The sequence below is a fragment of the Gossypium hirsutum genome, chromosome A11, assembly GCF_007990345.1.
Source record: "Gossypium hirsutum isolate 1008001.06 chromosome A11, Gossypium_hirsutum_v2.1, whole genome shotgun sequence".
Lineage (NCBI taxonomy): Eukaryota > Viridiplantae > Streptophyta > Magnoliopsida > Malvales > Malvaceae > Gossypium > Gossypium hirsutum.
In genome coordinates, this window is record NC_053434.1 from 121,294,356 (window position 1) to 121,366,444 (window position 72,089).

Here is a 72,089-nt window from a genome sequence, read left to right on the forward strand (position 1 = left end):
TCAAAGTCACATTAGTCTATATTGTGACAGTCAGAGCGCTTTTCATTTAGCGAAAAATCAAGTATATCATTCAAGAACCAAGCATATCGACGTAAGATATCACTTTGTGCCGGAAGTCTTTGAAAAATGAAAAATTCTACTTCAGAAGATTCCGACAGCAGATAATCCCTTAGATATGATGACTAAGGTGGTAACAACAATCAAGTTTAATCATTGTTTGAACTTGATTAACATCCTGAGAATTTGAGCACCTTCAGGTGTATGGCGCTCGAGAGCGCATTTGGAGGCACTACAAAAGATAGCTTTATTGAATTTGGGGAGTTGAAGGAAATGTGTGAAGATGTGATTATCCTAATCAAATCTTCAATGTGGAGATTGTTGAAAAGTCAAATAAGGTAGGTGTTGAAAAGTCAAAAATGGTGGGAGGTGCAATTGGCACCAAAAGAAAAAAATATTTGGCAAGTTGTTTAAAGTTGAAAGGGAAAATTGTAATTTTGGTCCCTAATTTTTTAGGCCATTTGCAAGTTAGTCCCTAAACCTCAACTATAAATAGGCCTAACCATTTCTCATTTCAACCATCCCAACCAATCTTTCTCTCTTAGTTTTCTCTCTTCTCCCATTTGAGAATTCTTAAGGAATTCTATTTGTTTGTAATATTTTGGAGATAATAAAGTTATCATCTGGTGTTAGTGCCCGAGGACGTAGGTATAATTTACCGAACCTCGTTAAAACTCTTGTGTTTTTTCTTGTCCTATTTTTCTTTCAATATTTGAGGGTATAATAGTAGTATTTAATTGTACTATTAAATTACGATAGAAGGGATATTCTGACTACGGAAAGACTTGGTACTTAAGAGATTCTTGTGATCCACCTCTCTTTCCTGGGAATTGAACTTTGTGTGATTTTTAGTACAATAATTTACACGCTTCCGACCCTATTGGAACTACAGTATAAACATTAAACTAGCTCTGATATCACTTATTAGCGATCGACCCGATTAAGTAACGAACAAATAAAAATAACAAAAGAAATTGAGAAATTGAACACACAAATTTAATGTGGAAAAACTTCTCCAAAGAGGATAAAAAACCACGGGTAAAGATGATTTTACTATAATGACAAAAGAACGAATAGTACAAAAGATGGAGATAAAAACTAGACCCTAAAAACCTAAAAATAAAGAACCCTCAAAACGTAAACAAAAAATCCTCTAAATGTGTTATGAGTTCTAATATCTAATGGTTGTAATTTTCTAAGGTTGTAAAAGAGTCTATTTATAGGCTAAATTCATAGGTCAAATAATAATAATAAAAAATCTAAACTAATTAGTATTTGATTGAAACAAATAAACAGAGTTTAACTAGAAGATTAATTTCTCAAATTTGACTGAAATAGGAGTCATACTTAACATGTACACTTAACAGGACCAATGCAAAGGACAAGCAGAGATCATTCTTAAAAATAAAAAATTACATTTTAATCCCTTTAAAGATTATTAAATTATAAAATTATATATAATAAAATTAAAAGATCAGATTAAACTTGTTGTTCAGGAAATCAAGCAAGATACTGATTCAAAATAAGAGATTAGACCAATTAAATCGAATCATGGAATCAATTATTTTTAAATTTTTAATATTTTCAAAAAAATTTTAACATTTACAAACTCCACGACTGGGGTGATAACAGTCTCTTCGATGAACCTTTAGATTGCATTCATTAACTTTTAGCCATTTTTTCTTGAGCTTGTAAGCAATTCAAGAACACGAAAAGGTAATTGGTTTTACAACAAGAACAGATCCAAGGACACAAATATAAGCAAATCGTTTTAATAAACAATTGGCAATAAACAGTTAGAAAATCATCATCATCACCGTAACGCATATAAACTACTTGTAAAAATTGCACAGCCATCAACGAAGAACATCCAAACCAGTTTCTTGTTATCGTTGCTATACTTATCTAATTCCTGTAGTTCATAGCATTCCTTCAAGCCATCGATCTCTTTCTTCATGTTGCTGTACAAGGATTTCTTCTCGACTCCAATGTTTTTGACGAATTTTGCTACTAATTTGAGCTTGAGCTCCTTGGATTCATGAAGGGTGGGATCATTGTGGTGGAGTGGGCCGATTGTTATCACTTTCGGCTTGAAATACTTCTTGAAATCTTCATTACGGCGAAGGGTAGATTGGACTTTTCGTATCAATGGTTTGTCTCTGAGGGTGGGTTGGCCGCCGTCCAAAGCTTTGTCTAATGACCAGAGATTCGCTAATTCGCCACTGCTGAGAACGACTTCCTTACACGGCATATCAATGCCCACGGAACCGTTGTTGGTGTTGTTGTTGATGACTGTTTGATCAGTGGAAACTGCTCCGACAGTGCCACCTCCTTCCTTCGTGGACGACATTTTCAGGCTGAGCGGTCGGAAGTAATAAACAAGGTGATTTTGTAAACTATTTTTGGCTGATTGAGTGATGTTGGAAAAAAGGTGGCAACAATGGCTACGATGATGACTGTTTCTATATACTTTTGGGTAATTTAAATTTAGCCCTTAATATTTATATTCTTATCAATTTAATTTTTATTTTTATTTTTGTTAAATTTAGTTCTCTAACTCTTGAAAGAGTTAAATTAATGTTTTTTAATAAAAATAGTGACTAAAATATTAAAAATTTTAATCATGACAACCCATACGGCCATCAATGCACATTTTGTAACACCACAAATCCGGCCTAAACGTTATGGTAGAATCTTGGAGTGTTACGAAGAAGGGTTTGAAACCGATGATACTTCGATAAAACGTTCAAGGTTTATAAAACGTATTCATTTATATATTTATTACTGCCACCATTACTTATTATCCTTTAGGTTAACCAAATCATTTCGCAGCGGATGTTTAAAAGAATCGTTTAAATCAAAACCAAGCTCGTGTTTTCAAAAATAACATTTGTTTGTGTAAAATCCATATTTTATTGAATCGTCACAGTTTAGAATCATAACACAACCAAACAAAAAATTTAAACTAAATAGTCCAAAAAGTCTAAAGAGTTCAAAAATTACAAAATTCTCACGAAAGTCAGAAATTTCAATAAAAATCATTAAATAATAATAATGAAAATCATTAAATAATAATAATGAAAACATAAAAACACGTGAGTTTTCGTAAAATTAGTATGTAACCCAATAGAGGTAGTATAAAATTTTATATACAATCAGATACAGATTTGAACCTAAGTCCATAACAGAAACAGATATCAGAATTAGATCAGACACAAATTTAATTCTTACAAGTGAGTGGTGATGTGAAGTATGTTTTATTGGGTCTCTTGGCTCCTATAATAAAATATACGTCAAACAAAATTCTCAAAAATAACAAGAGTTTATAAAAAAGACTAGTAAACAAAACTTACTTTGGTTGATGTATGGCATAATAAGTCTGCAAAGTACCAAGCAAAAGTGCAGTAATGGCACCCACAAATGCCAAAAACGTCCAAGGACTCCTAAAATAAGTATGATAAGCTTGAGCTGCATGATTAATCCACATTTTCTTACAATGATTATGTATTTTCCGTTTAACCCCACCGTAAATCATCGGACTAGGAACCAAATCAGTGTTCATCTTATTGAAAAGCTTAGCCACTTCTTCATCACTCCTCAATCCGTTGTATACTATGCCGGCGTCTCTCAGGTCTTTTATATCTTCGGCTTCATCGATCAATAAATCAAGGAAACACATATATGAAGTGACAGTGAAATCGTTTTTGAAATCTGGACACATTTCGTAAGCTATCAATTTCATGGTCGAATCATCGACGGTGATTGGCGGTAAACATAAATTTTCCGACGAAGAAGATATGGTTGAAACTGATGTCGGTTAGACAACTTGTTTCGCTTGCTTTTAACCATATCTCGACCTTTTTAAGCTCTTTTACGTTACGAAAGGTGTGTGAATGGTGCCATTTTGTTCTTGTTTGCTTACTGTTGGTAGATCCAGCGTGAGCAGACAATTCCTCCACAGTTTTTCTTTTTTTTTTCTTTGTCAAAAAGGAGTCTTACTTGTTGTAGATTCAGTAGGTGAATTGGATTTTGTAGCTTCCACCATTTACTAGAGTAAAATCTGTCAGTCAGTCGGGAGCAAATTTTTATCAAAGCTAAAATTAAGATTTTTAAAATTGATAATTAAATCGGTCAAGTTATCTATTCATAAATTTAATTGGTCGAATTAATTCATCCTATTTAATTAAATAAATTATTAGAAATTTCGGTTTAATTGTCCGGTTCAATTAGTTATTTTTGCTGGTTCGATCTGTTCGTATAAGTTCTCAAGTCGGTTAATTTAATGAATACTGATTCAAAATAAGAGGTTAGACCAACTAAATCGAATAGTAAAATCGGTTTTCTTTATATCTTTAATACATCTTTAATATTTTTCAAAAATTTATATAATTCAACCGAATAAACTAATCAGCAAAAGATGAAAGTCTAATCGAAAAAAATCTTTATTTATAAACTCCACAAAAGTATTCTTTTTTAAATTCCTTAAATTACCTGTCCGGCCGATGTGATTGTGGCTCTTTCATCTCGGCTGGGTTGATAACAGTGTCGTCGATAAACCTTATGATTGCATTCATGAACTTTTCGCCATCCCCCGAGCTTGTAAGCAATTCAAGAACACGAAAAGATATTTGGTTTTCCAACAAGAACAGAGCCGAGTACACAAAGGTCAGCAAATCGTTTTTAATAAACAATTGGCCATAAACAGCATAAAAATTATCATAAGTACCGCAACGCGTATAAATTGCTTGTAAAATTGCGCAGCCGTCAACGAAGAACATCCAAGCCAGTTTCTCGTTATCGTTGCTATACGTCTCTAATTCCTTTGGATCATAGCATTTCTTCAAGTCATCCATCTCTGCCTTCATGTTGTTGTACAAGGTATCCATATCGACTCCAATTTTTTTGATGAAATGTGCTGCTAATTTGAGCTTGAGCTTCTCGGACTCTTCGAGGGTGGCATCATCGTGATGGAGTGGGCCGATTGAGATCACTTTCGGCTTGAAATATTTCCGGAATTCTTCGTGACGGCGAAGGGTTGATGGGACTCTTTGTATCAATCGTTTGCCTTTGGGGTCGAGATGGTCGCCGTCGAAAGCTTCGTCTAATGACTGGAGATTCCGTAATTCGCTAGTGCTGCGAGTGAAGTCCGCACCCGGTATTTGAATGATCGTCTCTAGGGGATTGTTGTTGTTGCTGTTGTTGTTGATTGTTTGATCAGTGGAAACTGCTCCGACGACTCCGCCTCCTTCCTCCGCGGACGACATTTTCAGGCTGAGCGGTTCGAAGTAATTAACAAGGTGATTTTGTAAACTGTTTTTGGCTGAGCGAGTGATGTTGGAAAAAAGGTGGCAAAATGGCTACGATGACGATAAATGTTACTATAGAAAATATTTTTTTTTGTGTAATATCAAATTTTTATTTTTTTAGTTAAAATTAACCCTCTCTACCTTTTAAAGGAGTCAAATTAGACTATCAATCTTTTAGAAAAGAATCGAATTAATTTTTTAACTGAAATAGTGACTAAAATATTAAATTTTAAATATGATAACTCATATGACAATCTACGTGTACATGTTTTTTCTTTTTAAATTATTTGTTGACATGACATATAAAAAAATCAGTGTTATGTTAGCATGAAATGCACATAAATTGTCACACGAGTTGTAACACGAACGCCATTAAAATTTTTATGTCTTAGTCAATATTTCTGTTAAAGAAAAATAATTTGACTCTTTTTTGAAAGGTTAATGGTTAAATTTATCTCAAATAATAATAATAATAATAATAAAGAATAAATGTCAATTTGACAAAAAATATAAATGTCAAGGACTAAATTTATCATTATATTATTTTTTTAAGCTTCACTTCTACAAATACAATATAAGTTCAAATGCAAATATATATCAAGATTAATCTAGAAAGAACTAGATAAAATCTACACATATTATGCACATATGATGAGGGTGAGACCCGCACATCACAATTGAGAATAATATTATAGAATCTAGATACTAAAAGACTTCAAGCTTTCGCCTTAACTGAAAAGCTAAAACCCTATCATATGGAGAATTTTATATCTACAACACTTCTCAAATTTCATACGCTTAATTCTTCAAATATATTCGTTTTTCATTTTAATTAAACAATTAAAATATGCAAATATATGAATAATTTTTTTTACAAAATTTTAATTGTTTATTCTTAATAATTTTTCTTTTGCAACATTAGCTCATATAATATATTTAGGATATTAAAAATATATTAGATTTTTATTAATACATACCTACAATAAATCTATGCATCGCATGGGTAAAAAATTACTTATTAAACTACAATTTGGCTCAGACCAAACTAATCATAACTTAAAATTAGGTTAAGGTATTTAAAAAGACTTTGTATTATGAGGATTGGGTCAAATTAATTCTTCTATTACTAAATACATCAATTAATTCCTATACTCTTAAAAAGAATCAAATAGATCCAAAGTGCAATAGAGTTAACTTTTAGGGTCCGTTTGTTTACATGTAAAAAGTTTTACGGAAAATATTTTCTACATTTTCCTGTGTTTGTTTCGTAGAAAATAGTTTGGTCAACGGAAAATGACTTACATGTCAAGGTAAAATAAGCTATTTTTCCTGTAACATAACTTACCTTTTGAAAACGTAAGTTATTTTCCGGAAAAGAGCTCATCTATATATAATTTTATTTTTATATAAAAATTAACTTAAATCAAGCTTAATATTATTATATTTATAATAAATTTTATTTTTAAAAATATTAAAAATATTATATTTTTCAATATTATTAAGCATACATATTTAATTATTTATATTTAGTCATATAACAAATTATTAATATAATAAATATAATTTATTATTTTAATAAACTATTTAATATTTCAATTTTATTTTAATAATAAATTTTAAAAATAATAATTTTAAATAATATTATTCACATATTATTGCAAAATATTCAATATTAATATTTTAATAATAACAGTAAATTGAAATATAGAGTAGTGGGGTCGAATCCACAGGGGCTGGTTGTCTAAATTCGCCTTTTCTCGTGATCAAAATTGTAGTCGCAGCAATAGTCGTGCCCATGACCAGTGCTTTGCAACGCTGGAAAATAAAAATGGGGGTTTTAAATTAACTAAGATAATAAAATAAGGAAATACAAAAAATAAAATAAAATAAAAATATATTCGAAAATACAAAAATTTAAGAAAATAAAATAAATTGATAAACCATAAGTTATACATATTTTTACCCCATGCTTGGCAAATTTATGGATGATTTTTCTTTGGTTTTATTGAATTCGATGCTCCTAATCCTTTAATTTCATGTGTTATACTTGGGAGAGCATAGAAAAGAGAAAAGAGCAAAAAAAGAGCCAAAGACGGATAAAATAGACTAATTTCAGTATTCCACACGGGCAGGCCACATGCCCGTGTGTCATGGTCGTGTCGACATTAAATCAAGTCAGAATTGCACACGGCCTGAGCACCTTCACACGGGCGTGGCACACTGCCGTGTCCCTGTCGAGCCCATGTTTAATTCTATTCAGAAAAGGCTAATTTTGGGGTATTTTGGGCATTCCAAAGTCTATAAAAACACCCTAGAAGAGGATCAAAGAGGACACGGAGAGCAGAGAACAAAAAATACTCTAAGACAGCCATTGGAATCAACTCGGAAGTAGGAATTACTTCAAGATTAAAGATCTCCATTCAATTTCTACCGAAGTTTTTTGGGTTTCTTATGTTTTGTTATTTTCCTAATTTTGAGATGTTGTCCCCTATCGTTATGAACTAAACTCCCTAAATACCTAAGGGAGATGAAACCTAAGAGAGATCTTATTATTATTTGAATTATATGATAAATACTTTTCTTATTCCTAGTTATGAGTTTTAATCCTTACTTTAATATTCCAGGATATTAATTCAGGTTTTGATGTGCTTATTCAGTGGAACAAAAGTCCCTGTTTAAGAGTAGAAGTCCCATAATTAAACGGAGTTGCATGCAATCCTAGAGATAGGACAACATAAATTTACCAGATTAGAGTCAAATCTAATAAGGGAGTCCGTAGACTGAGTTAATGTGACAATAGGGGTTTTAATTAGAAAGAGATTTCGATTAATCAACCTAGAGTCAGTTGTTTTTAGTCTCAAAAGAGATATTAACATAAGTTAGAGATTTATATGGATTAAGTCAAGTGAATAAATTGTCTAATTCAAAAGTAATAAGTGAAGTCTAGGTGAATTCTTCCTTGGGTATTATCTTTTCCATCGGTTTTCCAAAAGTATTTTCCAACTTTAATCTTTGTCGTGTTCTTAGTTAATTAGATAGTTAATCTTAGTTAAAAACATCCCTTTAATTCTTAGGCTAGATAATAAAAAGATAGTAATTACTAGTACTTTTAGTCCTTGTGGATACGATATTTCCGGTCTCACCATAACTATACTATTGTTCGATAGGTGCGCTTGCCTTAGTCGAATTTTTAGTTAGTTTAGCGACCATAGTAAATGGATAAATAAATTTTTTTAAGCTTAGCCTTAGCCTCGGTGTACTCCAATCTTGAATCGATCCTTGAAATATATTTTTCCTTCCAATAGATAAGCTGGTTATAGCAATTGAGGAACCCTCAAATCGCCAACTCTTTGTAACAGCCCTGTTTTAGCTAAATTGGAACAGTAGTTTCAAAACCACAAATCTGAGGTTGTAAAATTATTTTTATATTATTTTTGGTGTTTATAGCATGAGATTATATGTGTGTGAAAATTTCGCAAACTAATTTTATTGATTAAGTAGTTAATTTGATAAAAAGACTAAATCACGTAAAATGCAAAAGTTGCATTTTAATTGTTAAAATGTCAAATTGCTATGATTTATTTAATCTAAAGTCCTTATGAAGTTATTATGCCATTGGTATGGTTAATGGAAATTTATAGTCATGTGTATTAAAGTTTTAATATTATTTCATTAAGGATATTATGGTAATTTGTAAAATAAAAGATGATTAAATAAAACAAAACCAAAAATTAGTCCATCTTCTTCATATGTTCAACCAAAAATAGCAAAAATAATAGGGTTTGAAAGCTTTGAAGTTTCGGCACTTTGGAAGCTTGATAGATCAAGAAATGAGAAATACAGGCTTAGATCGAGGAAAGAATAAAGTTATGAAATAGTTGTCTCGATTCACCATTTTAGCATCCGAGGTAAGTTCATATGTTATAAATTATTTACATATGCATTTTATCTGCTTTGATATAGCATGAATTGTGATAAGCTCGAAAGTGAGACAACAATGATTCGACAGTTGAAAGCCGGGTAGAACTTTAGGAATAGTTTAGGATGCTAGTGACATGTCATTAGGGACACTTGAGTTGGCTCTAGGCCATGATATAGCACTATGGGTGCGAGATAAGTCGATTTGGCTATGGGCCATGCATATCGGCTGATTTGGCTTCAGGCCATGATATCAGTATTACGAATAAGTTACCTTGATTTGGTTTCGGACCATGGTATAGGTACTTATCGTGCGAGATCTTTGTGTATCCGACTTCTATTCTGAATGGTTCAACGGGTAAATGAAAGACGAGAATGTGTATAGGGATTATACGATATGGTATAGGTATGTGCATAAACTATTCTAGCATTGGATCAAGAAAAACAATGACGAAAATATATAATCTTGTGAATGAGTATTTGAAAGGTTTGATATTTAAAATAAGTTACATGATGGTGTATGATCAAATTATTGAATTATGTTTATGAGGTTGCATTAAGTTTATTTCATACGAGCTTACTAAGCTTTATAGCTTACTTGGTGTATTTTTCTATGTTTTATAGATAATCGAAGCTAGCTCGGACTCTGGATTCGTCAAGAATCATCATCACACTATTGATCAACTTTTTGGTACTTTTGAAGCTTGTAATTATGGTATATGGCATGTATAGACTAGTGTCATTTTGGTATGTTTTTGAGTTGTGAATTTAGCCATGTGATTTGGCTTGAGAATGATGTAGTTGATGGAAGTGTATTTGACTTATGATATATGTTCATATTTGTCATGTGATGAATATATTATACCTTATGAATTTGGCCATTTTGGTATAGTTGTTGTGATGGTTAAATGGATAGATTATATGGTGAAATAATGATGGTGTATTATAGTTAAGATATGGCATATTTTTGGTATGATATTGAGTTATTGAAATGGTATGTGTAGACACTCAATTTTACCCGGCCCATTTCAATATTTAAAATAATAAACCCCAAAAAAAATGAAGTCCAAGTTCAGTCCAGAATTACAAATATAATTTGGCCCGATCGGAAAGGCCCATTACTTGAAAAGATTTAAGGTCCATCTACAAGCTTGACTCATATGGAAATATAATCTTCAATGATATGCAATCTTAGATGTGATATGCAATCTTAGATATGATACAATCTTAGATATGATTGCAATCTTAGATATGATACAATCTTAGATATGATTGCAATCTTAGATATGATATACAATCTTAAAAGATATGATTTTATAATCTTGGAGATTTAATTTGTAGATATCCTTTAATCTTAACCGTTGATGTAATTTATCTGTACTGTTGGATTTGGGGAGGCTCAACTATAAATAGAGGCCTCTCCCTTCATGGTAAAATACTTGAGTTTTGGGAAGCAATAAGAATTCTTGAGAGCATTCACTCAAATTTCTCTCCCTCTTGCGTTCTTACTCTCTGTGGTTTGTTCTTATTTTATTCTTCGTCTATCTTAGTTTTTCAACCATTTTTTATTTTAATTTCTTCATTTTTCAAATATGTATATTTTTCCTATCTTTTATACATTTGATTATGTATTTTATATATCATAATATTTAACCTTTTTATATAGTTTATTTTCAAATATATATTTTCTATGCATGTATATATATTATATAATCATTTCATTATAAATATAAATTCTTTTACATATTTGATATTTTATACATTATTTTTCTAAACCAATATATTTTATATATTTTATATAATTATTATTCTTATAAATATATTTTTATTATATATTATATTTTAAATTTATTATTAAATATCACATTTTTTTATATGCTCATTCTATTTATCAATTGTTTATATTATACATATATTTTTAAAACTTATGTTTTTTTATTATTATACAATATTTGTTTTTACTTTAGAATTAATGTATTATTGTTATGTTATGTACTTCATATGTTATGTAATATCTTAGACTTTTATAATTTACTTTCAAATGCATATTTTTATATATGTACATTGATATATTGTATTATATGCATCATTTCATTTATTAATCCATTCATGTGTACATTAAATTATTGGATTGTATATTTTATATTTTATGTAGATTCTATTTATCCATTTGTTATGCATGTCATCTATTTTTACTCATACATATTTTACACATTAATATTTACCATGTTTTTTATATTATTTAATGTTTTATTTATGATATATTGTATATAATTAGTGCATTTATTATGCTTTCTTTTGGGTATATTCCTATTTGCTTAGCATGATTATTTTTATTATTCTATTTTACCCTCTATATAGTGATTTCATTTATATAAAGTGTTATAATACTTTGTAATATACGCTATTTGAATATCTATGTTTCGTAATATAGAATTGTCACTCTAAAAGGTCATTTAAAACAATATTTAAAAGTTTTATAAAAATAAAAAAGGCAATGCTTAGTATTTGAACGCTTCGAGAAAAGTAGTACCCTAACTTATTGGGTTGCAACTTTTCTCGTTGAGTTCGAATAGTCAAGTACCCTTCTAAGTTTTTAAGATTTTCAAAATACGAGCAACTGTCTTGGAACTTCAAAGCATTGTGTCCTAACTTATTGGATGTGGCGATTTGTCGTTTCGAGATAGGGATTTCCAAAAGGTTAACTTAGTGTCAATGTTTTGATACGAGTGAACCCAAATTTTCAAAATCAAAGTATTTTAAAGAGGATTACATCTTAAAATTTTTTAAATTGCCGACATTAAAGACATTTGATAATCAATTAGGTACCAATTTTTGGGCGTTACGAGGGTGCTAATCCTTCCTCGTACGTAACCGACTCCTGAACCCGTTCTTTTATTTCGTGGACCAAAACTAATGATTTTAAAACAAAATGTTTTAAAGGTGGTCCAATCACACCTAAAAAGATTGGTGGCAACTCCCGTTTTCGTTTTTTAAAATCGATTCCCATTTTCCAAAACTCGATTTGAAAATGGTTTCGACAGCTTGGCGACTCCGCTGGGGACTAATAAGAGAGTCAAGCCGTGTAATTGATTATCTCTTGTCTTAATGTCAGAAATTAAAAATTTTAAAATTTCATCCTCTTTGCATTACATGTGTTTGTATTATTGCATGTGTTGCTATATTCTGATACGCATTGCATTTGCATGACCGTTGTGGTCACACCCTTAAGTGGGAGTGAGAAGCTACGCCTTCGTGAGGTTTTCGCCTCCGTACAGGATAGTGGATCACTTTCGGGATACATCCATACCTATGGTTTGTGAGATTTTTATCTCCGTGTAGCCATAGGGAAATGTATTCCCCTGAACTGAACTCGATTCAAATGAGCCTATAATGGGTGAGGATCGAGGAATCTGCTGGTTCAGGTACCTCAAACTTTAGAAACAAACCACATATAGAAAAACCGTAAGAGCTCAATATAGATAGAATTATACTTAGGTTATCTTTATGTTTATTAATATCATATGATACTGACTATTTTCTTTCTTTTGTGCATGTCATTTTGCATTTAAAAGGTATCGATTCACGGTTAGTTTCTAAGTTAGAAAGTTTTATTATGGAGAATGGACTTCTTGATAGAATGGAGGGCAACCTTAACGTCCATAAATGGTCAAAGGAAACGCTGAAGGATACACATCAGAATTATGGGGTTACACTCGCATCAGCATGGCGCAAAATAATCTCCAGGAGTTAAAGGAAATATGGGATCAATGGAGTAATAAAGCCAAGTAGTTGTTCTATAATAACTAAGGGGACTTGCAGTATTTGCTTGACAGGAGGATAGATGAGCAATTCAAAGTGAGTGTGGGAGTATTGATGGACACTTCTACCATTATAGCATTTCTCTTTCATATGAAGACGGTTGCCATGTGAATGGTAAGGGTATTGGAAGGAAAGTGATTGATAGAGTGCATGAGACCTACAAAAATGAGTTGGATGGAAAGAATTTTTCCTATAATGGTAAAAAGCTCGTTTACTATAGGACCACTACCAAACAACAAGCATGAGTTTACTATGTTGCACTTATCAGAGACAATGGAAATGCAAGCCCTGATGGTCTGTCAAAATGGACGCAAAACAATGAGATTAAAGAAGACCATATCATTTAAAGACCTTTAAAGTAGAGATTAGCTATGCTACGAGGATACCCATACAAGCAATACTCTGTGGGAGCAGAAATCTGAAAACTCTCAAGAAGCATTGGGGATATAGGATATCATTTTAAGGCAGCATACTACGGAACAGTGATGCCTGCTTGTTCCCATTTTCTCTCTCAGGATAATCAGAACAATTTCACAGGTATTGGAAGAGGTGTCCCTAGCTGCACGAATTATCCCACAAGTGAGGTCGTAGCTCAAACTCAGGAGGTAGCTGATTATTTACAGACATTGGCGGTACAGGCTGACATATTGAGCACCAATATGAGATACAATCAGATCGTGGCTAAGAGTTTGTTTTAAAACTTTGGGCATTAGGGAAAGCGTATTTGTAATCCATTTATATGTAAATATATTCTTTTTCTAAATAAAGTTTTCTAAATGAGATTGAATCGAGATTGATATCTTTTTGCATTCATGCATTTGCATTACATTACATCAAAGAAAAGAAGGTGTTGATTTGAAATTTGATTCCTAAACAGAATAGTTTGTCATAAGGAAACGAATTTCTTGATAAAGTAGATTATAGTGCGGTAGTCTGAATATAGTCCAAATAAACGATGAGAGAAAGCTGATAGTCCATGGAGGAATACATGATGTGATTGCCAGAGATTCAAGCCAACAAAGGTTATCCAAGAGAACGACAAGAGAAAGCCGGAAGTCCACGAAGGAATACATGACTTGATTGCCAACGAAGATTATCCAAGAGCCGGCACTTTTTTATGAGTATCATGAAGATAAGCGAGCAAGAGATCGAGGCTCAGATTAAGCAGCAAGCAGCTAGCAAAGGCATTTTTTAGAGAATTTACAAGATTCGACCATGAAGAAAAGATCAGCGTTTACTTGGACTATGAAGGGCAAGACCACATATGTAATCTATTTTCATGTAAAGAAATCTGTTTTCTAGAAAAGTTATTCTAATAGAATTGAATTCAAGATCAACATCTCCTTTTCTTTTGCATTCATGCATTTGCATTGCATCACATCACATGCATTTAAATCCATAAAAAAACCCTAATTAGTTAAAGTCACAACTGAGTGAAAAAGAAGTTGAATGGGAATTAACGACGTTCCCTTACATATCCCTGAATTTTGTGTCAGGAGGGATAGCTTACCCGGAGAAGGGGGTGTTTGGAAATAAAAATCATCCCATCAATGTCATACATGAGGAAGGGACTGAACAAAGAAACCTTGAGGGCATTCGCCCTTACGAACTGGGAAGTTCTTTAAACAATTGGACTGCAGAAGAACTTCCTGTAATCTTTAGGAATTTTACGGAGTAATATTCAGAACATTCTTGTTGTTCTAAAGCCTAGGAGTAATGAGATTTCTTTTGAGAAGTGGGCTCATGTTCAGACATTTTTATTTTCAATAAAACATACTTTTATTATTTATCCGAGTAAATATTCTCTCATTATGATTCTTTTGACCTTTGACATTCTTTATAAATTTTCATTTCATGTAAATAGTCATTCTTGAATTCATTTATTCCTTGTATATTCTTTTGTGTGCTTATTATAGATCCCTAGATATCAATGACACGGGCAACGATACTACAAATTTAGAGTTCCTTTTGAGTGCGATATGTGTTTAGAGGAATCTCAGTACTTTGAAGGTGACAGAAATTGTGACTTGGTTCTAAATTTGTTGAAAATGGTTTTTACCCCATGAAGTGGTGGTAGGAAATATAGCCTTAAAGGAAGGAAAGATTGCAAAATTGGAATTAGCTGAGGAGACAAAACAAGACCTTGTTGAGACTATTATGGGAATTCAAAAATGTGGTCCAAAGACGCATGCAGGAGGATTTGCAATTGCCAGGATAAACATGAGGTTTTGAGGCACTATTGGTCCACCATGGAAAGGGATCGCATCAGTTGTACAATGAATGCCAAATTTAAAAGAGTCAAGACTTATGGGGCATGTATGTTATGGGCCCGAGCTCGTCAAAAGTTTCAAGCTGACATTGACTCATCTTTGTGGACGTCAACTACTCCATTAAGAGAGGGAGATAGCTTCATATGCCAATATTACAAAGTCAAAAGTCATCCATTTCAAAAAAAAAGATTATATATAACTACACAATGCCAAAAGTTTGCAGTCTTTTCAAAGATAATGTGCCATACCACAGTACAACAAAAGTTGCCAAAAGAAAAAAAGAAAAAAAAATAAATTACAGAAGATGACCGAGACTGGTAAAATTGGCATAAGAAACTACCACCTGCTCTCTATGCTTACGCTGGAGCAAACACCTTCAATTCCAGTTGTTTCAAAGGTTCCAACCATTATCCTTGGAATGGGTGCATTGTTTGGCTTTCCTGAGCAATCTGATGTGCCATCAATAGCTGCGATGGTTAGCTCCAGGCGGTGGCCATTGATTTCCAACTATGGTGCATTAGGCCATACACAGTCTCTGAAGCTTAAAATGATAGATTCTTTCTTCAAAACCAGTTTCTGACAAAGTGGATGATGATATCATGAAGAAAGCTCTCTTAGACTTCTATACAAGTTTAGGGAAGAGGAAACCCGATCAAATTATTATTTTCAGGGATGGGGTTAGCAAGTCTCAATTCAATCAAGTTTTGATCAAGTTGTTGAGGCTTGCAAGTTCCTTGACGACAAGTAGAACCCTAAAGATTGTGGTTATTGTTGTACGAAAAACCATCATACCAATTTTTTTTTAGCAGGGATCTCCTGACAATGTGCTACATGGTACTGTCATTGACAACAAAGTATGCCATCCAAAGAACAATGATTTTTACCTTGGTACCCATGCTGGAATGATTGGAATCACGAGGTAGACTGACTATCATGTTCTCTTAGACCAGGCTGGGTTTTTGGCTGATGATCTGCAAGAGTTTGTTCATTCTCTATCCTATATGTATCAAAAGAGCACCACAGCCATATTTTTTGTGGCTCCTATTTGCTATGCTCATTTGGCAGCTTTATAGCTGGGGGCAATTTATGAAGATTAGGGATGCTTCAGAAACATCATGGAGTCATGATGGGATGTATGCTCCGGGAGTAATCTCTGTACCTCAGCTTTCCAGGTTGAAGGATAAAGTCAGCAACTTCATTCTTGTCTGCTGAGAATCATTGAACAATCTTTTTGTAGGGTTTGACAAATAACAGCCAGGACTGCTGCTAGGGCAATCCCTTTCTCATGGGTTTATGAATCAAGATTTTTCCTCCAAGCTTTGATGGAGTCAAGAATTGAATACCTCTAGTAAATTTAACTTGAAAGTATTCATCCTAAGCAAATGTACCGAGAATGGATGACACAGACTTATGACAAAGAAGGTTCGTCCAAAAAAAATTCATAAAGGAAACCTTGTGCTGAAAGATATCCTTCCCATGCAAAAGGATGCCGAATTGGGAAAGGCCATATGTTGCGAAGAGGGCTTTCTCTAAAGGTGCACTGATTTTAACAAGAAATGGATAGAAAGAATTTATCTGATCCAGTGAATTCGGACTCGGTCAAGGAGTACTTCGTCTGAAGGAGAAGGGAAGCCAATGTGAAAAATCGCAAAGGGCACTTTGGGACTTCTATTTTAAAAAAAAGAAAAATAAAAATAAAAAAGAGAAAAAAGAAATATGGTGAGGCCAAGGTGAAAACCCGCAAAGGGCACCTTGAGACCAAAGAAGTTTTGAGTTGAAAACCCGAAAGGGCAGCTCAAATTTGGAAAGTCACACGGTAATCTTGCTATATCTGATTCAACGAAGAGTGAGGCGCGTTGCATATCGGGGCATCGACAAAGTACTTTGGGTCTTTTAAACACATGTCGAACTCAAGAAAGTCTTCATGGAGCTGGCATATAAATGCTCAAGCGGCGATATCTAGGGCATCTAACTTTTGTCCTATTTGCTATCTTTAAATTCTTATTCTTCTCAAAGATAGGCTTTCAGATTAATTTCCTTTGTATTTTTGACAAATTTATTCAAGTCTAATTATCCTCAGGATCAATTTATTTGTCTCCCATTATTCATAAAGCATGTTGCATTGAAATAATGATAGATGAACTAAAATATCTTCACAAACGAAGTTTTGCATATTACTCTGGAAATTTCTAGATAATACAAGAAATTGAAACAAGACAATTGTTTAAGGAATTCTCATATATATGGGTTGGAGATACTCGAGAGATTTTCTTCTTCAGTCCAAAAGGTGGTTGGACGTTTTAAGCAATATTGATCTTAAGAAATGATCATTTCATAAACATCTTCAGTGGATCGTAACATTCGGGGAATGGTACGGTAGACCAAATTGATGGAGAAGATTCGAGGCATACGAGCAGAGTATGATTGATATGTCGAGAAGAACGAGGTGGAAAGCTCGATAGATGAATGAGTGGTGACATCTAGGATAGGGGTCATGTTCACAACATTTTGCATCATAACATGTTTAATTAGGAACATTCGACTCACTTCGATCATAGCATCCCAATTAGCAGGCATAATCATTCTACAGGTTATCAAAGATGACGCGCCTTAATCCCCTAAGCGGTAGGGTAATAGGCCGCAGCATAGCAGATCTGGCTAAAGCAAGATCCAAGATGGTTTGGCATCCTTGTGCCTACAAGGAGCAAATCGAAGACATAGCTGATTTGGCTTTCACGTGTTTACGCTGAAGCAAATCTAAGATGATTTGGCATCCCTGTATTGTCAGAGAACAAATCAAAGTCTGGCATCTCCATTTCGACAGAGAGTAGATACATAGCAAATCTAGCCTTCAGATGTTTATACTGAAACAGATCCAAGCTGGTTTGGCATCCTTGTGCTTACAAGGAACAAATCGAAGACATAGCTGATTTGGCTTTCACGTATTTACGATGAAGCAAATCTAAGATGATTTGTCGTCTATGTAATGTCAGAGAACAAATCGAAGTCTGGCATCTCTACTTCAATAGAGAGTAGATACATAGCAGATCTCACCTTCAGATGTTTATGCTGAAGCAGATCCAAGATGGTTTGGTATCCTTGTGCTTACAAGGAACAAATCGAAGATATAGCTGATTTGGCTTTCATGTATTTACGATGAAGCAAATCTAAGATAATTTGTCGTCTCTGTAGTGTCAGAGAACAAATCGAAGTCTGGCATCTCCAATTCAATAGAGAGCAGATACATGGCAGATCTCACCTTCAGATGTTTATGCTGAAGCAGATCCAAGATGGTTTGGCATCCTTGTGCTTACAAGGAGCAAATCGAAGACATAGCTGATTTGGCTTTCACGTGCTTACGTTAAAGCAAATCTAAGATGATTTGGCATCTCTGTATTGTCAGGGAACAAATCGAAGAAGTTAATTTGGCGTCTCTGTGTTCGATGGAGAGCAGATTGAAGATATCAATATAACAATCCTGAGTTTGCAAGGAGCAGATTGAGGACCATGAAGTCTGAAGCTGGCAAGCCGGGCAAAATTGGTCTTTTTATAGTCTTTGCTCTATTCCTGTTACACAGTAATGAGCAAAGAGGGGCAGCTGTAGACACTCAATTTTACCCGGCCCATTTCGATATTTAAAATAATAAACCCCAAAAAAATGAAGTCCAAGTTCAATCCAGAATTACAAATATAATTTGGCCCGATCGGAATGGCCCATTACTTGAAAAGATTTAAGGTCCATCTATAACCTTGACTCATATGGAAATATAATCTTTAATGATATGCAATCTTAGATGTGATATGCAATCTTAGATATGATACAATCTTAGATATGATTGCAATCTTAGATATGATACAATCTTAGATATGATTGCAATCTTAGATATGATATACAATCTTAGAAGATATGATTTTATAATCTTGGAGATTTAATTTGTAGATATCCTTTAATCTTAACCGTTGATGTAATTTATCTGTACCGTTGGATTTGGGGAGGCTCAACTATAAATAGAGGCCTCTCCCTTCATTGTAAAATACTTGAGTTTTTGGAAGCAATAAGAATTCTTGAGAGCATTCACTCAAATTTTTCTCCCTCTTGCATTCTTACTCTCTGTGGTTTGTTCTTATTTTATTCTTCGTCTATCTTAGTTTTTCAACCATTTTTTATTTTAATTTCTTCATTTTTCAAATATGTATATTTTTCCTATCTTTTATACATTTGATTATGTATTTTATATATAATAATATTTAACATTTTTATATAGTTTATTTTCAAATGTATATTTTCTATGCATGTATATATATTATATAATCATTTCATTATAAATATAAATTCTTTTACATATTTGATATTTTATATATTATTTTTCTAAACCAATATATTTTATATTTTTATATAATTATTATTCTTATAAATATATTTTTTATTATATATTATATTTTAAATTTATTATTAAATATCACATTTTTTTATATGCTCATTCTATTTATCAATTGTTTATATTATACATATATTTTTAAAACTTATGTTTTTTTATTATTATACAATATTTGTTTTTACTTTAGAGTTAATGTATTATTGTTATGTTATGTATTTCATATGTTATGTAATATCTTAGACTTTTATAATTTACTTTCAAATGCATATTTTTATATATGTACATTGATATATTGTATTATATGCATCATTTCATTTATTAATCCATTCATTTGTACATTAAATTATTGGATTGTATATTTTATATTTTATGTAGATTCTATTTATCCATTTGCTATGCATGTCATCTATTTTTACTCATACATATTTTACACATTAATATTTACCATGTTTTTTATATTATTTAATGTTTTATTTATGATATATTGTATATAATTAGTGCATTTATTATGCTTTCTTTTGGGTATATTCCTATTTGCTTAGAATGATTATTTTTATTATTCTATTTTACCCTCTATATAGTGATTGCATTTATATAAAGTGTTATAATACTTTGTAATATACGCTATTTGAATATCTATGTTTCGTAATATAGAATTGTCACTCTAAAAGGTCATTTAAAACAATATTTAAAAGTTTTATAAAAATAAAAAAGGCAATGCTTAGTATTTGAACGCTTCGAGAAAAGTAGTGCCCTAACTTATTGGGTTGCAAGTTTTCTCGTTGAGTTCGAATAGTCAAGTACCCTTCTAAGTTTTTAAGATTTTCAAAATACGAGCACTGTCTTGGAACTTCAAAGTATTGTGTCCTAACTTATTGGATGTGGCGATTTGTCGTTTCGAGATAGGGATTTCCAAAAGGTTAACTTAGTGTCAATGTTTTGATACGAGTGAACCCAAATTTTCAAAATCAAAGTATTTTAAAGAGGATTACATCTTAAAATTTTTTAAATTTCCGACATTAAAGACATTTGATAATCAATTAGGTACCAATTTTTGGGCGTTACGAGGGTGCTAATCCTTCCTCTACGTAACCGACTCCCGAACCTGTTCTTTTATTTCGTGGACCAAAACTAATGATTTTAAAACAAAATGTTTTAAAGGTGATCCAATCACACCTAAAAAGATTGGTGGCGACTCTCGTTTTCGTTTTTTAAAATCGATTCCCATTTTCCAAAACTCGATTTGAAAATAGTTTCGACAGTATGATTGGAGATTATTTTAGTAGTTGAATTGATTAGAAATGGTATGATTTGAAATAGGTTAAATTGGTGACTATGGCATATTGATTTAGTATGCTTTGATTAGGTAAATATGTTTAGATATGGTTAATGTTATTATGGTTTGAAATCTGCTTAGTTTGGTGATGTTTTGGCTGCCATTTCTGAGTGAATTGGTGCCTTATTTTGAGCTTGTAGAGTAAACCCTTATGGGTAGCAAATTGGCCTTGCAAATGGCCTATTTTTGTCCACACAGACAGAGACAAAAGCGTGTGTCACAGTCGTGTCCTTCGATGGTTCAATTCGAATTGAGCCTGGGTGCTCCACACAGCCTCACACACAGGTGTGTGGCTGATCGTGTGGCATAAGTCAGTATACCCTACAGGTTTGGGACGGCTGAGCACACGGCCTGGATATGGGCGTGTGAGGCCATTTCGAATAGGCACACGAGCTGGACACACGAGCGTGTGACTGGCTGTGTGACCTAAGTCAGTATACCCTCTAGTTTTCACACAGCCATGCACACGGGCGTGTGGTTGACCGTGTGGTACAAGTCAGTATGTATGGCCTGTGACACGGGCATGTCTGAAGCTGTGTGAGTCATACGGCCTGTTCACATGGGCTTGTGACCTCTGTATGTTATAAAAAATTTAAAGTTTTGGAAAATTTTATGTGTGATTGGTTTAGTGCCAAAACCTTTTTAAAGCATGTTTAGGGTCTCAAGACCCATATAAGGGATATTATGTATGTGAATGATTGTAATTCTTTAATGATTGAATTTTGAATTATGATATGTTGTTTAAATGTTGTAATTTGATTGATAATACCTCGTAACCCTAATCCGGTGACGGATATGGGTTAGGGGTGTTACACTCTTCCTCTTATAGTCGATCCCGGTATCACCTGCAAATCGACCCTTGTCAAATTTCCAACTACATGGAACGTACCTGTAATTTAAGACTTTGACAGCTTTGCAATCTGAAAAGCCCAACTCGAATTAACGACTTCAACCATGTGGGTCATTTAAATCTGATCACTATCTTCATTGACAGAATCCAACTAGCTTTTTCCAATTGAACACGCCAACTTGGATTTTGAATATAGCACCACTGACTCAACTTCCCAATTGTACGCCGAACAACTCCAACCCAACGCGCAGTTTTTGAATTGAAATTGAATTAACTTTGAGGGACGAATTTGTACTATCCCATAACCAGAGAGATAGCGAATACCGAATTATAAAGTCTTTAATATGGGTTTATATCTCACGATTACTTTGTCGAAGTGACAACCGGGCTAAGGCTAAAAAGGATTTAGTTAATCATGAAAAACATTATTCTTTGAAAGTGGTTTTGTAGAATTGTGGTGTAATGGCCCAAAATTTTCTATTTTTGTTTTTGTATGTGGGACATAAATATCTGTCTGCTTTGGTGGTTATGTGTCTGGGTATGTGAGGGAGGTCCCAAGTTCAAGCCTTGACTTGGGTAAATTTTGGAATTTTTATGAATAAATCCCCATCTTTGGTAAGAAGGCTTTTAAGTAAAAGTTTGTAAATAATTAACAGAATGGGCCTATTGGTCTGGTGGATAAGTGGAGTGTTGGTGGGAAGAAAGTCTTGTGTTCGAGTCCCTGCACGAGCAAGAGAATTATTTTTTTTGTTTGAGTATGTGGAGTGATGAAGTTTAAGTCAAATTGGAATTATGAGTAGTGGGGATGTTAGTGGAGTGATTTGGGAAAATAGGGGTTATTGAAATAATTTGGGTCTCTCCATCTCAAAACATTTCTCTGCAATTTTCCTATTCCCTTTTCTTTTTTCAACTCTTACATCCTTCTTTTTGCCGTTGCCCCTACCTTACCTTGCTGTTGTTTTCTTGTTTGATTCCTCCTCTATTTCCAAGTTTGTTGTAGTTAGATTATTTGGCTTTTGCATGATATCAGTAAGCTTTGATTCTTGCTAAATCTTAACGTTTCTGGTTGCTATCTAAGAGGAGTTCTTTTTTGGCATTTAGAACTTGATTAAGGGACTATAAATCATTCCTAATTGATGAGTTAAGTGCATGGATTTCTTGATTCGATCAAAGGTAAGGGTTTCGACACATAATGGATGAACGTCTCGTTATGATTTCATTAAAGTCTTAGCCAAGTATTGAAAATGGGCTTTGGTTTGTCAATTTTTATATTCTGGAGTGCTCGGGGTTGCGTTAGCATCGATTTGATACCAAGTGTATACCCGAAAACATAGAAAATGGGGTTTCGTCGAAAGCTAAAAATCTAATTGTAGACACCACATTGGCGTGTGGTAGGCTGTGTGATCGAAGAGGTCAGGCTGTGCGCGAAGGACACAGCCTTGTGATGGCTAGACAGGCCGTGTGTGAGGCACGGGCTAGTGATTTGGGTCGTGTGGGCCGACACAGGTAGTCCATACGAGCGTATGGGATTTTGGGCCAGGCTGTGTTATCCATACGGTCAATGTCAATTTGGGCCATGTGGGCCCATACGGACAAGCCACATGGGCGTGTGAGCCCATTTTTACTAATTGATTGCTAAGGTTGCACGGGTCGCCCAAGTCGACTGTGAACCTACTGTAGTGTTGGTAAGCACTATTTGAGCCATTAATTATGTGAACTGAGTAAATGATGGTTGGACTGAGCATGATAAACTGTATACATGTATGCCGATTTACTAATATGTATATGTGTAATGATAGTTACATGTAAGCATGACATCTACTATATGATGCTTTGCATTGGGTGGGGTTGTTTATATTTGGAGGAAGTGTATTGAAAGCCTCTTAAGCCTAATATCTGGCAACTCAGCTGCGAATTACTATTTTGTGCCGCATTCAGAACTACTTAAAGTGTAGGGATGGGTGGGTGATTAAATCCCCACATGGAGTGTAGGGTTTGACGGAGATGGTGTGTAGAGACTGGTTGGGTAGGACTTTGATACTGAATACTACATGACTGATACTGTTACTGTGATGGGCTAAGGCCCTACTGCATGTTTGATACTGTACTGAACTGGGCTAAGGCCCAAACTGTTACTAATACTGAAAAAGGGCTTAGGCCTAGACTGTATTGACTGTTGACTGTGAACACTGATTGTTTGTTTGTTTTTTGCGAGATTACACACTGAGTTTACGTAAACTCACCTTTTTTGTTTAATGTGCACAGGGAATCCCCAAACTTAGGAAGATCGATGCGGTGGAGGACTTAGTGTTGACCACAGATTTCTGGACTTTCATTGGTTTTATATTTATATTTATTTTTACTTTCATTGGTTATGTTTTGGGTTGAAAATTGGATTGACGGACACTCGTTTTGATTTGGGTTTTAATTTCTTTACTTTATGGATTTAAAACTGCTAGTCATAAGAGGAATTCGATTTTCAAACTATATATGGTTTCTCTAAAACACACAAGTAGTTAAACTATTTTTAAGGCTTCCGCAATGAACCTCGTTTTCAAAATCCAAAATAATTAAACAAGAGATTAAGAAAGATAATAACATGGAATTGGTTTTGTCGCAACAACTTAGTTTTCAAAAACACTCTCATGTGCCATTGCCAGATTCGACCATAACGTCTAGACAGGGTTTGGGGTGTTACATGTGGAAGGTGGAAAGGGAAAGGGCCTTGGAAGTCAATTAAACCAAAAAGCTAAAAGTTAAAGAAAAAAATTGAAAGAACAAAATATGGGTGATGCGAGAAGGGAGAAAAGAAAAATTAAATAAAGAATTTATTAAATGCCAAAGGTAAAGTGTGTTCAATTGGTTGTAGCCACTAGGTATTTATACACACTTTTAGTGCTAAAATTTAGCTAGATCTTTCCTAAATATTATCACTAGATAATTCTAAATATTATCACTAAATAATTCAAAATTTAAAAATCAAATTTAAACTAGAATTTAAACTAATTACAGAGTTGTAATAGTATTAAAAAAATCCTTCAATCTTTATCCAGCCACATTTAAAAATATCTTCAACCCTTCAATCTTTATCCAATCATCTTTGAATCTTCAATCTTTCAATCAAGCCCTCCTCTTTGCGTTTTGTTCCAATTTAGCCCTTTTTTGTAAGAGTTTGAATTCAGTACACCAACTTCATTCCTGATAAAAATAATCCAAATTTATTAGCATTTTATTTGATAATTATCCAAAAATAAATATATTAAATATACGAATTTATCTTGCTATCAATGCAGTGTCAGCGTAAGGTACATGTGGCACAGAATGTGTCATTGTTTGGTTTTTTCGTTAGCCACATTACTTTTTAACGTTACAAATAGACGAAGGTTTTAACAGAAATGGCTAATTTACTTTTTGATTTAACATACAATGATTAATTCACTCATTTATTAAAATAAAAAACAAAATAAAATCTAACTCTTAATACAAAGACTTCCATAGTACTTTAATCCATTTTCACATTATTTTACCATATATATATTTACCATACGCCTATCATGTAAATGGTATAATGTCCAAATTGTCTGGTCTTACTTGCCATGGTTGATTTCATTTGTCAATTAATGATTATGGATTGACAACATTGACCTTTCTATGCACGGGGAGGGGACTACCCCTTTTCTGCCATTTTCACTACCCATTACATTAATTTTCTCCGCCCTACTGCTCTTTTGCACTGGACTGTCCAATTGTATTTAAAGACAATATGTATATAGATTGTACATTTTCTTGATTCGTAGAATTCCATATACTTAGAAGAGATGAAACCTATGATGAATTCTATTATTTGATTTCTATTTTATACAATAAATATTTGAATTTTGTTCTCATTTATGTGTACTTATCTCTTATTTTAATATTTTCTGAATATTAATTCATGTTTAATTGTGCTTAAATCAGAGAAGGAAAAATCTCTATTTAAGAGTAGATCTAGCATAATTGAGTGGAGTTTCATGCAATCCTAGAAATAGGATTACATAAATCTATCAGATTAAAGTCAAATCTAATAGGAGAATCCATAGATTGGGTTAATACAATAATAGGGGTTTTAATTAGAAAAAAAATTCAATTAATTAACCTATAGTTAGTTGCTCTTAGTCTCGAAAATTATATTAACATAATTTAGAGATTTTTACGGATCAAGATACCAAGTGAATAAATTTTTTAATTCAGATTCATAATGACAGATGAAGTCTAGGTGAATTCTTTCCTGGGTATTGTTCGCTTCTTGATTATTATTCAATTGTATTCTTGGTTTATTCTTTGTTGAGTTCTTTAGTTAATTAATTTAGTAAATTTTACTTTAAACCAATCACTCCAATTTGTCGGTTAAATAATAGGAAAACAGTAATTATTAGTAGTTTTAGTCCTCGTGGATATGATATATTTACTCACTATAGCTATACTATTTATCGATAAGTGCATTTGCCTTTGTCGTATTTTAGTTAATTCAGTGATACCATCATTGATCTTACTTTTTTTTTCTCTAATAGGAGCCACTCTAATGACTTTATCAAAGGATTTTGTTCCATTGGTTGCTCTCCAACACACCCTTTTTTTTAATGAGTGGTCGATTTCGCATAGATTCCAATTATATTGATTAGTACATATTGTTTCAATAATAAATCGAAACGATAAACACAAAGACAGAAGGAAGGGGCAAACAGGTGCCTTGACTCCTCTAAAATTGAAAATTTGTTTTCTATGCTTTAAATGTATAAAGTTATAAATTGTAATGGTAAAATTGTATTTTTCCCACTCCTAAAAATAACAAGGTTTTAATTTAGTTTTTAAAAAAATTATAAAGATATTAACTAATACAATGGTTAAATTGTATTTTAACTCTAATCAAAATTTATAAATTAATTCTAATCCTTCAAACAAATTTCTGACTTCACCTTTATTTCCACACTAATAGAAATTTTAATCCGTGTGAATTGCACCTACCAAAACATTGTGCACTAAGTGGTATATAAATTACATTAATATATATATATAGTACTATTTCTTTTACCTACTTTAAACTTTAACTAGTTAAAGTAGAAACTTTAATATTTTAAGTAGGAAAAAAAATTATTTAACAAATAATCCAAAGATTGTTTAAGAAGACAATAGGGATGCAACTTATTTGCCTTCGGATCGGGATGTTTTTTTTTTTTAAATTCACCTAAACAAATTAAATAGATTAATCGAAATAAATAACAAGAGTTTACAAAAAGACAAGTAAATAAACGAAGTTACAAAATTCACATAAATAACAAGAGTTTACAAAAAGACAAGTAAATAAACAACACTTACTTTGGTTGATGTATGGTATAATAAGTCTGCAAAGCACTAAGATAAAGTGCTGCAATGGCAGCCACAAGTGCCCAAAACGACCAAGGACTCCTAAAATAAGCATGATACCATTGAGCTACATTATTAATCAACATATTCTTACAATGATTATGTATTTGCTGTTCAACATCACTGTAAATCTGCGGACTAGGAACCAAATCAGCGTTCATCTTATTGAAAAGCTTAGCCACTTCTTCTTCACTCCCCAATCCGTTGTATAGTACGCCGGCGTCTCTCATTTCTTTAACATCTTCGGCTTCATCGATCAATAAATCAAGGAAACACATAAATGAAGTGACGGTGAAATCGTTGTCGAAATCCGGACACATTTCGTAAGCTATTAAGTTCATGGTTGAATCATCGACGGTGATCGGCGGTAAATATAATTTTCCGAAGAAGAAGATACGGTTGAAACTGATGTCGGTTAAACAACTTGTTTTGCTTGCTTTTAACCATATGCCGGCCTTTTTAAGCTCTTTTACGTTACCAATGTTGTGTAAATGGTGCCGTTTTGTTCTTGCTTCGTTGCTAGATCCGTGTTCAGTGAATAGCCACAAATGCCACCGCCACCACCATGGTTTTCCTTTTCCGACAAGGAGTCTTTCTCGTAGTAGATTCAATAAGTGAATTCGCTCCCCTTCTTTTTGCTTCTCCCACCACCATTCACTACTCCAAAATATATGTGAAGCTAAAATTAAGATTTTCAAAATAGATAATCCAACGATTAAGTTATTGATTTATAAATCTCAATTTATTTGATTTAATTAAATAAATTATTAAATTATAATAAGCCCTCAAATTAAAAAAATAAAAATTAAAAAAATAAAAATTATAATTTTAAAAAAATAAAATTATAAATTAATACATGAAAGAAGGATCAGACTATACTCATTAATCAAGTTGGTTAGATAAAAAATCAAATAAGGTTAAAATTAGGCCAATTGAATCAAAAAATCGAATCCATTTTTTATATTTTTAATATTTTCAAAAATTTAAATAATTAAACTGAATTAACTAATCACCCAGAAATGAGAGTCAAATAGATTCCATCACCCATCTAGATATAAAAACCTTTTAACATTTATAAACTCCACAAAAATGATTCTTTATTTAATTCCCTAAATTACCTGTCCTCGCCTTGGTTGATAACAGCACCGTCGATGAACCTTGGGATTGCATTCATGAACTTTTTGCCATTACCCGAGCTTGTAAGCAATTCAAGAACACGAAAAGGTAATTGGTTTTCCAACAAGAACAGATCCGAGTACACAAATGTCAGCATATCGTTTTTAATAAACAACTGGCCATAAACATAAAAAATATCATCACCGTAACGCAAATAAACTGCTTGTAAAATTGCGCAGCCGTCAACGAAGAACATCCAAGCCAGTTTCTCGTCATCGTCTCTATACTTCTCTAATTCCTGTGGATCATAGCATTTCTTCAAGCCATCCATCTCTTTCTTTATGTTGCTGTACAAGGATTCCCTCTCGACGCCAATGTTATTGACGAATTTTGCTGCTAATTTGAGCTTGAGCTCCTTGGATTCATGAAGGGTGGGATCATCGTGGTGGATTGGGCCGATTGAGATCACTTTCGGCTTGAAATACTTCATGAAATCTACGGTACGGCGAAGGGTTGATGGGACTTTTCGTATCAATGGATTGGCTGTGAGGTTGCGTTCGCCGCCGTCAAAAGCTTTGTCTAATGACTTGAGATTCGCCAATTCACCATTGCTGAGAGGGACGTCCGTGCACCGCATATCAATGTTCACGGAATCGTTGTTGGTGTTGTTGTTGATGATTGTTTGATCAGTGGAAACTGCTCCTAAGGCGCCGCCTCCTTCTTCCGTGGACGACATTTCAGGCTGAGCGGTTGGAAGTAATTAACAAGGTGATTTTGTGAACTGTTTTTGGCTGAGTGAGTGATGCTGGAAAAAAGGTGGCAAACTTCTATGAAAGCATCAAACGCGTCTTTGGAATAACTGGTTTTCATCTCTTATTTTATTTTGTGTGGTACTTGTAGATCAGAGTGTTGATTAAATCACTGCCTGTCACGAGTATTCAGTGACAGAACACGTACGTGGAGGACAACGATTTGAGGGGAAATAGAGATATTATATTACGAATACCAGAACTGGATATTGTCGTATTTGATTATAAAAAGGTATCGGCTGTAATTTAATTCTCAATGAGCGGGTTTTTTTATAAAATAACTTAAAATTTTTCATTAATTATAAAAATGATATTTTGTTTATCATTTACGTAGATAATAAATAGTAAAAATGGATAGAGTTAAAAAAATTGGCATGACCTATTTACCATGTCAACCAATTATTGACTATTAAAAATAAAAAATTACTTTTTAATGAACCTATTTCCCGTCACATGCGGCAGAAAATAACAAAGTATACAGTAGCTGCAGGCAGCGAAATCTAAGGAAGGTATGCACCAATCAATTGTTTTTAAGTACGAATATTCAAAGATAAAGTAATCTTTAATTATCTGAATATTTGATAATAGGGAGGATGTTATAAAGAGTTTAGAAGTTGAAGTTGAATTATATATTTTTAGACAAGTTAAAATACACTTAATCATATTGGTTTGTAATTTTAACATTTTAAAAGGATTAGATTAAAATTTATTTATTTTGGAGGTTGAGATGCAGTTTTATGTGCATTAACATGTAGAATTATAATTTTTAAAGGCACCCAAAACATAATTTTTTCCTAGATCAATTGAACATAAAAAATTACTCAATAAGCTATGGAATTAATTTTTCCTTGGCACTTATATACATATAGTACATGTAACAATATTTTTGTTAAAGAAAAGTAATTTGACTCTTTTTTTTTTTTTGAAAAGTTAATAACTAAATTTAGCTCAAATAAAAAAGAAAGAACAAAAGCCAATTTGACAGAAAATGTAAATGTTAAGGGTTGAATTTATCTTTATGTCTTCTTTTTTTAAGTTTCATTTATAGAAATACAATTTAGGTCCAAGTACAAATATATGTCTCGATTAATCTAGAAAGAACTAGACAAAATCCATACATAATATACACATATAATGAGAGTGAAACTCACACATCAAAAGTGAGAATAATATTATAGAACCTAAACACTCAACAACTCAAAACCTTCACCTTAACCAAGAAGCTAAGACCCTATCAAAGGGAGAATTTTATATCTACAACACTTCTTAAATTTCATTAGCTTAATAATAGCTATTCAAATATTTTTTTTCATTTTATTACTTAAATTATTTTTACTTACTTTAATATTTAAATTATCAGTATATTACATAATTTATTCCAAATATTTAACATTGTAACCATGCTTCTTTACATATATTAATTGCATTTATTATTCTACCTAACTCATGAAAAATCTCAAATTTGCAACATGTTATTCACATGCCAACCAACCAATTTATTATTCCAACGAACCAACCAATTTATTCACATGCCAACCAAATATACAATTTGGTACCTAATTCTAATTCAAAGCTCCAACTAAAATCATGAAAGAAAAATACATTACATGACATTTCTAAATGACTTAAAACTTACCTAAAACATGCTAAGTAAGTTCAAACATATTATTTCAATTCCATAGCAATTCATATTACCATTTCATCATTTATATTCAACTTTTCAATAACTTAAACTAAATATCAACAAGTTAGACAAACATCTACCATTACCTTTTCATGCCATAATGAATCATTCCATTTCAAACAATCATCACATTAGTTCTTTTATTTTTTCTTTTTTAGTCAACATATGCAAACCAACTTAAATAGATGACATTTCAACTTTCTAAATGCATCAAATATTTCATATTCATGTACTAACAAAGATCATGCCAAGAACCCACATGCAAAGTCATTATATACCACATTTAACTCAACAAGACTTTTAGAAACCAAAGGTTACTACAAACGTTGATATAATTGTTGCTATCCTTGACTCAAAATGATAAAAAAAATACCAAATTGACGATAAAATAGTTTAAGCTTTGAACGATCCAGCCTACATGTTCTGCAAGGTAACAACCTAAAAGAAAAAAAAAGAAACAATGGGATACGTATATGATATGCTTAGTAAGCTCATATGGAAACTAAAACTTACCTAGATCTATTGAACATAAAAAATTACTCAATAAGCTATCAAATTAATTTTTCCTTGGCACTTATATACATATAGTACATGTAACAACATTTCAAGTCAAAAGTGTTAGATACAATGTTGAATCATAATCCCGTCAACATTTAAAACATAATCACATAGCAATCTATATATCAAATTTCATCAATACTAGTTCATTTTCAATTCAAGATTTAATTCCATTTCTAACCATTTAATCATCCTCTGATGGAACCTTAGTAAAAAAGATCTAGGTACATGGGAATATTTTGCTGACACTTTACCGAACTTGCTCACACAAGTTGACTTTATATTAGAATTGTTCTATAACACCCCTAACCCATATCTGTCGCCGAAACAGGGTTATGGAGCATTACCAGAGTTTATACATCAAATATAATTAAGTCGTATCATTTACTATTCATATTCAAAATTTAACCTATTCAATCATAATGTCCCTTATATGGGCCCTCGAGACCTAATTTATGCATTAGAAACAAGTCGGGACTATATTGAGAACTCAGAGAATTTTTCGAGAAATTTTAAAATTTTTCTTAGGTGCATGGGACACACACCATGTGGATAGGTCGTGTGGGCATTCGATGTGAGGCACACATCCATGTCCAGCCTATATCCATACCCATGTAACTCTCTAACTTGGGTCACACGACCAACTACACGCCCGTGTGCTAGGTCGTGTGGACAATTTAATCTTTGAAAATTAGGTGCAAGGGACACACGACCAAACCACATGCCCGTGTGTCACACACGGCTGAGACACACGTCCGTGTCTCTGCTCATGTGGACGAAAAATAGGCCATTTTCAGGCCACTTTTCTCATCCAATTTGCCTTTCACCTACGACATCATCCAAACACATTCACAAGCCAATTCATAACCCTCAAATCAATTCCAATACCAAGTCTTATGCATGACATATTATCTCATATGTTCAAGTGTTTAAACTTACCAAAAACACATTTATGCTTATAGGCATACTTTATCAATTATGCTAATTCAAAACCATTCATCAATAGGTTTGTATACTTCCTATCATATCACCATTTTATCACTCATCAAACTTGATAAGGCTTTATATAATTACATCAAAATATTTACAAACAAAATATTTCATCATTTTGCTTAACTTAGCTTATACATGCCATTATACCATGCTTTATATACCAAGAAGTCCGAGGGATAGTGTGATGTGTGTCCGACCAAGTTCCAACTTTCATGAGCTTCCGAGTAAGCATTTAATGCTTAGTAAGTTCATATAATGGAATTTAACTTACAATTCATATTCATTCAAAATAACATAGATAATACATCCAATTCAATGTAATCAATAACCCAAACAAACAAACATCCTCATCAAACATGTTAGTTACATAATTCATAATAATGCCAAGGAATATAGATGAGCTCATCAATACCTCATTTCCACATACATGTGTTTATCATTTCAAGTTTCCAAGGAACATGTGCATATCATATTTTTGTATAACAAGTATTCTCATAGTATTTCATCTTGAATTCATATTATCCCTTATTGGAACGTTACCCGTTGAATCATTTAAAATATCGATGAATACATGGGCAGCACACACAAAGTGTACAATACGGTAAATCCGTCAACTCATATTCGGGAGTGCTTATAAAAGCACATAAATGGGAAGCTTATCCGGGCTAAAACAGGACACTCATAAGAGCCATATTCAGGAAGCTCAAGCGAGCTAATAACGGGTAGCTCCGAAGAGCCATTTATCGGAAAGCTCCGGATAGCTATATATTGAGAAGTTAAAGCGAGTCGTATCAGGAAGCTCACAAAGAGCCAATTAACGGGAAGCTCACGAAGAGCCTATGATCAGGAAGCTCATAAGAGCTAAGGTGTGTCCACAACACATGTAAGATCACAACTTATTGGGATGCTTCAAAGAGCATTAACGGGAAGCTCGCAAGAACCATATAACGGGAAGCTCACAAGAGCTAATAACGGGACGCTCTTTTGAGCTATTGTGTGTCTGCAACATATGCAAGACCACAACCAATATGGGAGCCCTGTATCCAATCGATTTTCATGTATTCAAACGGGATTTCATATTTATTAGGCAGTATCAAATTTATAATTAATTTCATAACATATCAATTATACAACTCACATAGACAACATTTCATTCAAACATGTAAATTTACACAATTTAGTTACACGGTCTTACCACGACACTTGTTCGTATACGAGAATCTACTAATCCGATACTTTTTGTTTTCCTCAATCCAATTTCGTACTAGGTCAATTTGGATCTATACAAGTAAATTTAACTCAATTTAATGAAATTCATATTCAATTCAATCAAATTCACATTTTAGGCAAAAGTACCTTTTGCCCCTATACTTTTAATTAATTTCAATTTCATCCCTAGGCTTGGAAAGTGAAATTCATGCAATTTAATCCTTATTCCAAGCCTAGCCAAACTTTTCATATAACAATAACAGTCCATATATTTCACAAAAATTAGAAATTTTCCATGAATTTTACATCTTTTCAATTTAGTCCCTAAATCACAATTTCATGAAAATTTCCTTTACAAAAGTTGTTTATCTATCAACAACCTTTTATTTTCTACCATAAATTTCAAATTTTCAGGATACTCATCCATGGAAAAATTTTAATACTTTGATAACTTTGCAAATTGATCCCAAAAATAGATAGGTTAGGTTATTATGATCTCAGAAATGTAAAAATTATTAAAAATAAGACATGATTACTTACCTAATTAAGCTTACTTGAAGTTCTCTTTCTTAGCTAGGGTTTCCATAGAAAATTTTAGGGAAGATGATGATATAAAATGATATTTTCTCTTTTAATTTAATTATCATCTTTTATTTTTCCACTTTCCAATTTAGTCCTTTTCTTTTCTTAAATTTCTATGGATGAATCATCATAAATATCTACTAACTTCTCTTAATGGTGTATTTATAAGGACCTCAAAATTTGAATTCCGTAGCTATTTAATCCCTCTAGCTACTAGAATTCAACTTTTGCATTTCATGCAATTTAGTCCTTAATAACAATTAAACATGAAATTAGTAAAATTTTCTTATCAAAATTTTCATACGTCTTTCCTATCATAATGCAGGCCACACAATAATATTAAAATAAATTTTCTTTCTGACTCACATTTGTGGTCCCGAAACACTATTCTGATTTTATTGAAAACGGGCTGTTACATGTTCACACAAGTTGACTTTGTAATTTATATTATGTAAAATTTAAGATTTTTATATCATGTAAATCAAAGCTTAGCATAACTAATTAGTATAGAATTTTCAAAATAATATGGCTTTATAAAGATATATAATTCTTGATATAAGTCTCAACAAGGGAAAAATTAAGGAGAGGAAAATTGTGGTGGAAAGGGGATCGATTTCACCTAAACAGGTGGAGAGCTGAAGAATTATAAGAGAAGGAAGATGGTTGATATGAACGCTAAAAGTAATTGTTAAAGGTTGCTAATAGAGGAAGATCCATTTCTCATTGTCATGGAGTGCATAAGGGACGTGCATGGGGGGCTCTATTCTATTATTCCTTTTGAGGGCATATGAGGTTGTTATGCTCAGGTGGGTTTCAATATTCCCTGAAGAGGTGGCTAGACCATGGTAAGCAGATAGCTTGATAAAAGGGGACACTCCTCTGTTAAGAGGTGGCTCTTAATAAGTGATTAGTCTAAAAAATTGACCAACTGAGGATAGTCTGATGAATAAGAGATAGATAATTGTATTTGTTAAATATGACTCCTATTTTTAGTCAAATTTAACAAATAGTCTTTCAGTTAAACTCTATTTACTTGTTTCAATCAAACACTGATTAGTTTAGATTATTTTATTATTATTTGATCTATGAATTTAGCCTATAAATAGGCTCTTTTACAACCTTAGAATTGACACCCATTAGAGATTAGAACTCATAACACATTTAGAGAATTTTGTGTTTACGTTTTGTGGGTTCTTTGTTTTCGGGGTTTTGGGGTTTAGTTTTTATCTCCATCTTTTATACTCTTCGTTCTTTTGCCATTATAGTAAAATTATCTTTGCCCGTGGTTTTTTATCCTCTTTGGAGGGGTTTTTCCATGTCAAATTTGTGTGTTCAATTTCTCAATTTATTCTGCTATTTTCTTGTTCGTTACTTAATCGGGTTAAAATCCTAACAAGTGGTATCAGAGCTAGTTCAATTTTTATAGATCAGCCCGTTCAGAGATGGCAACAACAAGGTTTGAAATTGAGAAGTTCGATGGTGTGACAAATTTCAATCTGTGGCAAGTTTGGATGATGACAATTCTAGTTCAATCATGCTTGAAAAAGGTTGTTATCGGGAAAAAGCCTGAGAATCTAAATAAAATAGAATGGGAAGAGCTTGATGAAAAGGCTTTATCTGCAATCCAGTTGTGCCTCATGAATACGGTATTGCAGGAGGTATTGATGGAGAAGACCTCATCTGCCTTGTGGAAAAGGTTAGAAACTCTTTATGCCACTAAGTCTCTGGCTAACCGTTTAGTGTTGAAGCAACGTCTATTTACGTTTCGCATGAACGAAGGTAAGCTTCTTAGAGACCACATCAGTCAATTCATTACTCTTTTAAATGATTTAAAGAATGTTGAGGTTCATATTGACGATGAAGATCAGGCTATGCTATTATTGTGCTCTTTACCCCCTTCATACAAGTCTTTCAGGGAGACCCTGATTTATGGCAGAGACAAACTCTCGTTCGAAGATGTGAAGGGTCATTTGTTGAGTAGAGACAAACTCGACAATGAGCTTCATTTGGATAGCAAGACAGATAGGCAAGCTTCTGTTTTGGTAGCATCAAAGAAACGAGATAAAAGGTGTCGCTATTGTAAAAAGTTAGGTCACGTCAAAGCAAATTGTTATAAACTGCGAAATAAAAAAGCTGTTGAGAGTAACGAGGAAGATGTAGCTGATGCTAATTTGGTCGATGAAAATGGGGATGATTTCTTGTTAGTGTCAACAAGTGATAACACCAAGCTCACGTCCGAGTGGATCCTAGATTCAGGATGTTCTTTCCACATGTGTCCCAATAGAGAATGGTTCTCCATATACAGTTCGATTGAAGGTGAAGTTGTGCGTATGGGAAACGATTCATCTAGTAAGGTAATTGGTATTGGTATTGTTAAAATTAAGATGCACGATGGGACGATTAGGACACTCTCAGATGTCAGATATGTACCTGATTTACGAAAGAATCTCATCTCCTTAAGTATTTTAGACTTGAAAGGATGCAAAATCAACATCGAGTCGAGCAGTATTAAAGTATCTCGTGGAGCTCTCGTTTTGTTAAAAGGTAAAAGAATCGGCAGTCTTTATATTCTGGAAGGTTATACAGTGACCGGTGAAATCGGACGCCCCTCGTCCGTTACGGAGTTGAAGTCAACTTGTTTGGAGCCAAGGCAACTTGGTCATAGGAGGGAAAAAGGTATGACTGTTTCGTTGAAGAGAGGTTCTCTTTTGGATGCAGGTTTTGAAAAGTTAGGGCACTGTGTTCGTGAAAATCAAACCCGGGTTAGTTTTGATTTGGTAGTGTACAAGTCGAAGGCTAGAAGTCTTCCAGTTTCTAAGCACAAATTCGACTCAATTAATTCCCTGCATAGTTCAAGATAGGCTCGTGGCGAGCTTTGGCAAAGATGGCGTTGTGGAAATATGAGTCAAGGTGGAGATTTGTTAACTATGACTCCTATTTTCAGTCAAATTTAACAAATAGTCTTTCAGTTAAACTCTATTTACTTGTTTCAATCAAACACTGATTAGTTTAGATTATTTTATTATTATTTGATCTATGAATTTAGCCTACAAATAGGCTCTTTTACAACCTGAGAATTGACACCTATTAGAGATTAGAACTCATAACACATTTAGAGAATTTTGTGTTTACGTTTTGTGGGTTCTTTGTTTTCGGGTTTTCGGGGTTTAGTTTTTATCTCCATCTTTTATACTCTTCGTTCTTTTGCCATTATAGTAAAATTATCTTTGCCCATGGTTTTTTATCCTCTTTGGAGGGGTTTTTCCACGTTAAATTTGTGTGTTCAATTTCTCAATTTATTCTGCTATTTTTTTGTTCGTTACTTAATCGGGTTAAAATCTTAACAGTATTCAAGCATCCAACTGATGCCTTTTGAAAGTGCTACATGGCTAACTTAAATGGAAGTAAAAAAGAAAATGATTTGATATGGGATGAGAGTCTCAGGATAAAATAAAAATTAGGATAAATGCAATGTTGAAATGAATATACTAAGGAATCTTTAATGTTTATGGCCAAACCCCACCTCTCCTATCCTATACTTCATCTATAATAATGATTCTTGGCTTCTTCTACAATTGCCTTCACAAAAAGAAGCTGACATTTGCTGTTGTCCTTCATTTACTTTTATTTTCTTCCTATGATATATATGCAAGTAGAATATAAATTATACATTTACAATTCCTCAATTATTTGGATTAGATTGAAAAACAATCTCAATTATTTGGATTAGATTCAAAAACAATTGACACTTGATTTGATTGTGATAGAAGTTTTAGTTTAATGATATGAATGAGTTAAATTTTAAATTTATAATATTTAAGTTGAGTGTGAATGAATTTTTTACTTAATTGAAAATTTAAAATTTTAGATTTGAGTCTTATTTAATTATGTGTGAATATCATGTATAAATTTCGTTTAAATTTATTTTAATTTAATTCTCATACTATATAAACTTTATTCTTAATTAAATTCGAATATATTCTGATTATCAAATTAATCATACATTGTAAAATGGATTAGGATTATAGTTAATTATATATTGAAACTAAATAATTAATTTAAGGAATTAAAAGATATTATTATATTTTATAAAATTTGAATAAATTAATAATTAATTGGAGATTAAAAAATTGTCTATCTTTATTTCGCCCCTGAGTTTAATTTATTATTTTCCCTAATTTTAAATCCAAATAATAAGGAGAAGAAAAAGCTAAAACCAAACCTTGTTTACGGTTTGAACTAAACCCCATGCGGTGTGGAAAATTCCAAGTTTCCACAATGCCTACTCTTACTAATTATAATAAAATTTATAAACTGCTCTCCAGGGCACCAAGGCCGTGCCTATCCTCCTTGCTAATTTATCTACTTTGGTCTTTTAACTTCTTTTTTTTGTCTAAATTGATCTTGAAATTTGATTATTTTTTTTAATTTAGTCATTGAACATTGGTCAATGCTACATCATTACTTGGAATTTTTTTTAAAAAAAATTTTCTATTCTTTTTAGATTTTATATAAGTTATTTAAAATTTCCAAATAATGACATGGTTGTTGTAATGGCCAATTTTTGGCCCAAACAAACTCAATTTTACAAAATCCACACCAACCCAAAAATTAAACCAAATTCAATTTAGCCCAACAGACTAAAACCCTAAGCCCAGCCCAAATCTAAGCAATTTTCAGCAAAAAAAGGAGAAGAACCCTAGCCGCTGCCCCACCTTGGCCCGCCACTACCAGTTGTCTGCCACCAGCACACCCACTTGCCTCCACCACTCTATACCTGCAAAAGAAGACAAAAAAGGACAGCAAAGAAAAACACCAAAAAATGAAATTCTTTGTATTTTTTATTCTTTGGATTTTGGGCTATATAAAAGCCTTATGTTCATTGTAAGAAATGGGGGGATTTTGCTTCTTTTTTTTTGTGATTCAAGAGGGGATTTTTCTTTTTTTGAGATTCAAGAACAAAAAATCAGTATATCAATAGCAATCAAAAAGTTTCAAAGGTTTTCATTATATTCACTCAAATCGTAGTAAGAAATAAGGGATAGAATCAAAGGTTTATATTCTTTTCTTTTCCTTTTTTTTATTTTTTTATTTTCCGAATTTATTTATATATTCCAACTCTTTCTTGCTGAAAACAATATATATATAAATATATATATATATTAGATCTAAAAATATATATAAAAAAAAAGAATAAAAGAAAGTTACCTCTAGGCGATTTTCGGTCACCGTGTACGGTGTCCGGCACGACGGAGCCACGGTGGGGGTGGCCGGATCCCTAGGCCGGCTCTGAGTTCTCTATAGAGAGAAAACTCCCATTTTTTTTCCTTTTTTTCTTTCCAAACTCAGAAAAATGAAATTTCAAAAAAAAAATTTGACTTTTATAAGCCCTCAGTACGACTTCATTTTGGGGCCAACACTCAACACCCAAAACGGCGTCGTTTCGCTTGACCCGCGCGAGACCCGACCCGTCGGCCTCAGGATCAGCGTGTTTTCACATGGAAGGGCTAATTGCGCTTTTAGCCCTTCCGCCTTTTTTGCTTTTGAACTTTGTTTGTCTCTGCTTTTAATTTATGCCCAGGAATTTGATTTCTTTTCTAATTTGGTCCCCTTGAAGCTGCGCGTTTTGGGTCAAAGGGCTATTGTCCGTTTTAGTCCTTCCTGGTTATTTGCGTGTGCGAATTAATCCCCTCTTCTTTTATTTATTACGGATTTGCCCCAAAATATTGTTCTCAGATTCGATTATGTCCTTCATATTATTTTTATTGTTTCTGTTTACCTTATTTATATTATTATGTTTGCATTTATCTCTTATTTTATTCTAATACTAGTATTATTAGCACTTCTATTATTTTTACTATTAATTAATGTATGTTTATTATATATGTACGTATGTACATTTCTATATATAAGTATTATTTTTATTACTTCATTTTAATATTACTATTAAATCATATTTACTTTCTGCATTTTATTATTATTATTATTATTATTATATAGTAGTGTGTATTTGCATTATATGTATATATATACATTGATATATAGTATTATTTTTGTTTACTTTACTTTAATATTATTATTACCATTATCACCCTTATTGTAATTACTATTACCATTGTATTATGTTTTTTAATACTATTTTAAATACCATGCATGTTGTGTACATTCTTAATACTATATTATGTACATATTTTTCAATACCACGTATATTTTTATTATTATTTCTATTATTACGTATATATTTCAATACATGCATTTATGTATTTATGTATTGTTATTATTAGTTACTATTGTATATATATCACTGTTTTCAATAAATATTATTTTTTTAATCTAGTACTACGCATTTTACATATATATGTTCCCCATTACTTCATATTTACATTATATTATTATTATTCCTGTTATTATTATTATCGTTAGTTATCATTGTCAGCTCCATTTTACCATGTTCTATTTATTTCTATTTATTAACTTATGCATTCGACCATTGCATTTTCTTCATGTATTTGTTTATATTACTAAACCTTGCTTTTATCTTCTTATAATTGCCCATATCATTGTTATTAACACTGTCGCACTTATTATTGCGTATTAGCACCATAATTTGCTTTCGTGTTTTACTATAAATCACGTTATATTTTTAATCAATACATTAAAAAATTTCTTTCATAAAAGTAATATTCCGTATTTGGTAATTCGAAACAATCGTGCCCTAACTTACTGGGTTTCGACTTCTTCTCATTTTACCTAAATAACGGAGTATTCTTTTTAATCAATATAAGTTAAAAAAATGCTTATTCTCGGAGATACGAAGTGTTGTGCCCTAACTTACTGGGTATGATATTTTGTCACCTCGAAATAAGAATTTGTTTTAAAATAAAGGCAATATTCGATGTTTGAGAATTCGAGAAAACGTGCCTTAACTTACTGGGTTTCGATTTCTCTCGTTTATTCTAAATAATCGAATATAATTTTTATAAATTAAAATAACAAATTTCATAAAGGCAAGCTCGTTCTCAAAAATTCAAGATGTCGTGTCCTAACTTACTGATGTGACATTTCATATTTTGAGACGAGAAGGTCTTTAACACTCGAGCATTTTCATAAAGAGGGATCGTATTTCAAAATTTATTTTAAATCTTTTCAATTTTTGATATTAAGACATTAATTAATCAATTAGGTACCAATTTTGGGTGTTACGAGGGTGCTAATCCTTCCTCGTACGTACCGACTCCCGAACCTATTTTCTTGATTTACGTGGACTAAAATCGTTGTTTAAATAAATCAAACCATTTATTAAAAACAACCACTTTTACAAGGTGATCCAATCACACCTAAAAAGATTGGTGGCGACTCCCAATTTTCGTTTCCATTTTCAAAACCAAAGTCGATCCCAGTTTTTTTCAAAAAAATGGTTACGACAGCTTGGCGACTCCGCTGGGGACCCAAATAAGAGAGTCAAGCCACAAGTTGATTAACTTTTGCTTTTTGTCGAAAATCAAAAATTTGATTTTGATATACGGTCCTTTCATTGCATTTCACCCATTTTTCTTACAGTTTTCATCATTTTATTCCTATTTTCTTTAATTGTTTCGAGCTTTTATGCATATATCCTCGCATATTGTATTACATGACCGTTGTGGTCACACCCTTTAAGTGGGAGTGAGAAACTATTCCTTCGTGAGGTTTTCACCTCCGTGCAGGATAGCGAATCGCTTCCGGGATACATCCGTACCTATGTCTTCATGAGATTTTCATCTCTGTGCAGCCATAGGGAAATATATCCCCCTGAACTGAACTCGGTCCATATGAGCCTATAATGGGCGAGGATCGAGGAATCTGCTAGTTCAGGTACCCTTACTCTAGAACCAAGCCACATATAGAGAGACCTAGGAGCCCACCCTAGGTAGAGCCACTCCGAACCCCTAGTGGTCACCCGAATTGCTTTATTTGTTATTTATTTATCCTGCACTAACGTATTTTGTTTTTGTTTTGTTTATAATTGCATTGCATTACATCATCCTAGGAAGGAGGTGTTGATTCATATTTGATTGCTAAATAGAACAGTTTGTCATAAGAAAACGAATTTTTTGATAAAATGGATTATATTACGGTTGTCTGAATATGGTGCAAGTGAATACATGAAAGAAGGCTGATAGTCCGTGAAGAAATACAAGACTTTGCTTCATTACCTGAGGACAGAAACTGATAAAGATTATTCGAGAGCCGTCACGTCTTGACTTTCTTAAAGGAGCTAACAAGTATCACAGAAATAAGTGAGCAATGAGTCGCAGCCTGGATCAAGCAAAAAAGGAGTTAATATAGACATCTCTTGGAGAATTCGTCAGACTCGACCATAAGATCCAGATATGAAGAGGAACATAGGTGTCTTCACTTGGAATATGAGAGAAAGGCCGTATAAGTAGTCCTTTTTATGTAAAGGAACTTGTTTTCTAGAAAAGTTGTTCTAATGAAATTAAATTCAGAATCAATGCCTTCCTTTCTTTTTGCATTCATGCATTTGCATTACATTACATCAAAGAAAATGATGTGTTGATTCGAAATTCGATTCCTAAATAGAATAGTTTGTCATAAGGAAACGAATTTCTTGTTAAAGTGGATTATAGTGCGGTCGTCTGAATATAGTCCAAATAAACAAGACGAGAGAAAGCTGATGTCCACGGAGGAATACATGATGTAATTGCCAGAGATTCAAGCCAACAAAAGTTATCACTACAGCAAAACAGATTTTTAGCGGCGCTTTTTTTAGCCTTTAGCGGCGCTTCTAAGCTCCACTAAAACTTTTTCGGCGCTTTTGAAAACGCCGCAAAAAATGCCGCTATAGGCGGCGCCGCAAAAATGGTGGCGTTAATTAAAAAAAAGCGCCGCTAAAAGTCATAGCCTTTAGCAGCGTTTGAAAAAAAAGCGCCGCTAAAAGTCGTGGCCTTTAGCGGCGTTTGAAGAAAAAACGCCGCTAAAAGTCGTGGCCTTTAGCGGCGTTTGAAGAAAAAGCGCCGCTAAAAGTCGTGGCCTTTAGCGGCGTTTGAAGAAAAAGCGCCGCTAAAAGTCGTGACCTTTAGCGGCGTTTGAAGAAAAAGCACCGCTAAAAGTCATGGCTTTTAGCGGCGTTTGAAGAAAAAGTGCCGCCAATTTTGGCAGATTTGCAGTACATTTTTTCCACCAATATTCAACCCTTCCTGCATTAAAATGCAACCAAATACAACAAATATAGCATAAAAAAATACAACCAAAAATATTAATTCTAAATAATACTTCAAAATTAACGAAAGATATATGATGTCATTAATAAAGTATGATTTAAAATATTCTTAGAATAATGTTAAACGTGACAAAGTTAAAAATATTTTTACAACGAGAAAACTAATGTCTAAGATGGCGGCTTTTGCGACTGTTGAAACATCTGCATCATCTGCTGAAGCTGTAGCTGGAGGTCATCGTACTTTTTCCTATGCTCTGCCTCCCTCGCTGCTGTCGCTGCCTCCCTCGCTGCTGCTGCCTCCCTCTTTGCTGCCTCCGCTCTAAGTTGTTGCTGGAGTTCTTCATATTTTCGTTGAACCTCGACAATTTGCTCAACTGTGTTCGCTTTCATCTGAGCTATCTGATCTCTTAACCTCTGAACTTCAGCTTTAGCTTGACTTCCGGAAGGCATGTATTGCTGGGAGCCGGATCCAAAATATTGGGTCGGGGTAACACCAGATCCTTGAAATCAAACCCGACCGTACCTTTCAGGACCCAAAACTTCAGTGATAATTCTGTTATCAATGTTCTCAAGATTAACAGAACTATCAGTCGAAGTAGCCGCTTCATATTCCGCCTTCTTATCCTTTAGTTTCTCCTAAAAAATCAATTGAAAAGTTAGAAACGAAATATATAATAAAAGGAATGCAACATAACATTATTTAAAACTACTAATGATGAATTGAATTAAACAATTATAATTAAACATTATAAATATTTAGAATAAATCAAATATTATTAAGTAAATATACCATAATTTCTCCAGCTTCGGATGTCATAGGAGATCCATCTTTTTTCCTATGCGTAATCTCAAAAAGCTGAAGGCGCCCAACTTTTTGTCCAGATTTGACTTCCTACAATATAGTAGTAAAAATATTATTTAATATTAGAAAGTTATTAATATTTGAAAGAATTAATAAAATTTTAATATCTCAGCCTCAGCTACAGAAGCAAAACTTCTCGACCCTGCCGTGTGCGTGAATTTTTGTTTTTACCTGCTGCTTATTCCAACTCGCTCACGGTCCTACATAATGAAATTATTATTACGTATATAGTAAACACTATATATAAGAGTTTGGAAATACGTAATACCTCTCCTTTCTTTGAATTCCAGAATCTAACCGCATCTTCCCATTGGTACCTCAGCATTCCCGGCGGGACATTTCTCAATTTTTCCTCGAGGCTTATGTCTTTCTTAAAATATTGTTTTTTTAAAATGCTTTTATTGTCTCTCCATTTTTTACCCAATGTCTTCTTGATATAATCATCGGAGACCTCTAAAGAAAATCTATCCTAAAAAAACACAAGTTTAGAATGTAAATATGAATGAAACTTAAACCAAAATATTATAAATTACATTCACATTTTGTTACCTTAATATTAGCGAGAGCCTGATTTTTGTTGCTATTAGGCATGTGATGCCATGATTCGTAGTTGATGGGCAACATATTGGCATTTCATGCTAAAATGCTAATATAGCCTGCTAAAAGTCGAGCTTCAGATCCAACAGGCTGGCCATAAGTATTTCTACTTACTTTGACACGGTCGGCAGGATCTAGGTCGTATAAATCACTAAGCAGTGTACGTCCTCGAGCTCTGCGCGTCCCACCATTTTCAGCTGAAAAATTATATACTATTATTATATTAAAATTTACAAATAAATTAATAATAAAAGTCAACACATGTAAAATAAACGTAACATTACTTTGAAATTATTCAGGCTCGTCAAGTGTCTCTGGCACATTCGAAGATCCAACAACTGTCTACTGTTCACTATTTCCTTCTTCCGAATTTGGAGTATTCTGGACAATACTTAAACCACATAATCTTCTTCTACGCATTTTTCCTGCAATACACATAAAATAGTTAAAGTTTTAGTAACAAATTACAACAATAATAGTACATATAAAATAGTCAAATTATATAACATGACCAAGATTAAAATTATAATATTACATATAATTAAAAAAACGTAAAATCTTACTACATCATTATTCGTAAATATCTTCATTCACATCATCTCGAACCCATTGATATTGTGTACTAGTACTAGGGATATTTTCATCTAAGTTTTGTTCTGGAAAAGGTAATGTTTCTGATCTTTCGACACTGTCATCTCTACTTCCATTACCCATGTCAAACAAGTCTCTAGGGGTGTTCCGGAGTACAACATACCAACCCTCATCGGTTGGATCTTTCGAATAAAAAACTTGTTTCACTTGAGAGGAAAATACATATGGCTCGTCCATCAATTGTTGTCCAGTGTGAATCAAGCGAGAGAAATTCACCATTGTAAAACCAAATTGATCTTTTTTAATTCCTCGAGCAGTATTAACATCAGCCCAATCACACCGAAATAAGATAACTTTCCATCTGCCATAGTAATCCAACTCAATAATGTCGGTAAGAAGTCTGTAATACTCCACATTACCCTCAACCGGATTACTATCCCTAGCACTAGCATAACTTGTAATTGAAGAATTAACAATAACTCCACAATTTTGAGTTCTCCTCATTCTCTCGCGATGCTTTGTATGAAATCTGTATCCATTGATGAAGAAGGCACTATATCTTTTTATTACACTGTTCGGACCTTGGGAAAGCCATTTAATTTCGTCATTGACGTCCTTCCCACTCCAAACCTACTGAATCGAAAGTAAATTAAATAATTATAAATGTATTATGTAAAAACATTCTTATTTGATTAACTAAATTTCGCGATTATATGTAACTTATTAACTTTAGTTACATACCGTTTGACTTAACCATTCATGAAAAGATTCTGTGAATAACTTATTAATCTCTCGATGTTGTAATCTTCGAGAGCGTGCACGAGATCTCAAAATTTGTTTGTACTCACTATATTAAAAACAAGTTTAATTGGTTAGAAGATAAACAAATCAAAACGACGAATATGTAAGACAATTTTATAACTTACTTGCGCAACAGTTCAATTGAATCGTGGTGAAAAAGTACATATCGATGTGCCTGTATCCACGATATTTCATCTAATTCTACAATTTCAACTTTGCCGATTGGTTCTCCATAACTTTGAAATAAATAAGTTTCGGCCAAGTCATGATCATTGAGCCCAGCATTTCTACTTGGTCTATTCAATCGTGTTTCAGCATCTTCTAAATATCTAGAACAGAAGGTCATGCACTCTTCTGCCAAGTAGCCTTTAGCAATTGATCCTTCTGGATAACGCTTATTGTGACAATATGACTTCAATTTGCTTAGGAACCTAAACACGATATACAATATTTATCAAAAGCTTTAACTAAATGTATAGAGGTGAATGAATGAATACTTGAGAAATAAATTAGCACCTTTCTATAGGATACATCTATCGATAAAAAACCGGTCCACCAAGGATTGCTTCGTGAGGGAGATGGATTACCAAGTGCACCATAATAGTGAAGAAGGAAGGTGGAAAGATCTTCTCTAAATTGCATAAAGTCAAAGCCGCTCGATCCTGTACTTTCTCAAGTTCTTCGAAATTTAAAACTTTGCCACAAATAGCTTTCATTATATTGGATAGTTCAATTATACAGGACGTTACATTTTTTGACATACAGCACCGTAAAGCAATTGGGAGTAAATCTTGCATCAAGATGTGGTAATCATGTGATTTTAATGAATATAATCTTCGGTCTTTGAAACTCACACATCGAGATATATTTGACGCATACGCATCTGGGACCTTTATATCCTTCAACACCATGCAGAAAACTTCTTTCTCTTTCTTTGACATTGAAAAAATAGAAGGCGGCAACCGATATTTCCCATTTGGCAGTACTTGAGGATGAAGATCACGCCGGATTCTCATGTCAACTAAATCAAGTCGGCTCTGAAGATTGTCTTTTGATTTCCCATCGACATTTAAAATTGTCCCAATTATGTTCTCGTAGACATTCTTCTCAATATGCATCACATCAAGATTGTGGCGTAAAATGTTGTGCTCCCAATAAGGCAACTCAAAAAAAATACTCCTTTTCTTCCACAAGTCCGCCTCATTAGGATCATCCTCTTCGTCAGATTCATCATCAGATTCATCCCTCGATCTTCTCCTTGTTTGCGTGATAGGTGGTTGATTCATCTTCCCGTAACTAAAGTTGATATCTTTTAACATAAACAAGATTTCAGATCCAACGGTCTGCTCAGGAGATCCTCTGTACTCTTCAGTACCGTCAAATAGAGTCCTCTGAAATCTAAATTTATGATTTTCATCTAACCACTGACGATGGCCCATGTAAGAGAACTTCTTCCCATTATACAACCACTTTGAACAAGTTTGCGCAGCACAACAAGGACAGGCATAACGTCCTTTAGTACTCCAACCCGATAAATTAGCATAAGCGGGAAATCATTAATTGTCCACAATAAAGCTGCACGTAAATTAAAGTTCTCATTTCTCAATACATCATATGTCTCAACACCCAACCATAATTGTTTTAACTCTTCAATAAGTGGCTGCAAATAGATGTCAATATCATTTCCGGGACCTTTCTCTCCAGGGATAATCATTGATAAAATAAATGAAGATTGCTTCATGCAAATCCATGGAGGCAAATTGTAAGGAACAATCACTACAGGCCAAGTACTGTACGAAGTACTCATGATTTTAAATGGATTAAAGCCATCAGCTGATAGCCCAAGCCTCACATTCCAAGGATCGCTTGCAAAGCTTGGAAATTTACTGTCAAATGATTTCCAAGCTAAAGAATCCGCAGGATGTCTTAATAATCCATCATCGGTCCGTTGATCATTATGCCACCTCATAGATTCGGCTGTCTTTGAGGACATGAAAAGCCTTTGAAGTCTTGGTATCAGGGGAAAATATCGCAAGACCTTGACTGGCTTCTTTCTTAACTGTGCCCCACCTTTATCCGTATTCACATCTTCTGTATTACTATTCATCCAACGAGACTTACCGCAAACATGACAAGATTGTTGGTTTTTCTGATCACCCCAGTACAACATGCAGTCATTTGGGCAACTATGAATTTTATCGTACCCAAGGCCCAAATCTTTTATTAGTCTCTTCATATCTTGACAAGACTGGGGAATTTTTGCAAATGGAAACATCTCTCTTAGAAACTCTAGCAGCATTGTAAAAGAGTTTTCGATCCGCCCTCCCAAACATTTTAAGTGAAATAGACGAATGCAGAAGGACAATTTCGAGTATTTTGATCCCTCGTAAAGTTCTTCATTCATTTCATTAAGTAAATTGTAGAACTTAGCCGCTTCTTCATTTGGCTCCTCATTAGGTGCACTTGTTCCCGTTTCACAAAAAACATTTCCAGTAATATTACAATCCTCAGATATAATAAAGTCAGGTGGAAACGATTGCTCACCATGATTACGCATAATAAATGCATCCCGCAACATATCTTCCATGTCATCTTGTCTAACATACTGATGGTAATAAGTATCAGGATAAGTCGGATTAATCGTTGAAGAAGTTCCACTAGATGTACACTCTCCATGGAAAATCCATTTTTTATACCCCCGAATAAAGCCATCAACAATTAGATGTTCGTAGACAACTTCACGAAAATGCCAGTAGATGTTGCCACACTTCTTACACGGGCAAAGAATCATATTCTCTTGGCTTGCATTTTGAAATGCAAAATTTAGAAAAGTTTGTACTCCATTTTGATAGGCATTGCTTACCCTTAACAATTTCATCCAACTCCAATCCATTTTGTAGTTCTTGAAATCTAAAGTTCACAACATATTACAGTTACTTAAATGTTCTCAATTGATTTAAATCATATCATTATACTAAATATCAAGTCTCTAATGGGTATAAACTAATTCAGGCAAGTTGCGAGATTTTCCACTATAGATTTATGTATTATGTAAGTTAAGTAAATTTCGTAAACTAGTTATGTATGATATGATATATATTTAAGTATTATGTAAGTTATGTAAGTTATGATATGATATATATTTATGTAAATTATATATTTATCTGAGTTATATAAGTTATGTAAGTTATGTAAATTATGATATAAAATATATTTAAGTATTATGTAAGTTATGTAAGTTATATATTTATCTAAGTTATATAAGTTATGTACGTTTTGTAAGTTATATAAATTATGATATCAAATATATTTATGTATTATGTAAGTTTTTTATTTCACGATGTGGAAAATCACATGGATAATACATATCAAGTATCAAGTATCTACAGGTAAGTAGCGGGATTAAATAATATTTAATTAAATAATATTTATAAAAATTATTTTAATTAAGTAATATACATGTCGTTCGTTTTTATTTGACAAATCACATGTGCAGTTAAAATAGTCCACACTTAATTTAATTTATGTTTTACTAGTCATCTTTTCTTAAGTATATATTAAAGCACTGTGTGGACATCCGTATTTAGCTTAAAAGCTATGATTTAGTTTGAATAAAAAGTTTAACTTAAATGGTAAAAAGGACGATAATATTTGTGATAAAACGGAGAATTTTTTAAGATTCATCATACGCGGCGTTGTTACACCTAGGGAGGATCCATTATATCTTGCAGCTCGATATAAGGCAACCCGTCAGGTTTCCAGCCTATATACTTTGAATCTTTAAAATATTTAAATATTAAAATCAAACATTATTAATATAAAAAATAGTAATTTGAATATAATAATATAAAAAAGAATCGTAGTTTAATTTTTATAAGTAAATTGGAAATAAATATTCAATAGTGAATGAGCTCGATAGAACTTTTTTCAAGTCTTTTTGAATTTTTTAAGATTCATCATACGTGGCGTTGTTACACCTAGGGAGGATCCATTATATCTTGCAGCTCGATATAAGGCAACCCGTCAGGTTTCCAGCCTATATACTTTGAATCTTTAAAATATTTAAAATAAGGTTGGAGAGAAGGTCAGCCATTGTTGTAATTTTGATAAAAATTAGTTATAACTTTTAAAGACATTTAAAAATATTAAATATTAAAATCAAACATTATTAATGCAAAAAATTAGTAATTTGAATATAATAATATAAAAAAAGAATCGTAGTTTAAATTTTATAAGTAAATTGGAAATAAATATTCAATAGTAAATGAGCTCGATAGAACTTTTTTCAAGTCTTTTTGAATTTTTTAAGATTCATCATACGTGGCGTTGTTACACCTAGGGAGGATCCATTATATCTTGCAGCTCGATATAAGGCAACCCGTCAGGTTTCCAGCCTATATACTTTGAATCTTTAAAATATTTAAAATAAGGTTGGAGAGAAGGACATCCATTGTTGTAATTTTAATGGACAAGCAAGCTACACGGTAATAAAATTAATTCATACTTATTCATACTTAAGCTGAATCAAATAATAATTAAGTTGAACCAAATATTTAAAATTAATTTGGTAACAAAATAGTTCTGCTCCAAACAGAACCAGCAATTAAATCTTTACAAAATCGCAACCCCAAAATATTAATTTTTCCAAAATCATCATGATAAAACTATTATTGATTAGAATTTTGAAATAAAACGTACCTTAATAAAACGACCTGGTCTACTCCACTCTCACCAGCAAACAGAGGCTGGAGTCAAAAAAGTAATATTTGTTAAGTAATTTAAAGTGAAAATGCATAGAAATAAGAAAAAAAATTTAGCAACGAAACCTATACGTACCTAGAACAAATGTCAATGGCTGTGGTGTATTTAGTTGCACCAAATATTAATTCAGGTGCTCGATAGTACCTAGAACAGATGTAAGATTATAAGAGTAGCACCAAATATATTTCAGTTTAAGCAAATATGAAAACTTTATCTATATCAGTACCAAATATTAATTCGAAGATTAAATGGCAGCTTCAGTTGAACCAATAGTTGCAGGAGGAGCAGGAAGCAGTAACTGAAACATATACAACATTAATTCACTAATATAGACACATGGAACTATGAACAATGGATGAGGACCAGCATTTGCAACCCCATGACACCATGATATTTTACCTAGAAATAAAGATTTAGCAAATTAAATATACATACCTCTTAGAAAGTATAAATTGGATGGAAGAGTCAATTCTAGCAAATTAAATTACACCTGCAAACAATGAACAGCCATGAAATAAAAAAATAATCTAAGGATAAACAAGAATTAAATAAGAATTAAAAACATGATCCATTAACGAATTTTCCAAAGCAAAAAGCTATAAATTATTTAAATTAAGGATAAAAACCAAATTTATATTATTGTTTATGTATTATGAAATACATAAATGAATTAATAAATCCTTTGGATAATTTCTTTGTTTCTGCTTGTTTGGTTACTATAATATTACTCAGTTGCTGCCAATTTCAAACTCATAGATTGAATTTGCACTAATTATTTAATGTGGATCATAAAGTATGTACAAAATGTACAAAATTCAACATGGAGAAAAAAGAGAAGCACTTTGTCATAAGCAACTGAATTAATACCACTCCCATTCTTATTCTATATACAATATGTCACGGAATAGTATGACTATATCTTAGCATTATCAAATGGAAAAAGAAAAAGGTTATACACTGAAAAGTCATGCACTGAAAAACTCATTCATAACTACCTACCAAGCATAAATAAATCATGCACTGAAAAACAACCCAAAACCCTTAACCAACATGTTATTTTCGGTTTAACTAGTTTAAATTCATCATTATTCTTTGTTCTTTGATAGAATTCTATCTTCTCATTTATCAATCTCCAACGTTTAAGAGAAAAGACAACGTATATGTAGCACTTAATCCTCATTTTCGTCATCTTCTTTTATATGTCTACTACTTTTGCATCAGTAGCATTAGCCCCGTCACCATTCGACACCCAATCTTTCAGCTTTTCCAAACCCCAAGAAGACCAAACATTTTTTATATTATCTATCGGCATCAATCCTAAGCTTCAAAAAATTTGTGGAGGAATTGACTACCCCATCGAATGTTTAACATCAATTATTCCATTCCTAAATGAAAATGTTGCCATGATCTCTGTGTCTATTCTCAAAGTTGAGATTGATGCAATTCATAACAAGACCAAGGAAGCGTTAGACAAGACTTACAAGCTTTCAATGAATCCCCCTACCTCAAGACTCCTCCCTTTATGTCTTAAAAGTTGTATTAATAACTACAATGCCATTCTAGAAAGCAAACAAAGAATCCTTAATGCAATCTCTATGGGTGATGTTAACGAGCTGAGCATGGAGCTAAGCCACAACATGGAGGATGTATTTGCATGCGAGGAGGAGTTCAACAAAGCCAAAATTGAGTCGCCAATAACAGAATTAAATTCATTACTTCTCAAGATAATTACCAACAGTTTGACAATTGATGTTAACATGACCAACGTTTAGAGGAACAACTCATGATAAACAAATTACATTAAACCTAAAAATTATAGCATTTTTTATTTGTAACACGCAAGGCTAGAGATAAGAGTTTCAGTTCATAACAAAATAACTGAATACCCCTGCAATGTTGCACCCTTCTTACCTCAACAGTTTCAGTTCATAATAGAGTTGCTTAAACCTAATACATAGATAAGAGTACCTTTAGAACCACAGCTCCACCAGTTAAGGGCCAAAAAGGAAGCAAGGTAAACCTGGGTTCTCTGTTTTGATCTTTTCCAAAAAAAACCCCTGAAGTAAGACAAGAGACAGTGCTTAACACCAAAAACTTGAAACCTTAATCCTAAAATGACCCAAACCAAAAACAATTCAACCCAAAACTATCGAAAATCAAAATAACCCAAACTGAATATCCTGAACCCTAAAATGACACAGATATGAGATGACCCAGCTGGAAAACGCTAATGAATCAGAATATTTTAAAGCCTAAATGAAACCGAACCGAATTTACCTAATCTGAAATCAATCTGACCCGCCAAGGTCTAGGTTCATTAGTAAATGGTTTACCACCAAAATAACTCTTGTTCATTGCAAAAACTAGCTAAATCAATAGCAAAATAACTGAATACCCTAATTCTTACCTTGAACTATTTTCTTCAACCCGAAAGCCGATTTCTGAAATCCTTACCTTTGTTAATCCGATTTTCCATAAATGGGAAATCAATGGCCAGTGGGAATGGTGAGTTTTAGGGATTTCAATTTGGGGAAGAAGAGACGATAAAACTTTAGGGATTTGGGACTAAGGAAAAGAGGGGAAATGAAGGGGATAACGGGGAAAATGTTAAGTGTTATTGTCTGGGTAAAAAATAAGTGACATTTGCGGCGTTTCCACCGTAGCGCCACTAAAAGGGAGAGCTATTGCGGCGTTTTACCAAAACGCCACTAATAAACAAATAAAACGACGACGTTTTAATATCAACAAAATCAACTTTAGTGGCGTTTATGAACTATCGCCGCTAAATCCGAACCTATTGCGGCGTTTTGCACAAACGCCACTAACAAATCCTATAAAACGGCACCGTTTAGTTTTAAAACATGCTGATCTTTTCCGGCATTTTTCCAAAAACGCCGCTATTGCATACCTTTTGCGGCGTTTATGAAAAACGCCGCTAATGCCTTTAAAAATTTAAATTATTTAATATATAAATAAAAAACAATATAAATTAAAAAACAATAAGTTATATAGCCAAAAAACTTTAATTTTCTTTTAAATAATAGTATTTTAATTTTTTCATTTAAATAAATAATTTTTTAAATTTATCTAATATTTAAAAGAACTACATAAAATTTAAAATCTTGAAAATTATTGACAATTTGAAATCATTAAAATTTGAAATTATTTAATATATGTAAATTAAAAAAATCAGTCATATACCTAAAAAAAACTTTAAAATTAATTATTTTAAATAATAGTATTTTAAATTTTAATTAAATTTTTTAACACTAATTATCCTAAACCCTTAACCCCTATATCCCATTAACCCCTAAACCCCTAAACCCTAAACCATTAACCCTTAATCCCTAAAATTTAAACACTAAACCTTAAACAATGTCCCCTTAACTCCCAAACCCATAAACCCTAAACCCTTAATCCATAGACTTTGAACACTAAACCCTAAACTATATCCCCTCAACCCCTTAACTCCTAACCTTTGACCCCTAGACCCTCAACCTTTAAATATTAACCCCTAAATCCCTAAACCTTCAGCCCTTAAACCATAAACCATAATCCCTAAGTCCACAATCAATAATCCATAAACCTTAAAATAATATTGACCCATAAATTAACCATAAACCCCTAAACCCATAATCCCTAGACCCACATGCATAATCCATAAACCTTAATTAAAATATTAACTTGTCATAATCCATAATCCATAAACCATAAACCATAAACCATATATACCCTAAACTATGCATAAATCTTAAACTATAATAATGATAATTAATTAAATATTTTAAAATTAATATCATCTCTTTTATGATTATATAAGAATTTATTTAATATATAAATTGACAAACAATCAGTCATATATCCAAAAAACTTTAATATTATTTTAAATAATATATCCTATATAAAATTTTTATTTTTAACATATATTTTTATATGTTTTTATTTTCAATTTTTTTACGTGTCCTTCATTTAGGGTTTATAGTTTAAGGTTTCAAATTTAAGGTCTATAGTTTATGGGTTTAGGGGTTAAGGGTTGGGAGTCAGGGTTAATGTGTTAGGATTTATGGTTACGGCAGTGTTTAGAGTTTTAAGGGTTTATGGGTTAAGACTTAGGGTTTAAGAGTTTAGGATTTAGTAATTTAAGGGTTTAGTGGGTTAGGGTTTAAAACAGGGTGTAGTTAATTTATATTGTTTATAAAGTCAGTTTCAGATATGATCAAAATAAAATCGAAATTAATCAAATTTAAGGTCTATATTATCTCTTTTACAACTATATATATAATATATTATTTAATATATAAGTTAAAAATACTAATTAATTTAAACCTTAAACCCTTAACTACAACCTCTAAAACCCTAAATCATAAAACATAAACCATCAACCCTAAACCAACCCTTAAACCCATAATCTATAAACCTTAAAATAGTTTAGATCTTTAGTGGCGTTTTTCCAAAAAGCACCGCTGAAACTCATATCTATTGCGGCGTTTTTCCAAAAAGCGCCGCTGAAACTCATATCTATTGCGGCGTTTTCTAAAAAGCGCCGCTAATACTCAATCTATAGTGGTGTTTTTGCGCAAGCGCCGCTATTGCCAGTGAAGCTCAAAATAAACGACGCCGTTCGGTTTAATTTTTTAGCTGCGTTTCTATAAAAACGCCGCTATAGGCCGACCTATAGCGGCACTTTCTAAAAAATGCCGCTAATACTCAAACCTATAGCGGCGTTTTTGATAAAGCGCCGCTATTGCCACTGAAGCTCACAATAAACGACGCCGTTCATCTAATCTTTTAGTGGCGTTTTTATAAAAACGCCGCTATATGTCGACCTATAGCGGCACTTCCTTAAAAACGCTGCTAATTCTCGATCTATAGCGGCGTTTTTGAAAAAACGCCGCTAATACTCAATTTATTCAATTTTTAGTGGCGTTTTCTATTCAAACGCCGCTAAAAGCGTCGCTAAAAGTCTGTTTTCTTGTAGTGTATCCAAGAGCATGACGAGAGAAAGCCAGAAGTCCACGAAGGAATACATGACTTGATTTAATTATCGACGAAGATTATCCAAGAGCCGGTACTTTTTTATGAGTATCATGGAGATAAGCGAGCAAGAGATCGAGGCTCAGAGCTAGCAAAGGCATCTTTTGGAAAATTTACAGGATTCGACTATGAAGAAAAGATCAGCGTTTACTTGGACTATGAAGGACAAGACCACATATGTAATCTATTTTCATGTAAAGAAATATGTTTTCTAGAAAAGTTATTCTAATGAAATTGAATTCAAGATCAACATCTCATTTTCTTTTGCATTCATGCATTTGCATTGCATCACATCACATGCATTTAAATCCATAAAAGACCCTAATTAAGGTTTAAAATAGGGAGAAAGAGAGTGAGAGAATGAGGAAATCTGGAAGCAATACATCCTCACGGTACACGCACCAGGACAAAGAATATGGATCAAAGACTTGAGCAGATCCAGAAAGAAATGCAAGAGCAATTACAGGAACAATTGGCAAAAATCCAACAGGAAATGAAAAAATCAAATGTTGGAGGCCCAAAGGAATATGATGGCTGAAATGGCTCAGGTGCTGAAAGGGGCAACAGATAAAGGAAATGCCCTTATGACTATCACTGAAGAGGGAACTGAGGAATAAAAGTCTCCAAACTTTTGCATTACTTAAAAGTGTTTTGAACAATGGGACTATGGAAGAGATCCCTTTATTTTTTAGAGCTAATCTAGAGTAATATTCAAAACACGATTGTTGCTTTAAGCCTAGAAGCAATTAAAACCCTTTTGTGAAATAGGCTTGTGTCCTAAGTCTTTATTTCAACAAAATGCATCTTTTTGAGCAAATATTCTTTGATTTCATCTCATACGGTACAAATAATTGTTCTTAGATTCTTTTGTTCTTTGGAATTTATTTCAAATATTCATTTATTCTTCATTCATGATCATATCATACAAAAGAATCATTTATTCTTTGGAATCTGCCTTTAGCGGATCCCCAGATATCAATGATGTGAGTAACACTGTCATTGACTCCGAGTCTCCTTTTGAGCGAAATAGGCCTAAAGGGATCTCAACACTTTGAAGATGACAAATATGTAGACTACTCTCTGATTTGTTAAGGATGGTAGAGTAAAATGAAAACATATCCTTTCTTACAAAAATTCAACAGACAGTAGGCCTAGGACAAGAAAAAGAGGCAAATATCGGAGTCTGCATTACCACAAAGACAAAGCGATACGTCATTGAATCATTTCCAATAATGTAAATATTTTTGCGCGATTGTATCAAGATACACTTAGCCACTAAGACGTGAGGATATCGCAAGGTTTTTGAACGACATATACTAATGACATATGCGATGGCCGAGCTAATCATGAGATTTGGTTCTGCCGATCCACCGTAGAAAGGGATTACATCAGTGCCATAAATGCCAAATGGAGACAAGATTCATGTGCCCCTTATTTCTCCGTAGACTTTCCCTATGTGGGGGCATGGAAGTTATGGGCCGATCTCTTTGAAAGCTTTTAACCAATATCGATTCGCCTCTGGGGTCGTCGATTACTCCGCAGAAAGGTAAAAGTTGTTTCATATGCCAATGTCACTAGGTTGACAGTCATCAAATTCTAAAAAAAAAACGGTGCCAACAAAGAGTGCCAGAAAATCATGTCTAACACAGCTGTACAATGTCAAAAGGTTGCAGTCTGTTCAAAGATTAGGCGCTATATGGCAAAGACAGATTCAAAAAAAAGAAAAAAAAGAAAAAAAAGAAGAATACTCAACAACAAATTAAAGATCATGGAAAGATGACGGAGACTTGAAATGATCGGCATAAGAAGTCATCATGTACCCTCTATGCTCATCGAACGTCGGCCAAGACCTTAGCTGGGGCAACACATTGCTCATTGGTTTATGGGATAGAATCGGTTTTGAAGATGATATTCCTTTTCTCCGAGTCTCGTCAGAACTGAAGTTAGATAAGGTAGAATGGATCCAATCCTGACAGGATCAATTGAGTTTGAAAAGAGAAGGTCGAAAGCTATCTGTCGAAGTCCAATGCACCGAAAATGACTGATGCAAGCTACGATAGAAAGTTTTGTCTTAGAGAATTCCATGAGGGGAACATAGCGCTGAAAATATACTTTTTATATAAAAGGACTTCAGAGGAAAGTGGACCAAATTGGGAAGGACCTTATGTAGTGAAGAAGGCCTGTTCTAGAGGAGCATCGATTCTAGCCGAAATGGATGGTAAAATTTGCCCAATCTTGTGAATTTAGATTTTGTCAAGAAGTGTTTCACCTAGAAAGTGAGAGGCCAAGGCGAAAACCCGCAAAGGACGCTTTGAGACATTCCCCCCCAAAAAAACGATGAATGAAGAAGAAAAAGAAAAAAAGAAAAGAGGAGAAGCCATGGCGAAAACCCGCAAAGGGCAACTTGAGACCAAAGGGAATTTGAGTTGAAAACCTGAAAGGGGCGGCTCAAATTTGGATCAAAGTGGGGCATACATTAGTCTTGCTATGCCTGAATTAACAATAAAGAAGTATGATACGTCTTGGGGCATCGACAAAGTACTCCGGATCCCCTGAACACATATTGAGCTCAGAAAGGTCCTCAAGAAGTTGGTACAGAGAAGCTCAAGCTGCAATATCTGGGGCATCTAGCTTCCATTTTGCCCATTTTGAATTTGTTATCTTTGATCCTTTTCAAGATATATCCGAATAAATTTTCTTCTTATTGCATTGTAATCTTTGATTAACTTATTCATTTTGAGTTAATTTCCTTCTTATTGCATTTGCAATCTTTGATTAATCTATTCATTTCGAGCTATGCTCCCAACCAATTTCCTTCTTATCCATCATTTTGATATTTTTCAAGCATTTTGCATTGAAATAACGATTAATGGACCAAAAATACTTTCACAAAAGAGGTTCCGCATTTTACTCTAGAAGCTTCTAAATAGTATAGGAACTTGAAACAAGACCATTATTTAGAACTCACCAGGCCCAAGGGTTGGAAATATTTAAGCCCAAATTGAAATTATCTCAGTGGGTTTTCTGTCAAAGATATTGGCTGAGCAAAAAGAAATTACATTGGTGTTATAATCCTGACAAAGAACAAGCAATGGGATTATTCTCAGGAAAAGAAAATTGATATTCTGCATTTATGCAAATATCAGGCATATACATCTGGTCATTACACCTAGGGAATAGTGTAATAGATCAAATTGATTGAAGATGATACAAATCCTGTACCTTCGAGTTGCAGCAGGATGGATGGAAGAAACCGAATGTTGTTTTTCTGAAATTGCAGTGGGAGGCACAAACTTTATATCCTAGAACGTACAATGGAAGGGACTCTGAAATTACAACGGGGCAAGCCTGTTGAGCACAATGTGATTGTTTCTTTGACTTTTCTGTCAAGAATACCAGTCGAACAAGATGGCAGCGTAATACGTTAGTGATAATGTCCTGATGAACAATGAGCAATAATACCTTAAGCCTTTTAAAAATGATCATTTCATTTTTGCATTCATATATCATTCATAACACATCTAATTAGGAGCATTTGATTCATTTCGATCATAGCATCCTAATTATTTGACACATTCATAACACATCTAGTTAGGAGCATTTGATTCATTTTGATCATAGCATCCTAATCATTTGACATAAGCATAGATACATGGAACTGATTCTACAGGTGATATCCCTAGAATCAGTAAATTCACAAGCCTTAAACCCCTAAGCAGTAGGGTAACAGGCTGAATTTACAGATCTTAACCCCTTAAGCAGTTGGGAAATATATCAAAGATGATGGGCCTTAAACCCCTAAGTAGTAGGGTAACAGGATGGAAATTACAAATTTCTTCTTCCCTGAAATAGCGTTGGAGCGGCTAAAAGCCACAACAGATCTCCTTGAAGTTTCAGTGGATCTCTTCTTCTTGAAATGGCGTTGGAGCGGCTAAAAGCCACAACAGATCTCCTTGAAGTTTCAGTGGATCTCTTCTTCCTGAAATGGCGTTGGAGCGGCTAAAAACCACAGCAGATCTCCTTGAAGTTTCAATGAATCTTTTCTTCCTGAAATGGCGTTGGAGCGGCTAAAAGCCACAGCAGATCTCCTTGAAGTTTCAGTGAATCTCTTCTTCCTGAAATTGCGTTGGAGCGGCTAAAAGCCACAGCAGATCTCCTTGAAGTTTCAGTGAATCTCTTCTTCCTGAAATGGCGTTGGAGCAGCTAAAAGCCATAGTAGATCTCCTTGAAGTTTCAGTGAATCTTTTCTTCCTGAAATGGCGTTGGAGCGGCTAAAAGCCACAGCAGATCTCCTTGAAGTTTCAGTGAATCTCTTCTTCCTAAAATGGCGTTGGAGTGGCTAAAAGCCACAGTAGATCTCCTTGAAGTTTCAGTGAATCTCCTTCCCCTGAAATAGCGTTGGAGTGGCTAAAAGCCATAACAAATCTCCTTGAAGTTTCAGCGGATCTCCTTCCCCTGAAGTGGCATTGGAACGGCTGAAGTCACAGCAGACCTCCTTGAAGTTTCAGCGGATCTCCTTCCCCTAAAATGGCGTTGGAGCGGCTAAAAGCCATAACGATGTCCTTGAAGTTTTAGCGGATCTCCTTTCCCTGAAATGGCGTTGGAGCGGCTAAAAGCCATAACAGATCTCCTTGAAGTTTCAGGGATCTCTTTTCCCTGAAATGGCGTTGGAGCGGCTAAAAGCCACAACAGATCTCCTTGAAGTTTCAGTGGATCTCCTTCCCCTGAAATGGCGTTGGAGCGGCTAAAAGCCACGCAGATCTCCTTGAAGTTTCAGTGGATCTCCTTCCCCTGAAATGGTGTTGGAGCGGCTAAAAGCCATAACAGATCTCCTTGAAGTTTCAGCGGATCTCCTTCCCCTAAAATGGTGTTGGAGCGGCTAAAAGCCACAGCAGATCTCCTTAAAGTTTTAGTAGATCTCTTCTTCCTGAAATGGCGTTGGAACTACTAAAAGTTACAGCAGGTTTCCTTGAAGTTTCAGCGAAAGAAGATCAAAACAAGTCTTATCTCCCTACAGTTGCAGAGGAGCAGACTGAAGATAGCAGTTCTGACATTCCTGTGCTTACAGTGAAGCAGATCGAAAACTTCAGCATGGCATCCCTATGCTTATAGGGAACAGATCGAAGATAGCAGATCTGATATTCCTGTGCTTACAGTGAAGCAGATCGAAGATTTCAGAATGGCATCCCTGTGCTTATAGGGAACAAGTTGAAAGCAGCAGATTTGGCATCCCTGTGCTTATAGGGAACAGATCAAAGATAGAAGATCTGATATTCCTGTGCTTACAGTGAAGCAGATCGAAGATTTCAGCATGGCATCTCTGTGCTTATAGGGAACTAGTTGAAAACAGCAGATTTGGCATCCCTGTGCTTATAGGGAACAGATCGAAGATAGCAGATCTGATATTCCTGTGCTTACAGTGAAGCAGATCGAAGATTTCAGCATGGCATCCCTTGCTTATAGGGAACAAGTTGAAAACAGCAGATTTGGCATCCCTGTGCTTATAGGGAACAGATCGAAGATAACAGATCTGATATTCCTGTGCTTACAGTGAAGCAGATCGAAGATTTCAACATGGAATCCCTGTGCTTATAGGGAACAAGTTGAAAACAGCAGATTTGGCATCCCTGTGCTTATAGGGAACAGATCAAAGATAGCAGATCTGATATTCCTGTGCTTACAGTGAAGCAGATCGAAGATTTCAGCATGGCATCCCTGTGTTTATAGGGAACTAGTTAAAAACAGCAGAATTTGGCATCCCTGTGCTTATAGGGAATAGATCGAAGATAGAAGATCTGATATTCTTGTGCTTACAGTGAAACAGATCGAAGATTTCAGCATGGCATCCCTGTGCTTATACGGAACAAGTTGAAAACAGCAGAATTTGGCATACCTATGCTTATAGGGAACAGATCGAAGATAGCAGATCTGATATTCCTGTGCTTACAGTGAAGCAGATCGAAGATTTCAGCATGGCATCCCTGTGTTTATAGGGAACAAGTTGAAAATAGCAGATTTGGCATCCTTGTGCTTATAGGGAACAGATCGAAGATAGTAGATCTGATATTCCTGTGTTTACAGTGAAGCAGATCGAAGATTTCAGCATGGCATCCCTTTGCTTATACGGAACTAGTTGAAAACAGCAGAATTTGGCATCCCTGTGCTTATAGGGAACAGATCGAATATAGCAGATCTGATATTCCTGTGCTTACAGTGAAGCAGATCGAAGATTTCAGCATGGCATCCCTGTGCTTATAGGGAACAAGTTGAAAACAGCAAAATTTGGCATACCTATGCTTATAGGGAACAGATCGAAGATAGCAGATCTGATATTCCTGTGCTTACAGTGAAGCAGATCGAAGATTTCAGCATGGCATTCCTGTGCTTATAGGGAACAAGTTGAAAACAGCAGATTTGGCATCCCTGTGCTTATAGGGAACAGATCGAAGATAGCAGATCTGATATTCTTGTGCTTACAATGAAGCAGATCGAAGATTTCATCATGGCATCCCTGTGTTTATAGGGATCAAAGAGGACAGATTTTGTGTCTCTGTATTGTCAGAGAGCAGATCAAAGATAACAGATTTGGCGTCTTTGTATTAGACGGGGAGCAGATCAAAGATAGTAGATATCGCCTTCCTGAGTTGCAATGAAGCAGATTGAAGCCATTAAGAGACCATTTAAAGAAGATCAAGTACCAAAAAATTAAAATTTGGCGAGACTAAGAAAAATTGGCCATTTTGGAGTCTTTGCTCCATTCTCGTTACACTACAATGAGCAAAGAGGGGCAACTGTAATGGCCAATTTTTGGCCCAAACAAACCCAATTTTACAAAACCCACACCAACCCAAAAATTAAACCAAACCCAATTTAGCCCAACAGACTAAAACCCTAAGCCCAGCCCAAACCTAAACAATTTTCAGCAAAAAAGGGAGGAGAATAACCCTAGCCGCCGCCCCACCTTGGCCCGCCACTACCAGTTGTCTGCCACCAGCACACCCACTTGCCTCCACCACTCTATACCTGCAAAAGAAGACAAAAAGGGACAGCAAAGAAAAACACCAAAAAATGAAATTCTTTGTATTTTTTCTTTGGATTTGGGGCTATATAAAAGCCCTATGTTCATTGTAAGAAAGGGGGGGATTTTGCTTTTTTTTTTTGTGATTCAAGAGGGGATTTTTCTTTTTTTGAGATTCAAGAACAAAAAATCAGTATATCAATAGCAATCAAAAAGGTTCAAAGGTTTTCATTATATTCACTCAAATCGTAGTAGGAAATAAGGGATAGAATCAAAGGTTTATATTCTTTCCTTTTCATTTTTTTATTTTTTTATTTTCTGAATTTATTTATATATTCCAACTCTTTCTTGCTGTAAACAATATTTATATATATATTAGATCTAAAAAATATATATAAAAAAAGAATAAAAGAAAGTTACCTCTAGGCGATTTCCAGTCACCGTGTACGATGGCCGGCACGGCGGAGCCACGGTGGGGGTGGCCGAATCCCTAGGTCGGCTCTAAGTTCTCTATAGAGAGAAAACTCCTCTTTTTTTTCCTTTTTTTCTTTCCAAACTCAGAAAAATGAAATTTCAAAAAAAAATTGACTTTTATAAGCCCTCGGTACGACGTCGTTTTGGGGCCAACACTCAACACCCAAAACGGCATCGTTTCGCTTGACCCGCGTGAGACCCGACCTGTCGGCCTCAAGATCCGTGTGTTTTCACACGGAAGGGCTAATTGTACTTTTAGCCCTTCCGCCTTTTTTGCTTTTGAACTTTGTTTGTCTCTGCTTTTAATTTATGCCCAGGAATTTGATTTCTTTTCTAATTTGGTCCCCTTGAAGCTGCGCGTTTTGGGTCAAAGGGCTATTGTCCGTTTTAGTCCTTCCCGGTTATTTGCGTGTGCTAATTAATCCCCTCTTCTTTTATTTATTACAGATTTGCCCCAAAATATTGTTCTCAGATTCGATTATGTCCTTCCTATTATTTTTATTGTTTCTGTTTACCTTATTTATATTATTATGTTTGCATTTATCTCTTATTTTATTCTAATACTAGTATTATTAGTACTTCTATTGTTTTTACTATTAATTAATGTATGTTTATTATATATGTACGTATGTACATTTCTATATATAAGTATTATTTTTATTACTTCATTTTAATATTACTATTATATCATATTTACTTTCTGCATTTTATTATTATTATTATATAGTAGTGTGTATTTGCATTATATGTATATATATAGATTGATATATAGTATTATTTTTGTTTACTTTACTTTAATATTATTATTACCATTATCATCCTTATTGTAATTACTATTACCATTGTATTATGTTTTTTTTAATACTATTTTAAATACCATGCATGTTGTGTACATTCTTAATACTATATTATGTACATATTTTTCAATACCACGTATATTTTTATTATTATTTCTATTATTACGTATATATTTCAATACATGCATGTATGTATTTATGTATTGTTATTATTAGTTACTATTGTATATATATCACTGTTTTCAATAAATATTATTTTTTTAATCTAGTACTACGCATTTTTCATATATATGTTCCCCATTACTTCATATTTACATTATATTATTATTCCTGTTATTATTATTATCGTTAGTTATCATTGTCAGCTCCATTTTACCATGTTCTATTTATTTCTATTTATTAACTTATGCATTCAACCATTGCATTTTCTTCATGTATTTGTTTATATTACTAAACCTTGCTTTTATCTTCTTATAATTGCCCATATCATTGTTATTAACACTGTCGCACTTATTATTGCGTATTAGCACCATAATTTACTTTCGTGTTTTACTACAATTCACGTTATATTTTTAATCAATACATTAAAAAATTTCTTTCATAAAAGTAATATTCCGTATTTGGTAATTCGAAACAATCGTGCCCTAACTTACTGGGTTTCGACTTCTTCTCATTTTACCTAAATAACGGAGTATTCTTTTTAATCAATATAAGTTAAAAAAATGCTTATTCTCGGAGATACGATGTAGCACCCCAAACCCAGCCCAGAAGTTATGGCCGGATCCGGTATGCCACATCGAAGCATTCAAAACATTTTATATTGTTGAACCAAAAAAACTTACTTAGTGTTTTAAAAGATAATTTCATTATAGGTTAAAGTGAATGGAAGCTGTGCACCAGGTAGGAAACCGGAAAAGAGGTGGTGAGTCCATCGGACTGCTTAAGTACCAAGCTCCCTTCGGATCCAATCCTAGACATGCATACCGCCATTGCCACACCTTAACTCATGGATATTTCTAGGAAACCGATTTGATTATGTCATTTTTAGGAAAAGTGATTAATTTTGGAAAATACTTACATTGCGGAAGCTTTGCTTGTTGTCGTGTTATTTTGAAATCAATTTTTGTTTTTGAAAACACGCCCTAAAGCTATCCAATTTCAACAGTTAAAATAAGTAATACCTATCTTAGTAATACATATTAAAACCATCAAAAATAATTAAGCGGTCTTATTACATTTAAAAACCCAAAACTTCAAACGTAAATAAAAGGATGTCCAGTTCACCAGAAGAAAATCAAACTTTCAGAATGGGTGGCCACTCCGAATTCCCTCACAGCTCCAAGCCCACTATGGTTGGGGATTTCCTGTGTGGATGAAAATAAAAGGGGTGAGTTTGGGGAAACTCAGTGTGTAAGGAAAACCCATTCAAAGCCCAAGTCAGCTCAAGCCTATTGGGCCTAAGCCCATTCAGGTAACAGTGGTACTGGACCAGAGCCCTTTTCAGATTACAATAAACAGGGCCTTAGCCCCTTATTCAGATAACATTATGGCCCATAGACCCATTTCAAAATACATGCAACATCAATAAACATATGCAAGCCCGTTTGGGGAGACTACTCAACCCACCAACCACTACACTCCACTCGTACCAGCCATACACTCCATGTGGGGAATAGCTCAACCCACCCAGCCCAACACTCCACAGTTGCAGCCTTGCTGCTCAGTTAACAGTAAATTGAGGCAAAGCCTCCAGTACGTGGACAAGCCACTTTCAGTACTTCCTCCGTCAATATCCCAGTCCCATGCATCAGATAATAACAACATGGCATGTAGTAAATAACAACAGTCAAACATGCATTTAGGTCAATTTAACCCTAGGGGTATTTCGGTAATTTATCTCTTAGGGGTAAAACTATAAATTTTCCACTTTTAAAGGTATTTCAGTAATTTATCTATTTTAAGGTTTTTCATACATATTCCTACTTTTCACGTACTAACAGAATCACGTACCGAGGGTTCTTACCAAATTGGGCCCGTTGGCCCATCATTCCAATTTTGGCCCATTAAGCCCAAAAATATCGAGGGCACAGAAATCATGCACTTTGTAGTCCAAATTTTGCAGCTTACCAAAAACATTAATCGATTTACCTCACGAGCATTCGCACACTCGCAAATCTACAAAATACCGGTTTTTGGCATTTCGGCTTTTCGACTTTTGCCGATCCAGACTAAGAAAGAGGGTGTTAGTTACACACCTGTTTGCGACGATATGCTGACGAGATCCACACACGAACCGCCTATAATTGGATTACTAACACGTTAATCTAACTATTCAAATACAAACTACGTATTAACCCCTTACAATATTCGGCCAACCATACCTACAGGTCATAGTAAGCTTATAAGAAATCAATAAGCAACTCATTAACAAATTTTTGTCAATGTTTACCACATAATCATAATTTCACTGCAAGCTGTCTTCCTAAGCAACAGTCACTAAATCATTTATAACTGGAGCTACGAAACTCCAAATCAAGTTCTGTTAATTTTCCCTGAAAATAGACTCATATATCTTCTATCCATAAAATTTTCAAAATTTTTTGTTAAGCCAATCAATACCAGATTTTTCTCAAAGTTTCCCATGTTTCACTGTTTGACTAATCTGACCACTCTTCATTACGAATCAAATTTCTCATTGTACAGAATTCAAAATATGTTCTTGTTTATTTCATTAGAAACTAGACTCAATAAGCTTTAATTACATAATTTATTCAGTTTCTAATTCATCTCCCACAATTTATGGTGATTTTCCAAAGTCATGTTACTGCTGCTGTCCCAAGCAGATTTATTACCAAATCACTCTTTCATACACCTATCTTGCATGCATGTTATTTAAACATGTATATCACCAATCAATCATCACATATCTATGATTTTTACTTAAGCATAATCTCCATTTCATCATTTTAAAGCACAACATGTTAGCCGATTTTTCCCTTTAGCATCTAAGGCACATGCATGCTCATTTGTTTGGCTCAACTTCACATATCTTCCATTTTTCATCAAAAGAACATGAAACAACAACCATTTCCTTCATTTTAATTCATGACCAAATGCTCACAATACAACCAAAAATCAAAATATACTTCAAGAGTTAAGGTAGAATCAAGAAGAACTCATGAACCTCAAAATAGAAGCAAGGTACCAAGAACTTACCTTCAATTTTTCTCCTCCTAATGACCGAATAGTCAAGAGCTTTCTCCTCTCCTTTCTCTTCTCTAACTTTCAGCTATGATGAACAAAGATGGACAAAACTTTTTTCTTTTCACCCCTTTTTCTTTTAATAAAACTTCATATTTCATCCATTTAATTCTTTAATACAAAAGACATGAAATTCTTATCATGAAACATTTACCTAACCCATTATCATGAAACATTTACCTAACCCATTATCATGGAACATTTACCTAACCTATTATCAATTTGTATCAATTTGTACCATAAATTATGGATATCAAGTGCACATTTTGTCTACAACAACATGATGGCTGGCCACTTCATGTAAAATGGGAGGTTTGTCATGCAAATCCTCCTATTTTGCACTCCTATTTATTTGGCCACTTCAAGTTAGCCTATAGCATTTTCAAACATTTTCACATAGGTCCTATATCATAATTCCACTCCCTTTTTCTTATGGAACAAAAATTAACTAAAATTACCGGGTTCTATCTTAAGCTTGGGCCTTCTAGAGGCCCACTAACATAATTAAACCTATGCCAACATTCACAGGATTCCCGAAAATTGGGGCGTTACATATGAAGTGTTGTGCCCTAACTTACTGGGTATGATATTTTGTCACCTCGAAATAAGAATTTGTTTTAAAATAAAGGCAATATTCGATGTTTGAGAATTCGAGAAAACGTGCCCTAACTTACTGGGTTTCGATTTCTCTCGTTTATTCTAAATAATCGAATACAATTTTTATAAATTAAAATACACAAATTTCATAAAGGCAAGCTCGTTCTCAAAAATTCAAGATGTCGTGTCTTAACTTACTAGATGTGACATTTCATATTTTGAGACGAGAAGGTCTTTAACACTCGAGCATTTTCATAAAGAGGGATCGTATTTCAAAATTTATTTTAAATCTTTTCAATTTTCGATATTAAGACATTAATAAATCAATTAGGTACCAATTTTGGGCGTTACGAGGGTGCTAATCCTTCCTCGTACGTAACCGACTCCCGAACCTATTTTCTTGATTTACGTAGACCAAAATCGTTGTTTAAATAAATCAAACCATTTATTAAAAACAACCACTTTTACAAGGTGATCCAATCACACCTAAAAAGATTGGTGGTGACTCCCAATTTTCGTTTCCATTTTCAAAACCAAAGTAGATCCCCGTTTTTTCAAAAAAAATGGTTACGACAGTTGTTTAACAGAATTCATGTTCAAGGACTAGATTAAAAAGATTGTTAAGTTCAAAGACTAAATATTAGTTTATCCCTAATATTCGTTACCCTGTTCTAGAAGTTGGTTGAATTTCTTGCCTGCTTACTTTTATTATTAACCACTGCTTTGTTCTTCTTTTTTTTAATTTTAGGTCCCATAATAGAAAAAAAATGGATGAGAAATATCTAAAATAATTAGAAACAAGAAAAATATGATCTCAAATCCAATGATTTACCCATATCAAGTTACAGAGACTTAGGCCCTGGCCCAGGTGGATTCCAAGAACACAAACAATTAAATTGGCTAAATTTATTCATATCCACCAAATTATTAGAATTTTCAAATATATTAAAAAAAATAGGAGAGACATTGGATGAAACCACAAGGTAAATTACAAACAGGATCAAATTGAAAGAAAAGCAAAATGACATAGAAGGAATAAAAGAAGGGAGGGCTAAATTGCCTGAAAAATTAGCACGTGTGTTAAGCAACATTGATGATAAGACACATAGGATAGAGCATATGGAATGTAGCATGGAAGAGAACATCAATAATGGGCAAATTAAAATTATAGAAGAATTGAGGGGCTTGAAAAGGGAAATAAAAGAGTTAAAGGAGGATGTGAAATAAATTAAAATAAAATTTTGAATGAAGAAAGATAAGGGTATTCTTTTGCTAGTCATGGATGTAATAACGAAGTTTAGTTTTCGTCGGTGTTGTATGGAAGAATCGAAGACGGAGTGAACGAGTTTTTAAAGATTTTTAAAATTTAATGTCGAAGGATTGTTGTATGTGGGTATGTGAGTGTGTTTCTATTGTAAGGAATGGTGTAAAAAATTTTACAGTTTAAGGTTTTGTTATATAAGGAAAGAAAGCACCTTTTAAGATTATTAGAGGCACTTATTCTCGTGTCGTTGTGTTTTGTATTAAGTTGTACTTCTTTTTAGTGTATGTATTATGGACCTGTTGGTGTGGTACAAGTTTAATTCTTTTGAGTATGTCTTCTGATGTTAAGTATGTTTTGTTGGGGCCCTTGGCTCCTATATTTCAATGATAATAAAATATATTTCAAGCATAGTACTTTTTGTATATTTTTAAGGACACACCTTCATGCATTTCACTTCATTAATAACGAAAGAAGCTTGGCTCCCTAGCTTTCCACTTCATCCAAAATTCACATGTATACAAATTAGGACAACGTAAGTTGTCACTGAACAACCCTATTTAAAGAAGAATATACCAAAATAAGACAAACCTAAGACCTGAACACTGACCTCATGTGATACAAAGCTCTAAGATGTTCTGAAATTATGTTTGTTTTTTTTTTCTTTCATTGGGTTTCTTCTCTTCCTTTTACACAATCAAAAACCCATATATGATTTTAAAAATACATTCAGGCTTCTTTGTCTTGCTAATTTCCGCAGAAAATTACTGGTCTATCACAGCCCCAAAGGTTCCACCATTTGAAGCACAAGAAATTGGCACATCATATAAGTTCTAAATTTGTCGCCAACAACTGACAAAACAGAGTAGAATTACATTAATTATGCTTAACATTACACTTCAGACATACATACAATTAAAAGTAAAATCAAAACAACACTAAACATGCTCGGAGTCGGAGGTGAATAGGCGGTTGAAAGAGCAGGGATTGAAGAGAAGGGGACTGGTGACGGTGGGTGTTGAGGGCAATGGATGGAAGGAATATTTTGAGGTTTTGTTCTTTGTTTTATATCATTTCCTGGAATTGATGAAGAAAGGAAGCATCTAAGGAAGGAAAGGAGTTATTTGAACCAGATCAGCTTCGGCCTAGGTTTGAGTTTTTTTTTTTGGAGTCAAAATATAGGCTTGATGTATAAATATTTTTAATCACAATTGTATTTGGGCCATGATGATATTCAAATAAAATCCTCTCAACAATAATGATTCTAAATTTGAACTCACAAATAACTTTGTGTTAATCTTGATCGATTGCTCCAATCACTCAACACAAATAACTAAAGCTTCCTTAACCTCAACAAATGTTATAGTGTCAAGATTGAACAAACCGTCTCCTAGTTCCCTATCATGATCCCAGTAGGCAACTTTGATGTTGAACATCCCATGGAACGTGAAAAAAAGAAAAGAAAAGAAAAGAAGCACAATTACATTTAACACATGTAACAAGTTTCACGTTTTTTGGTGAGAAAAAGATTAGGCCACCATTAGGGAGTCTTAGGCTTCTAGTCGAAGCCTGTGAATCATTAGAATAAGAAAAATCATATAACGCTTGTTGCCAAATCACAATCTTATCAATGTTGGGGTTTTTCAAAAATAAAACAATTAATAAATACTTAAGGCCGGAAACGCCCTCTCTTCATGGTTTATAGTTAAACCCTGATGCACCCCAACCTACCCTAATAGAAAGATAAAAGAATAATGTGCTAAATGGATTTCACTTCTTCCCACACCTTGGTCAATGAGGATCCACCTCCTTAAACCTTTTAGCAATGTTTTGTTTAGTAGCAGCCACATTGTGACAGGACCTCCTAAGGTGATTTTTTTATATTTAGTATCACATTAAGCTCCCATGAATGATTCAAACTTTTCTAGGATGAATCACTGTTAGCATTTGATCCGTTAGGAGCCGCATATGAGAGAGGTGGAGAAAAGAGCCACTAGTACTCATATCAAATGTTGTAAAATTTATCTTTCGAAAAATGCCACACAAATTTATCTCGCTTAGTAAGGGACCTAATAAAGATTTTCTTAATAACTTTATATTCATTTTGGCTAGAACATTGTTGTAGTAAATCACTCTTCCAAATCCACAAGTCCATATTAATTAGGTCCTTAAAAAAAATAAGGCCTATCTCAAAGGAGGAATGGATCGAATATATTCAAAAATATTACAAGTCGAGGACCCATTGATCATGTGAAACCATAATGTTCTAGTCACTTTTGAATTCAAATTGGTTGCAAGATTTTTAGTTAAATTAATAATTCAAAATTTTAGCATAATCAAGGTATCTTTCATGTTTGATGTACAATTTTTAAAAACTAATCCTTTCAGGATTCGTGATTATTCCTCCCAATAATATTATTATATTTAAGGTTTAAATATGAAGTTTCTTCCTAAGAATACAATATGCCTTCCCTTCTCAATTTTTGGTCATTGTTAATTGATCATTTAGATAGAAATGCA

The 72,089-nt window shown here is 33.5% G+C and overlaps 2 protein-coding genes, 1 long non-coding RNA gene and 1 pseudogene across 3 annotated transcripts; 1 reads left to right on the forward strand and 3 right to left on the reverse strand.

Annotated features, from left to right (window-relative positions):
- Positions 1-1,870: 1,870 nt before the first annotated feature.
- Positions 1,871-2,407, reverse strand: LOC107941177 (uncharacterized). Its single transcript, XM_016874732.1, has one exon. It carries the CDS (start codon positions 2,405-2,407, stop codon positions 1,871-1,873), a length of 537 nt encoding a protein of 178 aa, XP_016730221.1.
- A 13,318-nt stretch (positions 2,408-15,725) lies between these two features.
- On the forward strand, positions 15,726-16,555 carry LOC107941181 (protein argonaute 4-like; annotated as a pseudogene).
- A 10,668-nt stretch (positions 16,556-27,223) lies between these two features.
- Positions 27,224-29,423, reverse strand: LOC107941175 (UPF0481 protein At3g47200). The gene is made up of 2 exons (XM_016874730.2): positions 28,460-29,423; positions 27,224-27,998 (listed from the first exon to the last, which is right to left on the reverse strand). Exons 1-2 carry the CDS (start codon positions 29,191-29,193, stop codon positions 27,290-27,292), a joined length of 1,443 nt encoding a protein of 480 aa, XP_016730219.1. The 5' UTR covers positions 29,194-29,423; the 3' UTR covers positions 27,224-27,289.
- A 21,654-nt stretch (positions 29,424-51,077) lies between these two features.
- LOC121209493 (uncharacterized) lies at positions 51,078-51,453 on the reverse strand. Its single transcript, XR_005904611.1, has 3 exons — positions 51,354-51,453; positions 51,203-51,271; positions 51,078-51,111 (listed from the first exon to the last, which is right to left on the reverse strand). It is a non-coding gene; the product is annotated as an uncharacterized lncRNA (long non-coding RNA).
- Positions 51,454-72,089: the final 20,636 nt, after the last annotated feature.

Coding starts and splice junctions, on each gene's coding strand:
- LOC107941177 (XM_016874732.1), bottom strand. CDS start 2,407: ATGTCGTCCACGAAGGAAGGAGGTGGCACTGTCGGAGCAGTTTCCACT.
- LOC107941175 (XM_016874730.2), bottom strand. CDS start 29,193: ATGTCGTCCACGGAAGAAGGAGGCGGCGCCTTAGGAGCAGTTTCCACT. Junction 27,999..28,459: donor ATCAACCAAGGCGAGGACAG/GTAATTTAGGGA, acceptor ATTTTGGAGTAG/TGAATGGTGGTGGGAGAAGC.